This window comes from Anolis sagrei, chromosome X, assembly GCF_037176765.1.
Source record: "Anolis sagrei isolate rAnoSag1 chromosome X, rAnoSag1.mat, whole genome shotgun sequence".
In the NCBI taxonomy this organism is placed as follows: Eukaryota; Metazoa; Chordata; class Lepidosauria; order Squamata; family Dactyloidae; genus Anolis; species Anolis sagrei.
This window is the reverse complement of record NC_090034.1, coordinates 28,002,652-28,074,740: the sequence shown is the minus strand read 5'-3', so window position 1 is coordinate 28,074,740 and position 72,089 is coordinate 28,002,652. Positions and strand designations below refer to the sequence as shown.

Sequence of the window (72,089 nt, the reverse complement as noted above, 5' to 3'; positions counted from 1 at the left end):
ACACACTCTGCACATGCTCAGAGGCACAGCCAACACAGGTCGCAGCCCTCTCTCCAAAAACATGGGTTTCATTCAGACACATTTTAGGACTAAATATACATACACTGGGCAGATAATATCCAGTGCACCCTGCTGGACCGTAGGGCATGGGAAAAGGGACTTTGCAAATGCTCAGAGGCATAGCCTATATGGGTCACCGCTCTCTCAAAAACATTGAGAGGCAAAAGTATGATAGCTGGGACCCTATGCTATGCTAGTTGCACAATGCGGCTCAGAATTAATGAAAGAAAGATGTGCACAAGACAGCGGAGCGAGTGAGAGATGCAGCTGTGACAGGATAGCAGTGAAGTAATTTGATTCAGGGTGAAGTAATGTAAGGTTTATTTAATGTTAAATGATAAACAATGACTTACAAAGATGGTAAATGGGATAGAAATGTTCCCTCTCCCCCTTTCTGGCGAACAATGTTGCCACGACTCTGACGCAGCTGTGTCTCTCACTAGCTGCGCTGTCACGAGCACGTGTTCTCCTCGTTAATTCAGACCCACGTTGCGCAACCAGCGTAGGGTCCCAGCTATCATACTTTTGCCCATTGAGATGTTAGGGTTTGATAGATATACATTGGGCAGGCAATGGGTGGTGTGTGTGCACACAGGAATGCACTCTGCACATGCTCAGAGGCATGTGCAGAGTGCACATCCAAAAAAATCAGGGCTTTCATTCAGCCAGGTTCCAGGGCAAGAAATACACTGGGCAGATATCCTGGGGAGGGTGCTGGAGTTTGGTAAACTATGTGGCAGATTCATGGTTACTTGTAAAGTTAGGAGTGACTAAGCAGTACATAAGTTCTGAGTAAATCACACCATAATGAATGGCACCTGTAAGCAATTAAGAAAAGGCTGCAGTGGGGATGATGCATTGCAGCAGGTGACTGGTTAAGAGGAATATGAATTAAGCAAGCAACCAGTTACATAGTATTATTATTATTATTATTATTATTATTATTTGTATTTGTATTTGTTACCTGCTGCTCCTCACTGCTCAAGGCTTTTGACAAAATGATATCACAACCTTTTGGAAAATGTGAATCTCCATAACCATTTGGGAAATGGGATTCATAACCTTTTTGGAAAATCACTAGTCACTGGAGAGGCATGACCTTGTCAGAAGTCACAACCTTTTGAAAAGTGATGTTCACCAGCATTTATGCAAGGCAACTAGTTCTCTCAACTGTTAAACTGATGTACCTAGGTATGACTTTGAACTGCTAGGTACAAAGACATGCCGATGCACAAAATATATATTCAGCAGAGTTTCAGAAGTGTTCTTTTAGTTGCCCCCAAAACATCTGCGCACCCTTCAAATATATTTGCCTTTAAATCATGCTCTCAAGAGACAAAATCAACAGTCTTCTTAAAAAGTAACAAAGTTGGTTTACTCACAAAACTTCATGTATTCAGCACAGGTACTTTGCTTACAAATCCAGTTACAGTAGGATTTTTAGTAGTTTCTCTGTGTAGGTAACACAGGGCATCTTCCTTAGAAACAATAGTCAATAGTTCAAAGCATCTCTAATGGCTTCTGCTCTCTCTAAGAGTCCTAATGGCTACTGTCTCCACTGAAGTCTAAACTGTATAACTCTACTCACAACTTCTAATGCAAGCACACGCTTCCCTACATGGCTTCTCAAAGCAAACACTGATCTAGAAATGGAGTCTTACTCCTAAATATGTCCAGACCTGATCACATGGTCTGCAGCCCCTCCCACAACAAAGAGATTAGGTAAAATTGCAAACCAATATTCACATACAATACAGCAAGCAATTATATACATAATAAACAACTAGTGGAGGCTTGAGAAGGTTGCTATTTCTTACAAAGGCAAGGCACAACATGGTTAAAACAATCAGATAAAATATAATACGATTAAAAGCACATATGTTAAAATAGACATAACAATGTCTGACACAAACACTAATAAAACATAGGTTCAGATTCACCATTTAAAACTGACAGAGCAGGCCTCCTGGAATATATAGGTCTTCAGTTGGGTCTTGCATCGCTTCCAGCAGGTTATTCCAGGTTCAGTGAAGGAAAACAGCCGTTGAAAAAACCCAAATGGTTAAAAATAGTTAAGAGCCCATGGGGGACTGCATACAGGCACCTTGCTGTGTGCCTCCTTGTTGTTGTGAATGCAGCAAATGGGATCCGCAGCATGAGGTTCGCCCCAAAAATGCCCCTTCCTTCAGCAGTCGCTTAACTCTAAGGAAGAAAAAAAACAGCAGCCTCCCAGACAAGAGCTGTTCAGCTGTATAATGAGTCCCTAGTATTTTAATTAGAGCGACTCCCAAGTGTGTAGGAGGAGGATTTCGGTCTCCATCGATGAACAGGTCTGGGCAGTCCTTTTGGGATGCTAAGGCCATGCTATTTCAGGTTAATAGCAGCATGATCCTGCTTTGACCTGATCTGATATGGACTGCTTTTTCCCACTTCAAGATCTGATCATATACATCAAAGCTGGTTTGAAGAGCAAGCCATGATCACGCCTGCTGCCACATTAAGAAAGACATGATCATGCCTGCGGCCACATTATGAAACCAGAAGCCCAAACGCTAACTGGTGCTTTCAAGAGTAACAAGATCTAAACGGAGGACCTAGGCCCCTTCTACACTGCCATAATGATAATGATAATGATAATGATAATGATAATGATAATAATAATAATGATAATGATAATGATAATGAGGATTTAAAGATCTAACTGCAAAAACTGTTTTCCCCAAACTCCACCACTGTTCACATTTGGGCATATTGAGTATTCATGCCAAGTTTGGTCCCGATCCATCATTGTTTGAGTCCTCAGTGCTCTCTGGATGTAGGTGAACTACAACTCCCAAACTCAATGTCAATGCCCACCAAACCCTTCCAGTGTTTTGTGTTGGTCATGGAAGTTCTGTGTGCCAAGTTTGGTTCAATTCCATCGTTAGTGGAGTTCTGAGTGCTCTTTGATTGTATGTGAACTATAAATTCCAACAACTACAACTCCCAAATGACAAAATCAATCCCCCCCCCCCGAACCCCACCAGTATTCAAATTTGGTCTTATTTTTGCCAAATTTGAATACCGGTGGGGTTGGCGGGGGGGGGGATTGATTTTGTCATTTGGGAGTTGTAGTTGCTGGGATTTCCAGTGACTGAAAATACACCCTGCATATCAGATATTTACATTATATTATGATTATTATTATAACTTTATTTGTACCCCGCTAGCATCTCCCGAAGGATTCGATGCAGTTTACAACAGGCCGAAGCCCAACACAATACAACAATACAATACCTAGCAAATAAAAACAGTTAAGCAGAAAAACAATAACAATAGCAACACGACAAGACATTATTAAAAACTGAGTCGGCCGGAGTAGGGGTACAGGATTAAAAGTGCTGATGTATCGGAGGGGTGTGGGATTATGATGCGGTGTGTAGTGTGCGGTGATCTTGGTAACTAAAGTGCTTCTGGGATTTGGTACTGGGAGATTCCTAATCTGAAAAGGCACATTGGAACAGCCAGGTTTTCAAATTCTTTCTGAAGACTGCCAGTGTAGGGGCTTGTCTGAGATCTTTCGGGAGGGTATTCCAGAGGCGGGGGGCCACCACGGAGAAGGCCCTGTCTCGCGTCCCCACCAAGCGCGCTTGTGACGCGGGCGGGATCACGAGCAGGGCCTCTCCAGATGACCGAAGTGAGCGTGTGGGTTCGTAGACAGCGATGCGGTCACGCAGGTAGGGTGGTCCCAAACCGTTCAGGGCTTTGTAGGTAAGCACCTGCACCTTAAATTGGGCTCGGAAAATAAACGGCAGCCAGTGGAGCTCCTTATACAGGAGGGTTGACCTCTCTCTGTAATGGGCCCCAGTTAACATCCTGGCTGCTGCCCGTTGGACCAATTGGAATTTCCGAGCCGTTTTCAAGGGCAGCCCCACGTAGAGCGCATTGCAGTAATCCAGTCTAGAGGTGACTAAGGCATGGACCACCCCGGCCAGATCAGCCTTAGCGAGGTACGGACGTAGCTGGCGCACAAGTCTCAGTTGTGCAAAAGCCCTCCCAGTCACCGCTGAAGCCTGAGCCTCAAGCGTGAGCGATGAATCCAGGAGGACTCCCAAGCTACGGACCTGTGGCTTCAGGGGGAGTGTAACCCCGTCCAACACAGGTTGCCACTCTATACCCCGATCTGGTTTACGATCGACCAGGAGGACCTCTGTCTTGTCGGGATTAATCTTCAGCTTGTTCGACCTCATCCAGATAGACACAGCGGCCAGGCACGCGTCTAGCACCCGAGAGGCCTCCTTGGAATTGGGTGGAAAAGAGTAGTAGAGTTGTGTGTCATCTGCATAGAGATGGCACCCAGCTCCAAAACTCCGGATGACCTCTCCCAGTGGTTTCATGTAGATGTTAAAGAGCATGGGAGAAAGAATAGAGCCTTGCGGGACCCCACAGGTCAAAGGCCAGGGATCCAAGCAGGCATCTCCCAGCTTCACCATCTGAGTTCGTCCCTCCAGGAAGGACCGGAGCCACGACAGAACCGTGCCCCCGAGACCCATCCCAGAGAGGCGACCCAGAAGGATACCATGATCTATGGTATCGAAAGCCGCTGAGATGTCCAAGAGAACCAGCAGGGTCACACTCCCCCTGTCCAGTCCTCTACGGAGGTCATCCACCAAGGCGACCAAGGCTGTCTCGGTGCCGTGACCAGGCCTGAAACCTGACTGTGCCTGATCTAGGTAATTGATGTCATCAAGGAAGCCCTGGAGCTGGCAGGCGACCACCCGCTCCAGCACCTTACCCAAAAAAGGGAGGTTGGAGATCGGCCTGTAATTGTTCAGCACCGTAGAGTCAAGGGAAGGCTTTTTAAGGAGTGGGCGGACCACAGCCTGTTTCAAGTTAGATGGAAAAATCCCTTGCTCCAACGATGCGTTAATAATCAACACAAACTAATCAACCAACCCCTCCTTGGCAGATTTAATAAGCCAGGATGGGCAAGGGTCTAGGGCTGAAGTGGTCGCCCTCACAGCCCCAAGGACCTCCTCCACGGTCTCAGGTAGAACAAGCCGAAAAGAATCCCACAAAACTGGACAAGCAGATGCCTCAGTCACCTCCTCTAGCACTGCGATGAAATTGGAGTCGAGCTCAAGACGTATCTGGGCAACTTTGCCTGCAAAATGGTGTGCGAAATCGCAACACCGAGCTGTTGGGTCGTCAGAGATCTCCTCCACCACAGGTGGGTGAAGGAGCTCCCCAACAACCCGAAACAGCTCTGATGACCTGTTTGCTGCATTCGCTATACGGGTGGTCATGAAAGATTCCCTGGCCACCCGTATAGCCACGGAGTATGCCCTAAGAGAGGCCCTAGCCAGTGCTTGATCAGACACGTCCTGAGATCTCCTCCACTTGCTCTCTAGCCCCCTTCTCATATGCTTCATCACAGCCAACTCCTCGGTAACCATGGAGGCGGCCTGTCACGTCGCAACGAAATGGGGCGTTCGGGAGCGATCCTATCTATCGCCCTGGACATCTCCTTATTATAAAGGTCGACCAAGGCGTCAACAGGATCGCCAGGGTCCATGGCAGGAAGAACCCCAAGATTCCTCAGGAATCCATCTGGATCCATCAGTCTCCTGGGGCGGACTATCTTAATTTGTCCTCCACCCCTGCGAAGGTTGGGGGTCGCAGTGAGTCTAAAGCTGACCAGATAGTGATCAGACCATGACACTGGAAGGATGTTTTGTTCTTCCACTCTGATCATACCACTGTCCGCCACAAAAACTAGGTCAAGGGTGTGTCCAGCCTGGTGGGTGGGCCCTGATATAATTTGTGACAGTCCTATGGTCGTCATGGCGGCCATAAAGTCCTGAGCTGCGCCAGATAAAGAGGTCTCAGCATGAATGTTAAAATCTCCCAGCACCACCAAGCGCTGGGAGACCAGGGCCGAATTAGAGACCACTTCCGCTAGCTCAGACAGGGAAACTACTGGGTCGCGGGGTGGGCGGTACACCAGCAGAAACCCCACACTGTCACGGTTCCCCACCCTCAGGAGGACGCACTCGAACCCAGGTGCTTGCGGTACAGCGCATCTGGTCACGGCGATGGATTGCCGAAACACCACTGCGACCCCTCCTCCCTGCCCCCCCCCCCTGTCTGGCCTGATGATGCACCCCGAAGCCCAGTGGGCACAGCTGTGTGAGATTTACTCCCCCCAGCTCGTCCAGCCAGGTTTCCGTGATGCATGCCAGATCCGCTCTCTCATCCAGAATCAAGTCCTGAATGGCAGAGGTCTTGCCATTAACGGATCTGGCATTAATCAGCAGGACCTTGAGACCGAGGGGACTGCCATGGCGCCTACCACTTCCTACCTTCTCCAGGGTCGCAAGAACTCTGTTGCGCTTCTCCCTGGGATGTTGGTGACCCACAAATCTCCTCCCCCACACGACCTGGATGGCGCCCCCTTCCTCTGGGCCCCCTCCCCCTACATGGTTGGAATTTGTGGCTAGTCAACTCTCAGAAGAGGTAAGGCTGGAGTATAATCTCCCTTGGGTGTTAGATAGGGATATTTCCAATGATGGGGTGGACGGAGAGTCAGCAAAGGAACTAAGTGGGCTAAATAGGGGAAGTGTCCTTGGGCGGGAAAGAGTGGCTGATTGTGAGGGGACAACTGGGGCAGATGGGGTCTTGAATTGGTACAAACCAGGAGGGGGAGCCCTAACCGGGGAACTGTCTGTAGAATTCTCACGGGGGCCTGATGGAACAGAGCGAGAAGGCACCCCGGTGTCAAAGAGGGGGCGGATGAAGGGGTCCACAACTACCCTTCTGATGGTAATGCCCCATTTCTTTAGACAGGGTTGCATTGTCATTAGCTCGCCAAGCCAACGGTTGTCTTCTGGTGTAATTAGAAGACGAGAGGAGCGGTCAGGAGATTGATAGTCCCTCCGCAGCCATGTTATGGCCTCCAATCTTATATCCCGTGGTCTTTTTCCTAAGATTTGGGCTAATGAGTCACAGACCGCCCTCCTGGAGGTCCATCTGCCTCTGTTTATCATTAGGTCAGCAATGTCCACCGCAAAATTGTCTGTTAGGAGATGTTGGTCCTGGGCACGAGCTGCGGTTAGCTGAGCAGTATGATCTGATGTTACATTATTAGTTGTCCTCAGGGAGCCCGTCAAAGTCCGCTGCCACTCCCTGATGTTCTCATTCCTATGTATGCCCGACAACCCTCCCCCACCCTCAATCATCCCATCATCCATTCCTCCTTCCACTCCAGGGGCCAAGGTGCCATTCTCCCCACTAGGGCCCAAATCCTTGGCCAGATCCGCACACAAAGGATTGTCTGTCCTTAGAGGATCGGATTGCACTGAAGTTCCTGATAGGGAGGCAAAGCCACTGAGAAGATGGTCCATTTTCTCGTTCAGAATCTTAAGTTGAAGCAGCAAATGATTGAACGATTCCTTCAGGAGGTCATAAAAGTGCAATAAGGCGTCCTTCACATGAGACTCTGTTTCAGCCATTCCTATGTCTATATTAAATACCACTCACACCACTAAAATACATCCACTCTTACCAACTCTCATACACATTCAACATCCGTCACAGTCAGTCACTCCTCTAACACTCCACGTTTCTCTCACCAACTAATACTCACCCTCACGTTCTCACAAGTATATACATCCAACTACCATTCACACTTCCTATGTCTCCGCTTTCTTACCACAGTCAGTCTCAAGTGCTCTCCTGGGCCGCTTCATACAAGTCCCTTTCATGCAATCCCTATCCTCTATTTCCAATTCCTATCTATATAATCCATTACGATTCATAATAGTAGCAAAATTACAGTTATGAAGAGGCAATGAAAATAATTTTATGGTTGGGGGTCACCACAACATGAGGAACCGTATTAAGGGGTCGCGGCATTAGGAAGGTTGAGAAACACTGCAAAAGATGATACAGTCCTAGACACTTGGAAGTGTCAGGCATGTGATCCAATTCAACAGCCAGCATAGTGACCTTGTTTGCTCTGTACTAATCTTATTGTGTATCAAATAATAATAATTGTATTTCTTACCCGTCTCTCCTCACAAGTCAAGGCAGGCTACTGCATTACTAAAACATAAACAAACACATATTCTGGGTTGTTGTAGGGTTTTTTGGGGCTATATGGCCATGTTCTAGAGGCATTTCTCCTGATGTTTCGCCTGCATCCTTTTACACTCAAGCAGCTGAGAGGGGAAAGGAAAGGGACAGAGGCTGTTAGGAATTGTGGGAGTTGAAGTCCCAAACACTTGAAGGGCCCAAGTTTGCCCATGCCTCAGTTATAACAATTCAACCTCAAAGCAGTTTTGCTTTACAGACCAGTTGTAAGAAGTGCTTCTTCGTGGACAGATTTTGACTATATTGCAATTCACACTAGGAAAGTAGAGCCCCGTTCTGTACCAGGGATGGTTGGATTTCATTTCCAGAAATGTTGGATTTCAGTTGCCATAAACTTCAAGTTAGTGATGATGGTGTTGATCATGGATCATGGCAACTGTAATTAAAAAATCTGGATCGTCAAACATTTCTCACTCCTGTTCTATATTTTGCAAATGGGAAAATCAATCTAATGCCTTTAAAGCAGAAGTTTGAGTCATGTCATCCTCCAGATAGTGTTGGACTGCATATCCCAGAATTTCACACAACACTGCTTAGAGCTTCTGGGAGATGCAATATCTGACAAAATAAACAAATATAGGTTGTTGAAGGCTTTCATGGCCAGAATCACTGGATTGCTGTGGCCAGAATCACTGGGTTGCTGTGAGCTTTTTGGGCTGTTTGGCCAAGTTCCAGCAGCATTCGCTCCTGACATTTCACCTGCATCTATGGCTAATGACATCCTTAGACGTCTGTTGGCAATGAGGCAAGTGGAGTGTATATATATCTGTGGAATAATGTCCAGGGTGGGGGAAAGAACACTTGTCTATTTCAAGCAAGTGTGAGTGTTGCAATGTTGCAAGTGTGAATGTTGCAACAAAAACTGCCAAATCTTTTGGCTAAAATTTCGGAAAGATTAATTGAGTCAGGCTTATTTTTCATCATTCGTGTTCTGCCCATTTGTTTGTTTTGCAAGCACAAGCAGCAATCTCTCCATGGTGAGTGGTGATGTGTGAGAGAATGCTATTTCTAAAAAGTACTATTTCTGAAAGTGCTGTGCTATGGGCTTCATGTCACAGTATTGGAAATGGCGTGACTCTGGTCATAAACAGGGATGGACTTTGTGGCCCAAGACACGCTGGCACTTGATTGCCTTAGCCTGATCGCAAAGTCCACTTTTATTGATAGATAAGGTATATGGTTGCCCTGCACCTGTTGATAAGCAGGACACCCACTGATAAGGAGGGTACATAGTTATGTTGCAACATAATTAATGACACATGATAATTAATTACAGCGTTCGACTTTGGAACATGATTGCTAAAATATGCGAACGTATGTGGAAAGATGTAAATGATTGTACAATGCTTAATTGCTTGCTAATGGGTATAAAAGCTTCTTAAAAGCACCATTTTGGGGCGACAGCTTGGTAACGACACAACTCTGTGTATGTGTTGTCTGTCTGCCCTCAAACTGCAGTTTGAAAAATAAAGCTGTGTCTTTGCTCTGACTATTTGGACTTCTGGTGATTCATAACGGCTCGGCAAGTTCTCAAAAGTAGGGATGCTGTTCCCTTACATTTCCTGGGGGCTCGTCCGGGATACCACTGCCAGGAGTTGACTTTTGGGGGCAGAGGGGACTGCTTGCCCTCCTGGGACGTGGTGACCGTCGTGCCTGCACCGAGAGGGGCCCCTGTCAAAGACCGGTGGGGCTTTGCTCATCACGTCCGACGAAGGGTGAGCGTTTTCTCTCCCAGAACAAGAATTGGGAGCAACCACAGTCGGGGGCTAAGGAGCTCGCAGCCAGAGGGGCTTGCGAGGGACTTGCAGCCAGAGTAGCTCACAGCCATAGCCCAGGAGGTTGGTGGCCGCCGTTGGACCAGGAAATCCTATCAGGCAAGTAGGATTCTTGGTAGATGTGACAATTCACCCAAAGTGGCAACCCCTAATAGCTTTAAAGGGAGAATTCAGATGGCAACGGTCAAAAAGGGCTTATGACGAGAGTTATGGATATGACCCAGATCGAACCTATTTGAGTGAAGGTGAAAGGCTGGGAGCTATCCTGTTCCCTACTGTGGGCATGGCTCTGAATATAAAGCAAATTCGGAGACTCTCTGCACAAGTTGAAAAGTTGGCAAACCGAACCGTTGCTGGAATAAAAGCCTTGCAGACTGAGGTTGATTCGTTGGCCGGAGTCCTAATGCAACACAAGCTTGCTTTAGACTACCTACCTTCTGCACAAGGAGGATTATGTGTTTGGTTGAACACCACATGTTGCCATTACATCAACGAGTCAGGAGAAGTCGAATCCGATGTGAATAAGATACAGGAGGTAGTTTCGACCATCAGAGCTGGGTACGCCCCAAGGGGAGAGGGCTGGTTCAACTGGCTAACGTCATGGTTGCCAAATCTACAACGGTTAAAAGTTCTCCTAGTCATAGGGTTTGTTATCCTGATACTCGTCCTTTTAGTCATGCTCATATTACCTTGCATAATGTCTTGCATAAAGAATATGATTGAAAAGGCTGTTCATGGTTCCAATGTCCAGCACAGCAAACAGCTACAGCGCGTTATGTACATGGAGTTAGATGAGATAAGACGATCCCCCGAAGATAATAGATTGATATATAACCACAACTAAGGTGTGACCTCGAAGATGGCTCTTCTTAGTCACAAGAAAAAGGAGGGATTGAGAGAGAATGCTATTTCTAAAAAGTACTATTTCTGAAAGTGCTGTGCTATGGGCTTCATGTCACAGTATTGGAAATGGCGTGACTCTGGTAATAAACAGGGATGGACTTTGTAGCCCAAGACACGCTGGCGGATTGCCTTAGCCGGATCGCAAAGTCCACTTTTATTGATAGATAAGGTATATGGTTGCCCCGCACCTGTTGATAAGCAAGACAACCACTGATAAGGAGGGTACATTGCATGGTTACAACATAATTAATGACACATGATAATTAACTACAGCTTTCGACTTTGGAACATGATTGCTAAAATATGCGAACGTATGTGGAAAGATAACCCTGGTTACCCTATATAAACCAGGGTCATACACTCAGTAACCTACTCATACACTCAGTAACCTACACTTTCACCCCTGCATACAGACAACAACATAAAACACACACCAAGAGGAGGTCATTAGCAACCTCCAGATAGAACAAACACGAAATCTTCCTGTCTCATGCACAAGCTGTGGCATGTTCAGCTTTTTCACACTACAATTACTCAATTACATTTGCCCCAAGTGTAAACAGATCACTCACATGGAACACAGGATCCGACAACTCGAGGACCGTATTAAGACCCTTAAGGGTATTCAGGAACACGAGCCGTTCTTAGACACCACACAGCATGCTGTCCTAGACACGCAGCCCATATCACATCAACATTATGGGGAGGCTCAAGAGGAGATCACCTCAGATGTGGACAACCCTCAGGCTTGGAGGAATGTCACCCTTAGAAAGGGACATAGGGCCCGGAAGCCTCCTCAGAATACTTCTGCTCAGCTGCAGTTACACAATAGATTCCAAATTCTCACACAGCTATCACTTGACCAAGAAACACAACACATTCAGGAAGACCAGAATGGCTTAGATACTGATCAGTGGCTCGTCCTTGATCAGTGTGTGGGGGATAGCCCTGATTGGGACAATACTTCACAACATTCACACTTACAATCATGCAGGTGTACCATCCCCAACCATAGACCAGGTGCAACAGGAACACATACAGGAGAACGCTAGGCTCTTGGACGAATCTCAATGGATTGTCCTTGATGAATGCACTGGGGATTTCGAGGAGGAGGACAACACTTTACACCTACACAATTCACACCAACAGGACCACTTTTCTGGGGACCTACACACTACATTGCGCAAAAGGGGCCCTGCCAATCCTGAAAGTAAACAGGTCTTGGTAGTAGGCGACTCCCTCCTTAGAGGAACGGAAGCCGTCATTTCCAGACCGGATGGGATGGCTCGAGAAATATGCTGCCTACCAGGGGCAAAAATACACCATATCACTCAGAGGCTCACCAGGCTCCTCAAGCCCCATCACCGTCCTCCCCTCATGTTGATTCATGTAGGAACCAATGATACTGCTAGGCATACTTTTCAAAAGATCACAAATGATTTTCGAGCTCTAGAAACAAAGCTAAAGCAAAGTAATGTACAGGTGGTCTTTTCATCCCTCCTCCCAGTCATAAAACACGGTCCTACAAGGGCCAGAAAAATAGTACAGGTCAATAACTGGCTTAGAAAATGGTGTCAGGAGGAATGCTTTGGCTTCCTTGACCATGGCCTGCTTTTCCAGGAGGATGGCCTACTGGCAAGGGATGGGGTGCATCTCACACAAGTAGGAAAACACCTTTTTGCTCACAGACTCACAAACCTCATTAGGCGCACTTTAAACTAGGCCCACTGGAGGAGGGGGACAACAGCCTTGCGAACACTACTTTACCCACAATGTCAGGGAACCGCCAGAAGGCTAAACGGAGGGCTGCACAAACACAACAAGGACCAAGTACCGAAAGCACAATAATCCCAATTAAACAGCTCAAGGGAAGATCTCAGGGGCTCACATGTCTTTACATTAATGCACAGAGCATGGGAAATAAACATGACGAACTCCAACTTTTAGCACAACACCACAAATATGATATCATAGGCATCACTGAAACCTGGTGGGATGACTCCTATCGGTGGAATGTAGACATCGAGGGCTATAAACTCTTTCACAGAAACCGAACAAAGGGGAAAGGAGGCGGAGTAGCCTTATATGTCAAAAACTCTTATGCTGCAGAAGAAATGCATGACAGCAATCCGGGAAACCAGCTTGAAAGCATCTGGATAAGAATCAAGGGAACTGGGACTCAAAAAGATCTTGTTGTAGGAGTCTACTGCAGACCTCCAAGCCAGGAGGAAGAACTTGATGAAGTCTTCTGCCAACAGTTGACCAAACAGGCACAGAGAAGAGATGTAGTAGTCATGGGCAATTTCAACTATCCCGATATTTGCTGGAAAACAAACTCGGCCAAGAGTACAAAGTCCAACAAATTCCTCGCTTGCCTTGCAGACAATTTCATGGTCCAGAAGGTTGAAGAGGCAACAAGGGGATTGGCTACTCTTGATCTCATCCTAACAAATGCGGAGGACCTGATCGATGCGGTTAAAATGGTAGGATCCTTAGGGGCAAGTGATCATGTGCTCCTGCAATTTGAGGTACAAAGGAAGGCCGAAACTAAGACAAGTCAAACCCACATTTTGGACTTTAGGAGAGCTGATTTAAAAAAAATGAAGGAAACACTGAGCAGCATTCCATGGACACAGATACTAAAAGACAAGGGAGATACGGATGGATGGGAGTTTCTCAAGAGTGAAATACTCAAGGCGCAGTTGCAAACCGTGCCAACAAAAAGAAAAAATAGGACAAGTGCAAAGAAGCCAGAATGGATGTCCAAAGAACTTCTAACTGTGCTGAGACACAAAAGAGACATGCACAAGAACTGGAAAAAGGGAGAAATCACCAAAGAAGAATTCAAACAAATAGCCAACACCTTTAGGGAAAAGGTCCGCAAGGTTAAAGCACAAAACGAGCTCAGGCTTGCCAGGGACATTAAAAACAACAAAAAGGGATTTTTTTCTTATGTCAGTAGAAAAAGGAAAAACAAGGAGGCGATAGGGCCTCTTCGAGGAGAAGATGGGGCAATGCTGACAGGGGATAGGGAAAAGGCAGAACTACTAAATACCTTCTTTGCCTCGGTCTTCTCACAAAAAGAAAGTCATCTTCAACCTCAGCAAGACGGAGTGGATGAGGGATTTGAGGACATCCAACTCCAAATTGGGAAACAAGACGTACAGGAATACCTGGCCGCTCTAAATGAGTTCAAGTCCCCAGGGCCAGATCAACTACACCCAAGAGTATTGAAGGAACTAGCAGAAGTCATTTCGGAACCATTGGCAACCATCTTTGAGAGTTCTTTGAGAACAGGAGAAGTTCTAGCAGATTGGAGGAGAGCCAATGTGGTCCCAATCTTCAAGAAGGGAAAAAAGGACGACCCAAACAACTACCGTCCGGTCAGCCTCACGTCGATACCAGGCAAGATTCTGGAAAAGATTGTTAAGGAAGTGGTCTGCAAACACGTAGAAACAAATGCGGTCATTGCTAATAGTCAACATGGATTTATCAAAAACAAGTCATGCCAGACTAATCTGATGTCTTTTTTCGATAGAGTTACAAGCTGGGTAGATGCGGGGAATGCCGTGGATGTGGCGTACCTGGATTTCAGGAAGGCCTTCCTTGGACAAGGTCCCCCATGACCTTCTGGCAAGGAAACTAGTCCAATGTGGGCTAGGCAAAACTACGGTGAGGTGGATCTGTAATTGGTTAAATGGACAAACCCAGAGGGTGCCCACCAATGCTTCCTCTTCATCCTGGAAAGAAGTGACGAGCGGAGTGCCGCAGGGTTCCGTCCTGGGCCCGGTCCTGTTCAACATCTTTATTAATGACTTAGATGAAGGGCTAGAAGGCAGGATCATCAAGTTTGCAGACGACACCAAATTGGGAGGAATAGTCAACACTCCAGAGGACAGGAGCAGGTTTCAAAACGATCTTGACAGAATTAACAAAATGAAGTTCAACAGTGACAAATGCAAGATACTCCAATTTGGCAGGAAAAACGAAATGCAAAGATACAGAATGGCGGACGCCTGGCTCGAGAGCAGTACGTGTGAAAAAGATCTTGGAGTCCTCGTGGACAACAAGTTAAACACGAGCCAACAATGTGATGTGGCGGCAAAAAAAAGCCAATGGGATTTTGGCCTGCATCAATAGGAGCATAGTGTCTAGATCTAGGGAAGTAATGCTACCCCTCTATTCTGCTTTGGTTAGACCACGCCTGGAATATTGTGTCCAATTCTGGGCACCACAATTCAAGAGAGATATTGACAAGCTGGAATGTGTCCAGAGGAAGGCGACTAAAATGATCAAGGGTCTGGAGAACAAGCCCTATGAGGAGCGGCTTAAGGAGCTGGGCATGTTTAGCCTGAAGAAGAGAAGGCTGAGAGGGGATATGATAGCCATGTATAAATATGTGAGAGGAAGCCACAGGGAGGAGGGAGCAAGCTTGTTTTCTGCTTCCCTGGAGACTAGGACGTGGAACAATGGCTTCAAACTACAAGAGAGGAGATTCCATCTGAACATTAGGAAGAACTTCCTGACTGTGAGAGCCGTTCAGCAGTGGAACTCTCTGCCCCGGAGTGTGGTGGAGGCTCCTTCTTTGGAAGCTTTTAAACAGAGGCTGGATGGCCATCTGTCAGGGGTGATTTGAGTGCAATATTCCTGCTTCTTGGCAGGGGGTTGGACTGGATGGCCCAAGAGGTCTCTTCCAACTCTTTGATTCTATGATTCTATGATTCTATGATTGTACAATGCTTAATTGCTTGCCAATGGGTATAAAAGCTTCTTAAAAGCACCATTTTGGGGCGACAGCTTGGTAACGGCACAACTCTGTGTATGTGTTGTCTGTCTGCCCTCAAACTGCAGTTTGAAAAATAAAGCTGTGTCTGCTCTGACTTCTGGTGATTCATAGCGTCTCAGCAAGTTCCCAAAAGTAGGGACGCCGTTCCCTTACATTTCCATCATGTTTCTTTCTCAGCCAATTGCAGCCCTGCTTCTGTCCATTCTCCTTCCCTCTTGTGTTATGCACTGGTTTATTTATTTCGAGGTTTTATATACCGACCCTCTCACCTTCAAAGAGGGATTCGGACCGGTTCACAACATGTGTTAACATACAAAAAATATACAATAACAACACAATGCCACTTCATTACACGGTTAAAATATCAGCACTATACAAGTTAAAACATTATCATCACAGTTAAAAGAGCCAAATCGTCCGACACCATCACAATCCCATTCATCATCCTCCTTTCATGTGGGCAAAGAATTAAATCAGTTGTCAAATGCCGCGTTCCACAACCAGGTCTTTGTTAGTTTCCTGAATGTCATGAGGGAGGGGGCAGTTCTGATCTCTAATGGCAGGGAGTTCCAAAGTCGAGGGTTGCACCATCGAGAAGGCCCTGTCCCTCGTCCCCACCAGCCATGCTTGTGCAGGCAGAGGGACTGAGAGCAGGGCCCCTCCAGAGGATCTTAGTGGTCTTGATGGTTAGTAGGGGAGAATACGTTCGGAGAGGTAAACAGGGCCGGAGTCGTTTAGGGCTTTATAGGTTAACACCAGCACTTTGAATTGTGCTCGGAAGCTAATCGGCAGCCAGTGGAGTTCGAGTAACAGCGGAGTGGTGTGCTCCCTGTACCCCGCACCCGTTAGTAATCTGGCTGCCGTGCGTTGTACTTGCTGCAGCTTCCGGGCAGTCTTCAGATGCAACCCCACGTAGAGAGCGTTGCAGTAATCTAAGCGGGATGTAACCAAAGCGTGTACTACCGTGGCCAAGTCAGCCCTCCCAAGGTACGGACGCAGCTGGCGCACAAGTTTTAATTGTGCGAATGCTCCCCTGACCACCGCTGAAACCTGGGGTTCCAGGCTCAGCGATGAATCCAGGAGAACTCCCAGACTGCGTACCTGTGCTTTTAGGGGGAGTGTAACCCCGTACCCTGTTCGGTCTTACGACTGACCAGGAGTACCTCTGTCTTGTCTGGATTTAGTTTCAATCTGTTGTCCCTCATCCAGTCCGTGACAGCGGCCAAGCACCGGTTCAGGACCTGAACAGCCTCCTTAGTGGCAGGTGGAAAAGAGTGATAGAGTTGGACATCATCTGCGTACAGATGACATTGCACCCCAAAACTCCGGATGATCTCTCCCAACGGCTTCATGTATATGTTAAACAACATAGGGGACAATATTGAGCCCTGCGGGACTCCACAGTGCAATGGCCGAGGAGTCAAGCAGGAGTCCCCTAGTGACACCTTCTGGGAGCGACCCTCGAGAAAGGACCGGAGCCACTGCAAGGCAGTACCCCCAAGACCCATTCCCGCGAGGCGTCCCAGAAGGATACCGTGGTCGACGGTATCGAAGGCCGAAGAGAAGTCCAGCAGAACCAACAGGGACACACTCTCCCTGTCCAGTTCCCGGCGCAGATCATCAACTAAGGCGACCAAGGCTGTCTCAGTACCATGTCCTGGCCTAAAGCCAGACTGTGACGGATCTAGATAGTCTGTGTCCACCAGGAATTCCTGGAGTTGCGAGGCCACCACACGTTCCAGGACTTTGCCCAAGTAGGGGAGATTGGGGACTAGCCGAAAGTTGACGAATTGAGTGGGGTCTAGTGATGGTTTTTTCAACAGCGGTTTGATGACAGCTTGTTTTAAGCTGGCTGGAATCTTGCCTTCCCGAAGGGAGGCATTAACCACCACCTTTACCCACTCTGCCAAACCCCCTCTGGCTTCTTTTACCAGCCAGGAAGGGCAGGGGTCTAGGATGCATGCGGTGGGCCTCGCCTCTCCAAGAACCCTGATGACCTCGTCGAGTTGAACAGATCGAAACGAATCCAACAAAACTGGACAAGCAGATGCTTGAGTTACATCCTCAGAGACTGCAATTAATGTGGTGTCAAAGCCCGCGCAGATCAAAGCGACTTTGTCCGCAAAGTACTGAGCAAATGCTTCACAGCGCGCTGCCGAGTCGTCAGGGGACCCACTCAAGGTGAGATTCAACAACCCTCTGACTACTCGGAACAGCTCTGCCGGACGGTTCCTTGCGGACGCAATATTGGCCGAGTAGAAAGCATTTTGCGCGGCCTCTATTGCCACGCCATACGCCCTTAGATAGAGGTGTAGGCGTGTTCGGTTTGACTCGCTGGGCTCTTTCCTCCACATGCTCTCTAGCCACCTCTTTGTTCGCTTTAGCTCCACCAGCTCCTCGTTGAACCAAGGGGCCGGTTTTGCTCGGCGACTTAAGAGGGGGCGCTCTGGAGCAATCGTGTCTATTGCCCTAGTCAACTCCCTATTCCAGTGAGCGACCAGGGCATCGACAGAATCACCATCCAAGGCAGCGGAAACATCCCCAAGAGCCATCAGGAGTCCTTCTGGATCCATAAGCCTCCTGGGGCAGACCATCTTAATGGGTCCACCACCCCTGCGGAGGTTAGAAGTTGCAGCAAGACTAAACTTGATCAGGTGGTGGTCAGTCCATGGCAAAGGGGAGATTGATAACTCCTCCACACTGCCACCTTCTTCCCAGCCCTGACAGAAGACCAAGTCAAGTGTGTGTCCAGCACAGTGGGTAGGGCCAGATATTAATTGGGACAGCTCCATAGTTGCCATGGAAGCCATGAAGTCCTGAGCCGCTCCTGAAAGAATGGTCTCTGCATGGACATTGAAGTCCCCCAGCACTACAAGCCGCCGGGACTCCAATGCCAGGCCCGAGACCAACTCTGCAAGCTCAGGTAGGGCGGCCGTGGTGCAGCGGGGTGGTCGGTACACCAACAACAGCCCTATTCTGTCCCAGTCTCCTAGCCTCAGGTGGACACATTCAAACAAGGTCGACTGTAAGGCTGGGCACCTGACCAAGGAGATGGAATCTTTATAGAGTATTGCAACTCCACCTCCCCGCCCCCCGGATCTCGGTTGGTGTTGCACGGCATAACCTGGTGGGCAAAGCTGGGTGAGATTAACCCCTCCAGCCTCGTCCAACCAGGTCTCCATGATGCACGCCAGGTCTGCCTTTTCATCCAGGATTAAATCCTGAATGATTGATGTTTTACCATTGACAGACCTGGCGTTCAACAGCACCACCTTTAATCTGGGAGGACCGTCTACCTTGGAACCCAAGTTTACCATGTTGGGAGGACATTTTGGAATTTTTCTTAAGATTTTCTCACGAATTGGCCGAATTGGTTTTTTAACTCTCCCTTTCCCGTATCTCCCCCTCCCCATCATCACCTCGATGGGGACCCCCCAAGCACCGGAACTCCCTCCCTCCCTCCCCCCTCTATCATTCTCCACATCGTGGTAGTTCACTAGTGCGCTGTTATATGATATGTCAATAGCCCTGGCAGTTGTTAAACCATCATTTCCGCCATTATTGTAGTTCAATTCCTCTGCCTTATAAAACCATCTCCAATTTTCCCCGGCCATTCGACCATTGTTGGGAGTGATTATATAATACACGATGTAAAGTGCAAATGCAAAATTAAAGTGACAGCACAATAGCACAATTGACATTAGTAACTAACAGAGATCTCACCGTTAATTAAAGTGCTGGAGTGCTAACAAGTCATCTTTCATAACAGTGCAATGGGGATTAGACTACAGAGGTATTCCTACACAGTGCAATTCTTTTTTTAATTTTTTTTATTTATTGTAGCTTTAACATATTCGGTATTTAAACATTCTTATACTTATCACTTCCCATTAACAATTGTACAGAACATGTATGTCTTGATACCTATAATATTTCATTCTCCTGCTTCATTACATCCAATCACCCAGTGCTCACAGTGCAATTCTTATTGGCAAGAAATCGGCAGATTGGCAGTGTAATTGACATTAAGTAGGGGCATAGGAAAAAGTGCCAGGTGCAAATCACAGTAGCTTGAGAGATATTCGCAGCAGGACCTCGGGCTCCAGGAGTGAGCCGTATAGTTCCTCTACTGATGCCTTCAGTCAATCTGCAGCTGTTGACAGTCTTCTCTGCGCATAGGTGGAACAGTAGCACCAAACACACAATAACCCCCCTAGAGCCACTGCCCAGGATGGAGTACGGCTGTACTACTGGAGGTTGGAATATATTCCTGTTTGTTGGGTGGATAGAAGGGCAACTGACCCTTGGCAAGCCGAGGGTGTCTATAATGACAGTTGGCAACTGGCGACTGGTCTCAAACAAACAATAAGCAGTAAAAAAGCAGCTTCACAATTACACCATAACCAAGCCAGGGTGGATAGCAAGCCCGCAGCCGCCACCGCACATTGGGGGGCCCTGGAGGACTGCACAAGAAGTTCTTAACTGCAGATGGAGCACACTGTCACAGCCCCAATAGTACAGCACCACCAGTCGTCGTAGGTATTGCAGCTCACCCAGTTGGCCTCTAGCTGCTGCAGGCAACCCCGCCGGCTGAAGTAGGTGCTCCTCAACCAGTGCAAAGGAGCTCCTCAACCAGTGCAGGCTCCAAGGGGGGAAACTCTATCGCCAGTCTTAACTGGAAATGGAGATGGACAGTCGGATGGCAGCAAGTTCAGATGGTGGGATGGTCAATGCTAGTCCTTCCAGGAGTGGAGATGGAAGACGCGATGACAGGCGTCTCAGATGGCGAGATGGTTAGCACTGGTCCTTCACATCAAGCACAGCAGACTCAATTCCTGGCAGGCCTGTGGGCTCAGCTTTATAGAAGTAGAGGCCTCCTTGCAGTTGCTGAGTCACACCCCACTGGAGGAGGCCTGGGCTGCTGTCTACTCACAAGGAGTCCTGGGAGCAGGCTGGAGATCTTTATTGCCCCTTCACAGCAAGCACAGCAGACTCAGTCCCTGGCAGGCCTGTGGGCTCAGCTTTATAGAAGTAGAGGCCTCCTTGCAGTTGCTGAGTCACACCCCACTGGGAGATCTTTATTGCCCCTTCACAGCAAGCACAGCAGACTTGAAATTTGAAATCCTAGAAATCCCTCTTGTGGGTTTTTAAAAAATAAATGTTATTGATGAGAAGCTTTATAAGAATGATGGAATTTTAAAACAGGACATAGTTGACTACATAAGCTACATAAGCAAGTTTAATATTCCTAAAATCACTGATTCTCAAAGAGAGGATTTAAATAAAGAAATAACGGAGGAGGAGATCAAGGCGGCAATAAGGAGAATGGACGCAAATAAAGCGCCGGGCCCGGATGGCTTTACGGCGGGCTACTACAAAACTTTTAAAAAAGAGCTTATACCGATGCTAAAAAGAGTAATGAATGGGGCCTTTACAGATAATGGAATTCCTGAAACATGGAACTCCGCAGAGATAATAGTAATACACAAAGAACATACTGAACCAACAGATGTTCGAAACTATAGACCCATTTCGTTACTGAATGTAGATTATAAAATTTTTACAAATATTCTGGCACAAAGATTGAAGAACTTTTTAAGTAACTGGATAGGGGAGGAACAGGTTGGCTTTTTACCTAAGAGAAGTACTAAGGACAACCTGAGAATAGTTATGGACATGTTAGAATTTTTTGAAGCCAACCCACAAAAAGAAGTGGCCTTCCTCGCGATTGATGCGGAGAAGGCTTTCGACAATTTGAATTGGGATTTCTTTAAGATCTTATTGAAAGAAATGGATTTGGGCCATCAATTTACCAACGCAATTGAAGAAATTTATAAAAATCAAAAAGCTAAAATACAGATCAATGGTCAAACTTCGGATGAATTTATAATAGAAAAAGGTTCAAGACAAGGATGCCCTATCTCCCCCTTGATTTTTATCATGTCATTGGAAATATTGATGAACAAAATAAAGGAGGACACACAAATAAAAGGGGTCAAAATAGGAAGACAGGAATACAAGGCCAGAGCTTATGCGGATGACATAATTGGAATAATTGAGGACCCATGTGAAAATATAAAAAAATGGCTCATTACCATAGAGGAATTTGGAAGACTGGCAGGCTTCAAATTAAATAAACAGAAAACCACCATCTTAACTAAGAATATGGCCAAAGAAAAACAAGAAGAATTGAAAAGAATTACGGGCCTCCAAATTGTTAATAAAATGAAATACTTGGGCATCTGGATAACTCCTAAAAATGGTCAGCTCCTGTCTAATGACTACGAAAAACTATGGAAAGACATCAAAAAAGACTTGGAGAGATGGAAACATTTCAACCTTTCACTTATGGGAAGAATCGCATTAATCAAGATGTCAGTCCTCCCCAAGCTATTGTATTTGTTCCAAAATTTACCTATAATTAGGAATATTAAGACATTTAAAATTGGACAAAAGACCTACTAGAATTTATTTGGAAGGGGAAAAAATCAAGAATTAAGTACCAAGTATTAATAGATAAAAAAAATAGAGGAGGCCTGGGTTTTCCTGATCTCAGGCTATACCATGATGCGTGTGCGTTGATATGGACAAAAGACTGGGCCGCACTGAAAAAAGAAAACTTGTTAACTTTGGAAGGCCACGACCTTCGGGTCGGGTGGCACGCATACATTTGGTATGGAAGAGAGCAAAAGGAAAGGAATTTTGGTAATCATTTTGTCTGTTCTTCTCTCATCAGAACCTGGGACAGATATAAAAAATACTTTTATTCAAACACACCGCTATGGATTTCCTCTACGGAGGCTAAACAGAGAAGGCTGCTGGGCTGGACAACCTGGCCGACATATAAGGACCTTCTGAGGAAGGGTTCAACGGAATTGAAGCCACACGAAGAATTAAAACAAACCTTTCCTAAAATTTCCTGGTTGAATTACTTACAAATAAAAGAACAATATAATCTCGATAAAAAGCAAGGTTTTCAAATAAAAGAAGTGTTCTGGGATAAGTTTATGGAAACGGAAACAAAATGCATAACAAAACTATACGATAAGCTACTTGAATGGTCAATGGAGACAGAAGCAATAAAAAATTGTATGATTAAATGGGCCGAGAACTTTAAAAAAAACCCATAGCATTATGCGACTGGGAAATAATGTGGAACAAAAAGCTTAAATACTCCTACGCAATGGACCTAAAAGAGAACTGGTGGAAAATGTTCCATAGGTGGAAATGACCCCTGTCAAATTGCATCACATGTACAAAGGAACATCGAAAGCCTGTTGGAAATGCTCAGAACAGGATGGCAGTTTTTTTCATTTATGGTGGACGTGCCCAGCCACCCAGAAGTATTGGAAAGACATTCACAAAGAAATGCAGCTAATTTTTAATAAAAAAATTTCCAAGAAAAGCGGAATACTATCTTCTCGGAATTACAGACAAGGAAATAACTCTCGACCCCAACGAAGATATTTTATTTATGTACCTCACAACAGCCTCCAGGATGGTTTTTGCAAAACTCTGGAAGCAGAAAGAAGTACCAGACAAATTTGAATGGATAAAGAAGATAAACGAAATTAAAGACATGGACAAACTAACTTTTTTACTTAAAAAAAATACTGGTAACCCAATTAGACAGACAAACTGGTCGATAATAGACGAGTATATTGGAATTGGGTACAAAATTATTTAATGGAACTGAGGTAACAACAAACTGGAAAGAAGAAATATATAATATTAGACACTAAATAGAACGTATATGGACAGAATCAGAAGGAAGTCCCTTTTTTTTTTCCTCTCGTATTTTTGGAATTTTTTCGGTATTTTTGGGTATTTTTTTTCTTTTTTTTCTCTCTTGCACATATTTTTCTAATCGTTCACTTGTATTTAGTCTCCTATCACTATCAATTTCCTACTTTACTATCTTCTTGACTATATTCCCCCTCTTTCGCTGTATCCAATAAAACTTAATAAAATTTATTCAAAAAAATGTTATTGGTAAAAACTTTATTTTTTCCCAAAATCAGTGGATTAGCGCAATGATTTGAAACTTGACAGGCTTGCAATTGTGCATGTGTCTTACAAGTGTGGCAAGTTTCACCCCGATAGCCATAAAAATGACCAAGACACTAGCCTCGCCAGTTTCCCCCTTGATGTCAATGGACCGAATCTTCCCGAAATGAGAACAGAACTCTGTATTTCAAATTATGGATCCGAAAATAAACTCCTCTAGAATGTCCCAAATTTTCCTGAAAATCAAAACAAAAACAGAATGGATTTCTACTGTTTTGCACATCCTACTAAGGACGAAAAGGCTGCAATCAAGGCTTGGAAGGGAGCCCAGCCTAAATTGAGCGCTCTCATTAAATACTACCTGGAATTAGAGCATCGGCTGAGCATGCTTCCTATATAACAGGCATGGGCAAACTTGGGTCCTCCTGATGTTTTGGACTTTAACTCCCACAATTCCTAACAGCCTCAGGTCCCTTCCTTTTCCCCCTCAACCGCTTAAGTGGAAAGGAAAGGAAAGGATCTGAGGCTGTTAGGAATTGTGGGAGTTGACGTCCAAAACATCAGGAGTGCTGACGTTGGCAGTTAACATTTGCCAGCCACCTTGTGGAATGCAACTTCAGTCTTGCTTTATAGACTCAACTTGTGCAAGTGTGCTCAACAGATTTATGGCCCTCGGACTGTTTCATAACTCCCTGTCTCTAGTAATTTACATCTTGCATGGCCCTGGACTGTTTTGACACCAGATGCCTATCGCTCCCATGGTTTTTGGCTCGGGAACCCTGTATCTTGTTCAAAGCTGAGGACAACCATAAAGTGGGGAAATTGCCAAGACATCAAAAATCTGGGCATCCCACGGGCAACATCCTTGCAGATAGCCAATCCTCTCACATTTGCAGTTTCTCAAGCAACTTGCACTTCAGAAGTATTTTAGGTGAGACAAACAGAATGCCACTGACAAACTGAATATAAAATGAATTGCAATCTGGACTGAAATAAGAATCCGGCTTGGCTTTTGTGGAAAGCAAAAAAGAACAGTCATAATCTTCTTTATCAAGCAGAATCACAACATTTTCTGCTAGATTTGAATTTTTTTATGGATTTTAACTGATTCTCCCTGTGGAGAAAAAAACAGGGGATAAATAAACATAATAATAATAATAATAATAATAATAATAATAATAAGGAAACCCTCATCCATAGATCATATCCAAATCCATCATTTTGGACCCAAAACAAGTCCTCCAAGTTATAGATGATTGCATATGGTAATAATCATCAATTACCTTTCTAGGGAGTTAGTAGGAAATGAGCTGGGTTATGCACATTTAAGGCCCCATCTACATTGCCATATAATCCAGTTTTAAAACTGCATTTTAATTGTCAATGTGGAGTTATGTAATGCTGATTGAAACACATTGACCTGGATGATATAAGTTTACACTGCCATAAAATCCAGTTGAATGCAGTTAATCTTCATGCTGAAATTGGATTATATGGCGGTGTAGACTCATATAATCCAGTTCAAAGTAAATAATCTGGATTCAGAAACTGGGTTATATGGCAGTGTTGCTCCAGTTTAAATTGAGGTGATTTTATGAAGGGTGTCAAGTCTGGGAAAGTTCAGAACTGTACAGCAGTTATGGTTATTTCTGAAGCCAATTCTCTCATACATCGAGAAAACAAGTCAGAAGCAACACAGTTAGTTTGGTATTTGAAACACCACTGATATCAGCAGCTGCAAATTACAAATTATATTATCAAGGCTTCCTGCGCAGAATTACTGTTGACAATTTCCTACTTTATTAAAACACGTCTAGACATAGATCTCATTTCAAAGAAGATTGCATTTCTGGCACTTTGCTGTTTCCGCAATGTCTCTTTCCTGCTTGAAATGGAAACAGTTCCCATTAGTTAAATTCACACATTTGTCCCTTTTCTTATGTAATCTGTAAGAATTGGGCTGTTGTGGGGAAGAGGAGGAGAGGAGTAAGCAGCAACTATAACTGACTCAAGTTTGTTCAATGTACATTGTACGCGGATGAGTTAAAAATTAACGCCTCCATTGCTCTACCTTTTATATCTTTCCCAGCTACTGGACTATCTATGCATGATATGCTAGAGGTAACCTTACTCTACTGATAGAGTCTTTTCTTTTTTCAATTGACTGATTAGAACAATGAATCTGAAGCTAAAAGACAGAGTTGTCATTTAATTTCTGGCAGAAGAAGGCTGTGCACCTAAGGAAATCCATCGTCGCTTGAAGAATGTTTACAATTTGCCGCCTTCTGACTTTTACCTGTTTGGACCTCTGAAAGACAACTGACATGCTTTCAGATTCAATGACTTGATTGACGTTAAAACAACTTTAAAATCATGGGTCACGAAGCAAAACCCTGAATTTTTCCAAAATGGTTTGGATGCCAGGGTTAAATGATGGTGCAAATGTGTCCAAATGGATGGTGACTATGTTGAATGGTAGTTTTTTTGTAGAGGGAATTTCAGGGTACATTAATTGAGTAATTTCCCCTCAACCCCACCCCCCAGTCCATTGTGAGGGGATTAAATTAGAGAAATGGGTTTGGGGGGCTACCAGAACATGTTCCAAAGGCAATCCATCACAAAAGCAACGGAGAGGCATAATATGCTTGCTGAGTCCTCGCAAAGCCACAACTTCTATTTCATATTTATACACTTCATTATACATTTCATAATTTGAGGGGTCTGATCTCTCATATCACTGGGACACTGGACACTTGCCACAGCTGTCATTGTAATCTCCATTGCTTGATTTCTGCAGCTTCCTCCTTTTCTCATTCCCGCAGAAAGGAGCCAGTCCATATCAAGAGCAAATCTAGGAACAGATTCACCCAGCAAGGCCAAAATCACCAATGCCACCCCATAAACTCCTTTGCAAGGGCTGTTTATTTATATTACTGATGCTTGGGAATGTTTATACCTCTTGAGGGCAGGACATGCTGCCCTTGAATAGTCTGATTCATCTGGCACAAATTGGAGTAAGAAGGAAAGCTTTGGACCAGAGGACAGTATTTGCTTGATGTGAAAAGATAGCTTGTCAGATATTACTCTGTATTTGTGTCCATAGATTTAGGGGGGGGGGGGGGGGACTATTTCATGCAGGGGAAACCTACTGCATGCCTGTATTTCAACATGATTCTTCCTTAAAACACGGCTTTTATGTTGCTTAGTATACAATTATAGAGTTATTTTCAGCACAGAATAAGACACTGGATTGTCCCATGATTTAGGTTCACCCACCACCCATTTTCTTTCCAATATTTTCCTTCCAATCACTCTATTTGATAGCTATTATATATCCTTCCCCAAACCTTTCTGGATCTTGAAGAATTATTATAGGTCCTATTCTTAAAGTCATAATGTTGATGGATTTTAACTGTGAATGTCCAAAGACCTCCAGTATTTTTTGTTGGTCACAGCCTACAGGGGGTTCTGTGTGCCAAGTTAGTTCCAGGTCCAGCATTGGTGGAGTTCAGAGTGCTCTTAGATTGCAGGTGAACTATGCATCCCAGTACGTACAACTCTTATAACAGTGTGAATTCTCCCCAAACCTCTCTAATATGTTCAGTTGCTGATAAATTCCTCTGTTTGCTGTGTGCCATTGAAAATAATAGAAAAGGGTTAAGGGAGAGGCAGTGGATAGGGTCATGCAAATTCCACACCAATGGAGAGAGTCAGAAACACTGGGGTGTCTGTGGTGAAGGAAAAACAGAACATCTAGGATGCCTTCACTTGGGTGGTGGGCAGAATGGTGTTTGTGGGGGACATTGGCTGGGCTCTTGCATATGTTCATGGTGCTCACTATAACCTGCAATGTCATTGGAGGGAGGGCCATTGGTGTCTCCTGAGTAGTGGGAGCTATAGATGGAAGTGGGAGCCTGTCTGTAAAAATGGTCACTCCAGCCACATACACACATACATATTTTCTCTTTTATGATAGATATAGTCATGTTGTGTATTGCTTTTATATATATATTCAGCATTTAATTTTGCCACTTTGTCATGTTGTACTCTGAGTCCCCCCAGGTGTGAGACGAGCAGTATAGAAATGCAATAAATAAATATTAAATAAATAAATAAATTCCTATCATGGCTGTTAGTCCTGATGCATGTTAACTTGACTCCCATCCTCACTGGCATATGATGCAGTTTTATGATGCAATTGAAGTGCAGTGAACTGCCTCATAGGAGTCTACACTGTTGTATAATGTAGTTTGATGCAGTAAATTGCATTATGAAACCGCATTCATTCATATGGGGTTGCAGAAAGGGTCTTAGCTGAACCTGCCCAAGTTATTCCAAAACAAATGTTGAATGCTATAAAAATATTCCCTTTCTAAATTTCTCCCATTCACCGGGATGCCAGTTCTGACCCTACAGGGCAAGCTATGTGAATTGCAAGGCAGTGTTTAATGAAGAAACTGCCTCAATAGGCAACGCAACAGATCGCATGTGTTAAAAATAGTGCAGAGCAAAGAGGTGGCAAGACAGAACTGGTATGTTGAGCCCCGTGGCTGTGCATTTTAGCACTTGATTTCTCAATATTTTTAAAACTGTCAGCATAGATGTAGGACTAAATGAGAATTAAGGCCACCAGAAAAAGCCCAAGAACCAGGACCAACATCACCATTTAAAGAGTGAATATCCTGGCTGGAATGGAAGGAGCCGCAGTGTTCATGAGATGACATAGGAATCTGCTATATACTGAATCAAACTGGTGTTCCAGGCACGATTCAGAAAACGGGGGGATCTCAGACAGGAAAGAATCAGGGCCAGTTAACACCTCCTAACAAAGGATTCCCCCAGGCAGGCAGCAGCCAGGCTTTGAAACTGCAAGGCTATTCAATTCTAATCAAGGTGCTCAGTTGCAACTTTCATACACTTCAAACAGACAAGAGTTCTTTCTCCCACCCTGAACATTATTCTACAGATATATCAACCCCACTTGCCTAGTTTCCAACAGACCGCACAACCTCTGAGGATGCCTGCCACAGATGTGAGCAAAACATCAGGAAAGAGTGCTTCTGGAACATGGCCATACAGCCCGGAAAACTCACAGCAACACAGTGATTCCAGCCATGAAAGCCTTCAAACAACAGCTATTCGGACTTCCCACATCCATCCCTAATTGGCTGAAAAAAGAGGCAGGCTAGGATCCGTGCTGGGATTGTCTGGGGGTTCACCTGATATCACAGCCTGCAGGAGGAGATTTTTGAGGCGGGAAGAAGGACAGATGGTAGTTGGCCAGTTTGAAGGACTAATCCATTGCAGGGATGCCTGCTGGGAGGGCACAGACCTGGAGGAAATGGTGATGTGGGTATGCAGATGAATCTTTGATTAACTCAAGTGTCCAGTTCCATGTGAGACAAAGGGCGCAAGACCCAAAATACAAAGGTGGCAGATCCAGACAATTAGAGGCTTAGATGCCCATTCAGGGAGTTAACGCATTCATGTTTGCTGAGCCCCCTTTTCCACGAATTGGCATACTCTCAGCCTCAAACTGAATAGACAAACATTCTGGGCTCATCCTGGTGACAAAGAGGATAATCTGTCTGCATACACACACATACACAAAGGTTTTGATATGTATCTGGCCTGGGAAATAGCTGGAGACCCCCTGGCCGTGATACCTGTTCCCAAGGGCATGGAGAGGTAGCTGCCTTATAGATATATTTTGATACAGTTTATGCATTTAAGAATTGACACAGTACATAAATGATACAAGTAAATCATCAAGTTGATACATTTATTAAAAAGTAAATTCTGATAGAAAGTTTAGGGTACAGCTGCTGCTAGATCCAGTTTCAACGTTTTGTAATTTTGGAGTCATTGAAAATGTTTTAACAAATAAAGACAGAAAATCATATATCTTGCTTAAAGTCTCTTTATGGTCTATAAATCTTTGGAGAAGGGGTGCTGTGGCTCGACAACACCAACAGAACAAGGACATAGATGCACAATTCAAAGGGGATGCCAAATGACATGCCACTACAGATGACAGCCTTTAAAAACCCCAATTGTTAGGATGAACTGGTCTGAGAAAGGAGAAAATCAGATGTGCAAATGGATCTTATTAGTTCTGAATCAGGTGGCATGCTAAACGACTAATGCATGCATACATGGTTTCAAATAAATTGCTTCTTCCTGTGATACAAAACAGCACAAAAACACAAGTCTCTGGCTCATGCCTTCATGCCTAAATGCGGTATATCTTTTTAACCGCAGCGGGAGCGGAGCTGCTGCTATGCTACTCTTCACAATCCCATGAGAATCTGATAAAACCCAACAAATCTTGTAAAACCCTGACAGGGATGCCAATCTGTCATCTTTGCTAATGAATTACAACAGATATTTTGGGGCTGTTGTTTTTTTATAAAAAGGTTCTCCAAATCATTACATTTCCATTGCATCTGTTTCAATGTGCCTCTGGTCTCCCCTTCTTCCAGGCTTTCAATGCAGCTAGAGCACCAAAAACCCATGTTAACCCTTGATAGGGACACACGAGAGAGCATCTGTGGCCTGATAATCAATGATCCAGTGTATTACTGCATGAAAATTGGGCACAATTCTGTAGCAGCTGATAGCAACACTGCTTGTGGATCTCCAAGCCATTTCCCCAATATGTAATTCTATGGCTTGGGTTGGAAAAGACTTTCCATGCATCTTGTAGATGCATTAATGCTTTTATATCCTTATGTTCTTCAGCAGAAGTGGCATTAGAGACAGAGAATCATAAGAGTTAGGAGAGAGCACAAGGGACATGCAGTTCAACCCCATTCTGCCATGCAGGAAAACACAATCGAAGCAGTCTCAACAGATGGCCATCCAGCCTTTGTTATTTCCTGATTAAATGTGCAGTAGTTACTTTGAAAGTGGAGCCCCCAGTGGTGCAGTCAGTTAAACCCCTGTGCCAGCAGGACTGAAGACCGACAGGTCACAGGTTCGAATCCGGGGAGAGCACTGATGAGCTCCCTGTATCAGCTCAAGCTTCTCATGTGCGGACATGAGAGAAGCCTCCCACAAGGATGATAAAAAATCAAAACATCCGGGTGACCCCTGGGCAACGTCCTTGCAGACAGCCAATTCTCTCACACCAGAAGCGACTTGCAGTTTCTCACACCAGAAGTAACTTGCAGTTGTTCTACTCCAGAAACTTCATTTTTGTGGCTGCTTTAAACTCCATTGAATTGTTTGAGATATTCATTGAAAAACTGTCGCCAAATGTACTCCTCCAAAAGCAAAATTTTTGCAGTTTAAACACTTTCCCCATATTCTTAGGATAAAACTAATTAGGAAATAATAACATGTATAACCCAGGAACAAAAATCGTGTTACATAGTGTAATAGTAACAAACTAACAATATTATTTTGCCAATGAAAGCACATGACCAAATAATTAGGGGTTTTAACGGTGCTACAGAATCTCCCAAGTCAACCAGATGCAGACATACTGTGAATCAATCTTATTGTTTAGCAATATTTCTGGCTGTTATTTCTAAAAAGGAGCGCCTGCCTGCCTTCTCGCCTTCGGGGCCAAGCAACAGCAGCTTGGATTTTATCAATGAGCACCGAAGGAGGATGAACTGTTGCCATGGTCTCTGCGTTGCTTAGCATCCACTTTCCCGGCTCCATCTTCACATTGCAAATCCAGAAGGAAATGGCTCTCTCTCCATATATATTTCCCCAATGGCAAATTTAGTTGCAAGTTAATATAACAATCATTTTATTTTCTCTCCTTATTTCCAAAGATTGACTTGGAAGATTCTGAGGTCCTTCTAAGAACCTGATTCTTTGATCACATCCTGAGCTTTCATTAGTACAAACTTGTAATAGATAGATAGATATCACCAGTAATATAATACAATTATTATAATATATGTTGTTGTTGTTCATTCGTTCAGTCGTCTCCGACTCTTCGTGACCTCATGGACCAGCCTACGCCAGAGCTCCCTGTCGGCCGTTACCACCCCCAGCTCCCTCAAGGTCAGTCCAGTCACTTCAAGGATGCCATCCATCCATCTTGCCCTTGGTCGGCCCCTCTTCCTTTTGCCTTCCACTTTCCCCAGCATAATTGTCTTCTCTAGGCTTTCCTGTCTCCTCATGATGTGGCCAAAGTACTTCAGCTTTGTCTCTAGTATCTTTCCCTCCAGTGAGCAGTTGGGCTTTATTTCCTGGAGGATGGACTGGTTGGATCTTCTCGCAGTCCAAGGCACTCTCAGCACTTTCCTCCAACACCACAGCTCAAAAGCATCGATCTTCCTTCGCTCAGCCTTCCCTAAGGTCCAGCTCTCACATCCGTAGGTGACTACAGGGAATACCATGGCTTTGACTAGGCGGATCTTTGTTGCCAGTCTGATGTCTCTACTCTTCACTATTTTATCGAGACTGGACATTGCTCTCCTCCCAAGAAGTAAGCGTCTTCTGATTTCCTGGCTACAGTCTGCATCTGCAGTAATCTTTGCACCTAGAAATACAAAGTCTGTCACGGCCTCCAAGGTTTCTCCCTCTATTTTCCAGTTGTCAATCATTCTTGTTGCCATAATCTTGGTTTTTTTGACGTTTAGCTGCAACCCGGCTTTTGCGCTTTCTTCTTTCACCTTGATTAGGAGGCTCCTCAGCTCCTCCTCGCTTTCGGCCATCAGAGTGGTGTCATCTGCATATCTGAGGTTGTTAATGTTTCTTCCAGCAATTTTCACCCCAGCTTTGCATTCATCCAGCCCCGCACATCGCATGATGTGTTCTGCATACAAGTTAAAAAGGTTGGGTGAGAGGATGCAGCCTTGCCGTACGCCTTTCCCAATCTTGAACCAGTCTGTTGTTCCGTGGTCAGTCCTGACTGTTGCTACTTGGTCCTTGTACAGATTCCTCAGGAGAGAGACAAGGTGGCTTGGTATGCCCATCCCACCAAGAACTTGCCACAATTTATTATGATCCACACAGTCAAAGGCTTTAGAGTAGTCAATGAAGCAGAAGTAGATGTTTTTCTGAAACTCCCTGCCTTTCTCCATTATCCAGCGGATATTGGCAATCTGGTCTCTCGTTCCTCTGCCTTTTCTAAACCCAGCTTGAACATCTGGCAACTCTCGCTCCATGTATTGCTGGAGTCTTCCTTGCAGGATCTTGAGCATTACCTTACTGGCATGAGAAATAAGGGCCACTGTACGGAAGTTTGAGCAGTCTTTCGCATTTCCCTTTTTTGGTATGGGGATATAAGTTGATTTTTTCCAGTCTGATGGCCATTCTTGTGTTTTCCATATTTGCTGGCAAATGGCATGCATCACCTTGACAGCATCATCTTTTAAGATTTTAAACAGTTCAGCTGGGATCCCGTCGTCTCCTGCTGCCTTGTTGTTAGCAATGCTTCTTAAGGCCCATTCAACCTCACTCCTCAGGATGTCTGGTTCTAATTCATTCACCACACCGTCAAAACTATCCTCAATATTATTATCCTTCCTATACAGATCTTCTGTATAGTCTCGCCACCTTCTCTTGATCTCTTCAGCTTCTGTTAGGTCCCTGCCATCTTTGTTTCTTATCATACCAATTTTTGCCTGAAATTTACCTCCAATGTTTCTAATTTTCTGGAAGAGGTCTCTTGTCCTTCCTATTCTGTTGTCTTCTTCCACTTCCATGCATTGCTTATTTAAAAATAGTTCCTTATCTCTTCTGGCTAACCTCTGGAATTGCGCATTTAACTGGGCATATCTCCCCTTATCCCTGTTTCCTTTTGCTTTCCTCCTTTCTTGGGCTACTTCCAGTGTCTCAGCAGACAACCATTTTGCCTTCTTGGTTTTCTTTTTCTTTGGAACGTACTTTGTTGCCGCCTCCTGAACAATGTCGCGGACTTCTGTCCATAGTTCTTCTGGGACTCTGTTTACTAAATCTAGTCCTTCAAATCTGTTCTTCACTTCCACTGTATATTCGCTAGGAATGTTAGTGAGATCATATCTAACTAGTCTGTGTATTTTCCCTGATCTCTTTAGTTTTATTCTAAATTGGGCAATAAGAAGTTCGTGATCTGAGCTACAGTCAGCCCCAGGTCTTGTTTTCACCGACTGGATGGATGTCCACCACCTTTGGCTGCAAAGGATGTAGTCAATCTGATTTCGGTGTTGACCATCTGGTGAGGTCCATGTATAAAGCCGTCTTTTAGGTTGTTGGAAGAGAGTATTCGTTATACACAGCGAGTTTTCCTGGCAAAATTCTATCAGCCTGCGTCCCGCTTCATTTTGTTCTCCCAGACCATGCTTGCCTGTGATCCCAGTTGTCATTTGACTTCCCACCTTGGCATTCCAGTCTCCTGTAATGAAAATAATGTCTCTTTTTGGTGTATTATCCAGTAGGTCCTGCAGATCCTCATAGAACTGATCTACTTCTGCTTCTTCAGCAGCTGTGGTTGGGGCGTATATTTGGATCACTGTGATGTTGAAAGGCTTTCCTTGCACTCGAATTGAGATCATTCTGTCATTTTTTGGGTTGTATCCAAGCACCGCTTTAGCGAATTTCTTATTAATTATGAAGGCTACTCCATTTCTTCGATGTTCCTCTTGTCCGCTGTTGATTATACTTATGTCATTTCATTTATACTTACATATTTTTGTCTGTATATGGCACTTGGAGTGCTTCTGTGAGCTACCCCGAGGAGTCCCTTTGGGGAGATGGTAGTGGGGTACAAATAAATATTATTATTATTATTCATTATAATATATATTATTGTAGAATTAAAATGAATAATAATAATAATATTTATTTGTACCCCACTACCATCTCCCCAAAGGGACTCGGGGTAGCTCACAGAAGCACTCCAAGTGCCATATACAGACAAAAATATGTAAGTATAAATGAAATGACATAAGTATAATCAACAGCGCATTAAAAATTATATAATATATATGTAATATTACTGTATTATCAATATTGTAGTAAAGGTAAAGGTTTTCCCCTGACATTAAGTCCAGTCGTGTCCGACTCTGGGGGTTGGTGCTCATCTCCATTTCTAAGCCGAAGAGGCAGCGTTGTCCGTAGACACCTCCAAGGTCATGTGGCCAGCATGACTGTATAGAGCGCCAGAGTGGTACCTATTGATCTACTCACATTTGCATGTTTTCGAACTGCTAGGTTGGCAGAAGCTGGGGCTAACAGTGGGAGCTCATGCCGCTTCCCCCTTTGTTGCGCCAGCTCCACTGGCTGCCAATTAGCTTCCGAGCACAATTCAAAGTGCTGGTTCTAACCTACAAAACCCTATATGGTTCCGGCCCAGTTTACCTGTCCGAATGTATTCTCCCCTATGAACCATCAAGACAATTAAGATCTTCTGGTGGGGTCCTGATCTCGGTCCCGCCACTTTCACAATCGCGTCTGGCGGGGAGAGACAGGGCCTTTTCTGTGGTGGCCCCTCGGCTATGGAACTCTCTCCCGATTGAGATCAGATCTGCCCCCTCCCTCCTGTCCTTCAGGAGGCTGGTGAAATCCTGGCTATGAAAGAAAGCATTCCCAGAGTAATGGTTGAAACCAGCTAGAGAATAAAGTTATCGACCACACATACGGACTGAGTTGGACATGATTTTATCTTGGCAATTTGGCTTATTTGTAATTTTAATCGATATGTATTTTAACTCGTTATTATATGATGTTTTTAGATTGTACTACTAGCATTGAATCCTTGCTGTAAGCCGGTCTGAGTCCCTCTACAGAGGTTGAGAAGATCGGGATATAAAAGTTTTAAATAAATAAATATAATAAATAACTGTTTCACATTGCGATGTTTTTGTGCTAAAATAGTAAATACAGTAGTGACTACATAACATTGCTGTGCATTGAACTGCTTTTTCTGTTGATTTGTTGTAAAACATGATGTTTTGATGCTTAATTTGTAAAATCATAACGTAATTTGTAAAATTATAACGTAATCCCTCCTTATTATCCAACATTTTCACTTACCCAACATTCTGGCAGCCCATTTACGTTGGATAAGCAAGACTGTACTGTGTGTGTGTGTGTGTATACACACACTGTATATATTACTGTAATATCAATATCATATTACTAGTACCTTACACATTATTTATTTTATATATTGTAATTATATTATTGTAACATCAATACTATATATCGTTGTGTTATTGTTAATGTTTATTGCTTATTTTCTGCTTATGAGTTTTATTTATTGTTTTGTATTACTGTTATTGTTTTTACTGTTGTATTGTCGGCTCGGCCTCATGCAAGCAACACTGAATCCCTTGGGGAGATGGTAGCAGGGTACAAATAAAGTTATATATATATATATATATATATATATATATATATATATATATAATATATGTAATATCAATATTGTATTACCAGTATTCTATACATTATTGTAAAGAAGCTGGGCCTAGCAGCAGGAACTCACCCAGCTACCCAGATTTCAGATGCCGATCGTTTGGTCAGCTAGTTCAGCAGCTCAGGAGTTTAACCCACTGTGTCACCGGAGGCTCCGATATACATGATATATAATCTCATATATCATATATTATATTAATAGTACATATAATACAATATTATCAATTTTATATTATTGGTATCATATGCTTTATCTATTGTATATATAATCATATTATTATTGTAACATTACCATTGGGCCCCCTGGTGGCGCAGCAGGTTGAACCACTGAACTGCTGAACGTGCCAATCATAAGGTTGGCAGTTTGAATCCAGGGAGCGGGGTTAGCTCCCGCTGTTAGGTCCAGCATCTGTCAACCTAGCAGTTCGAAAACATGCAAATGTGATTAGATGAATAGGTACTATGCTAGCGGGAATGTAACAATGCTTCATGCAGTCATGCCAGCCACATGACCTTGGAGGCGTCTACAAACAACGCTGGCTCTTTGTCTTAGAAATGGAGATGAGCACGACATCCCAGAGTCGGACATGACTTGTGGATGAGTCTCTGAGTAGTAGTAACAACAGGGAGTTGGAGACTAGGCAGGCAGAAAGGTCTACTCGGGAACAAGAATCTGTTGAAGAGCAATGGCAGAAGAGAATTCGGCAAATACTTACTGAACCCACTGATGAAGAGTCTTTTGAAGGGTTTGATAGGGATGATGGGTTTGGCAATGAAGCAGATTTTATGAGAAGTGCTGGGAGTGACACTGATGGGGTTGGGGATGAGATGCGTTGGACAAAAGTAGCAGAAGTGAGAGAAGTGTGTGAGGAGCCTACAAGTAGTGACACATTCAGAGGGTTTGCTGGGGATGAAACTTGGAGGGAGGATGATTTGTCTACTGTTTGGGGAGATGTAAGTAGAAGCAGGAGAAGGACCTCTTGGCAGGCAAGGCAAAGACCAGCTCGGGCAGTACAACTGGCAGCTAAGCGTGGGGTGCTGTCTGATTCTAGTTTGGAGAATGCAGGAGCAGCTGAGGATGGGCCATTGTCTCATTGCAGCTCAAAGGAAAGTTTGTAATATAAGGAGGGTTGGTTACAATGGGGAGTTTGTGACTGGCAAAGTGTATGCTGGGTAGTGATTCCTGAACTTCGTGGATCCTTTTGGGACTTTACTACTGTTTGGCTTGGACCTTGGACCTTTTCTGGACATTGTTTTTGCTCTTTTGCCCTGACCTTGAATTGGATGTTTAATGCTGCTGCTGCTGCTGTATCCTATTTACTGTGGATGACTCCTGGACCGGCTTGACTACGTCTTTGCTACACTCTGGAACGTGCTCACTGAAGCAATAGCGAGTGCCCTTTTCCTTTGCCATGTATTTTTGTTAGTGGGTTGGGATTTTTAGGATTTCAGGACTCTCTGTTTTGCCTCCTTTTTGACCGGTTGGTCTATGTTTTGTTTTGAAATTCTATTTTGCTCCTGTTAAGCATTTTTTATTCTTTTGAGCTGTACCTGTAATAAACCGTTGTTACTTTGCACTTGAGCTTGACTTCGTGGCATCTGTACCTTGACATGACTAGTCTTCATGTCAAGGGGAAACCTTTACCTTTATCTTTACCTAACATTATATTACTAGTAATATATATAATGTAATATCAATATTACATTACTAGTATTACATTATAACTATTATTATTATTATTATTATTATTATTATTTTACTGACACAAAAACACAGTATGTCACAGCAAATAAGATCTATATGATGGATTTTGTATCACAAAATCACAAGTCGAACACTTCCCAAGCGTCTATGACTGTGTGATGTATTTTCGGATGATTTGCGCAGGTGGCCTTTTGCAGTTGACAGATCGTGATTTTGTCAATGTTTATTGTTTCCAAATGCCGGCTGAGATCTTTTGGCATGGCACCCAGTGTGCTGATGACCACTGGGACCACCTGAACTGGTTTATGCCAGAGCCTTTGCAGTTCGATTTTGAGGTCCTGATAATGGCTTTGAAACACAACATTATTATTTGAAACACAACAAGATTAGGACACAGCAAACAAGATCACCCTGCTGGCCTTTGCAGTTCGATCTGTAAATCGTCGTATTGTGTCAGCTTTTCCAGGTGTTTCTCTTCAATCCTGCTGTTGCCTAGGATTGCAACATCGACAATCCATAATTGGTTTTTTAACATGATCGTGAGGTCAGGAGTATTGTGCTCCAAAACTCTGTCAGTCTAAATCTGGAAGTCCCAGAGTAGTTTGATGTGTTCATTTTCTGTAACCTTTTCAGGCTTCGTTTTTGTTGTTGTTGTTATTTGAAACACAACAAGATGAGTCCACAGCAGACAAGATCACTCTGCTGGCTGTTGAATTGGATCACACATTGGATACTTCCGAAGTGTCTAGGACTGTGTGATGTACCAGCAAATAATGCATGAAGATCCCAGTAAGGTGGCCTTTTGCAGCTGGCAGATGGTAATCTTGTCAGCACTGATTGTGTTTAAGTGCAGGCCAAGGTCTTTAGGAACTGCACCCAGTGTGCCAATCACCACTGGGACCACCTTGACTGGTTTGTGCCAGAGTCTTTGCAGTTCGATCTTTAAATCCTCATATCCTGCCAGCTTTTCCAGTTGTTTCTCTTCTATCCTGCTGTCACCTGGGATTGCGACATCGACGATCCATACTTTGTTTTTTAACACAATTGTGAGGACAGGAGTATTGTGCTCCAGAACTCTGTCTGTCTGAATTCGGAAATTCCAGAGGAATTTGACGTGTTCATTCCCTGTAACTTTTTCTGGCTTGTGATTCCCACCAGTTCTTTGTCACAGGCAGATGGTATTTGTGGCACAAGTGCCAATGAATCATTTGAGCAACAGTGTTGTGCCTCTGCTTGTAATCTGTCTGCGTGATCTTCTTGCAGCAGCTATTGTTTCATCTGCTTCCTTGCAGAGTCTACATTTGGGATCTGTTGTCAATTTTTCAAGTCTGGCTTTGATGGCATTGGTTCTAATGGCTTGTTCTTGGGCTGCCAGAATCAGGCCCTCCGTCGTCTCCTTTTTCAAAGTTCCATTTGTGAGCCACAGCCATGTTTTTTCTTTGTCAATTTGGCTCTCCATTTTTCCCAGGAACTGTCCATGGAGAGCCTTCTTTCGCCAGTTTTCTTTTCTGCTCTGGATTGTGTTTCTTCGTCTTTGGCACTTGAAGCAGTTGACTACTTTTGACTTCCCTCAATGTTGGTTCTTGACTTCCTTTCACATAATCTGCCAGTGCGTGTTTCTCTTCTTCTACCGTTTGTTTCACTTGCAGAATAAATAATAACAACAATAACAACAACAATAATAATAATAAAAACAACAACAACAATAATAATAATAATAATAATGATATGTTCTTTTTCCTTGCGTACTAGAGTGAGGCGCCACCTTTCCCGCTTTAATTGCCACAGCAACCTTCTGTGGTATTCTGGGTGTTGTAGTTCAGGGGAGGCCTTGTCTCTCGGACTGAGCGTTCTAAGCGCCCCGCCTTGAAACTATAAATCCCGGGATTCTATTCGGCGTTGCCATGGCAGCCAAAAATGGCGTCGCCACAGTAAGCCGTTCCGGCCTCCAGGCCGTTTTGCACATGCGCCGGCCAACTTTAAGAGAAGAGGCGGTCTGCGGTACGGGTGCAGGAGCTTTCGCAAGACCTCTCGCGAGGTTTTTGTGGAGAGGGACGGCCTTTGGGTTCCGTGGTGGGTCAGTTGGCGGCGAGGCGAGGAAACCTGGATGCTGCCCGCCGACGGCGCTCGCAGGTACCTGGGGAGCGGGGCTTGTGCGCAGGGCTCGGGGGGCGGGGCCTGGGCCCAGGTGGGCGGAGATAGGGAGAGAAATCTGGCCTGGGCGCCGGGGTTAGGCTTCGAGGCCAGGCGGAGCTGCCTGCTTGGGCACGCAGAGAACGCGAAGGCCCAGGGAGAGGGCGTGGCCTGAGCTCGGGGGCGGGGATATGAACATAGAGGAGGGGCCTCTGCACAGGGGCCGGGATAAGGAAATAAATAGGGATCAAGGGGCGGGGATGAGGAAATGGGGGCGGGGACAGGGAAATATGGCTCACGGGCGGGGCCTATCAGCAGGGGCGGGAACTGAAGCTTTGGGGGTGGGCTCTGGACCCAGGGGGGCGGGGATAGGGAAATCAATAAGGCTCAGGGGCTGGGGATAGGGACATAGGGGGTGGGGATAGGGACATAGCACATGCCCAGAGGGCGGAGCCAAAGCTCTTGCTAGACTCCCAGGCCCAATTCCTCCCAATTGTTTTGGGTTGTATTACACAAGCCCTTGCTCTGCCCTCTTAGCTCTGAACACACCTATTGTGATCGGCTACTGGTTGTTGACGGTTTATGTATTTATGATGTCTTCTATGGTTTTTGTTTCAATTTATTGTAATGCAATGTATTTTATTGTGCTTTTTAAATTTTGTGGACCGGGCCTGGTCCCCATGTAAACTTCCCCCAGTCCACTCAGGGAGATGGTGGAGGGATATAAAAATAAAGTTATTGTCATTATTACTATTATTATTATTATTATTATTATTATTATCATTCCCATGAATCCACGAACCAGGATTGTGTGAGCTGAAGCCCCAGCACTAGTCTGGAGGCTTTGGCCCAGGGCAGGTTAAGTGGTGCCAAACCACTTTAGTTCTACAGTGTAGAACAACTTACCTTTTGACAGGAAATTGCTTGGCTATACTGCTGTGTTCTTTTTGTGACTGATCAGAATAATTCCATTTGCATTGCTCCAGGTCAACATCCTCCACATCTCAACCTTGTCTACAGCCCCGTCTAGACTGCCATATAATCCAGTTTCTGAACCCAGTTTACCTTCTTTGAACTACATTATGTGGAAGGGTAGGCTCAGGGGGCCTTCCACACTGCCCTATGTCCCAGGATCTGATCCCAGGTTATCTGTTTTGAATTGGGATTATATGAGGCTGGTCTACACTACCATATAAAATTCAGATTATCTGCTTTGAACTGGATTATATGGCAGTGTAGACCTCATATAACACCGTTCAAAGCAGATCATGTGGATGATCTGCTTTGATAATTCAGGATTATATGTCAGTCTAGATCAGGTAAGGGCCAACTTGGGCCCTCCAAGTGTTTTGAACTTCAACTCCCACAATTCCTAACACCCTCAAACCCCTTCCTTTTCCCCTTTATTTGCTTCATTTTTATTTATTTATTTGCTTCATTTTTATACCGCATTTTTCAGCCTCAATCGGCGACTCAATGCGGTTTACAGTGCAATTTATATAACAAAGACAGATTAAAACACGACATACACGACAGACAATACAAGACAAACAACGTGGTCATCAACGCCTCAGTAAAATCAGATTCCGTTCTCATAATCCTTCTACCATTCCTTTGTTCATTTATACCGTCTTCATGAGTTCAGTTGCCTTGTTGACCGAACGCCTGTTCATAGAGCCACGTCTTGACCCTCCTCCGGAACTCCAGCAACGAAGGGGCCTGCCTGATGTCTACGGGTAGGGCATTCCATAGCCGAGGGGCCACCACCGAGAAGGCCCTGTCTCTCGTCTCCGCCAGCCGCGCCTGCAACGCAGGCGGGACCGAGAGCAGGGCCTCCCCGGACGATCTTAACATCCTCGTCGGTTCATAGGTGGAGATGCGTTCGGAGAGGTAAGCAGGGCCAGAACCGTTTAGGGCTTTATAGGCTAAAGCCAGCACCTTGAATTGTGCCCGGTAGCAGATTGGTAGCCAGTGGAGCTGGCTCAACAGAGGAGTGGTGTGCTCCCTGAGAGCCGCTCCCGTTAGTAACCTGGCCGCCGAACGCTGGACCATCTGAAGCTTCCGGGCAGTCTTCAAGGGCAACCCCACGTAGAGCGCGTTGCAGTAATCAATCCGGGATGTAACCAGAGCGTGGACTACCGTGGCCAGATCTGACTTCCCAAGGTACGGGCGCAACTGGCGCACAAGTTTGAGTTGTGCAAATGCTCCCCTGGACACTGCCGAAACTTGGGGTTCCAAGCTTAGCGAAGAGTCCAGGATCACACCCAAGCTGCGAACCTGCATCTTCAGGGGGAGTGTAACCCCGTCTAACACAGGCTGTAACCCTATACCCTGTTCGGCCTTACGACTGACCAGGAGTGTCTCTGTCTTATCTGGATTCAATTTCAATTTGTTTGTCCTCATCCAGTCCGATACAGCGGCCAAGCAACGGTTCAGGACCTGAACAGCCTCCTTAGTAGTAGGTGGGAAGGAGTGACAGAGTTGGACATCATCTGCGTACAGATAACACCGCACCCCGAAACTCCGGATGATCTCTCCCAACGGCTTCATGTAGATGTTAAATAACATGGGGGACAATATTGAACCCTGCGGGACCCCACAAGACAATGGTTGTGAGGAAGAGCAGTTGTCCCCCAGCAACACCTTCTGAGTACGATCCTCTAGGAAGGACCTGAGCCACTGCAGAACAGTGCCACCAAGGCCCATTCCCGCGAGGCGTCTCAGAAGGATACCGTGGTCGACGGTATCGAAGGCCGCTGAGAGGTCCAGCAGAACTAACAGGGACACACTCCCCCTGTCTAGCTCCCTGCGCAGATCATCCACTAAGGCGACCAAGGCTGTCTCGGTACCATGTCCCAGCCTGAAACCAGACTGTGCCGGATCTAGATAATCAGTGTCTACCAAGAATACCTGGAGTTGTGAGGCCACCACACGTTCCAGGACTTTGCCCAAAAAGGGGAGATTGGAAACAGGCTGATAGTTGACGAATTGAGTGGGGTCCAGTGATGGTTTTTTCAACAGCGGTTTTATCACAGCTTGTTTTAAGCTGGCTGGAATTTTGCCTTCCCGAAGGGAGGCATTAACCACCACCTTCACCCACTCGGCCAATCCCCCTCTGGCCTCCTTTAGAAGCCAGGATGGGCAGGGGTCTAGGATGCATGTGGTTGCCCTCATTCCTCCAAGTATCTTGTCCACATCCTCAGGTTTCACCAATTGAAATGAATCCAACGAAATCGGATAAGCAGATGCTCGTGTTACATCCTCTGAGACTGCCGTTAACATGGTGTCCAGGTCTGAACGGATCAAAGCGACTTTGTCCGCAAAGAACCGAGCAAATGCTTCACAGCGGGCCGTCGAGTTGTCAGGGTTCCCATCCGAAGTGGTGGGATTTAATAGACCTCTGACAACTCGAAACAGCTCCGCCGGACGGTTCTTTGCGGACGCAATATTGGCCGCAAAGAACAACTTCTTTGCTGCCTTTATTGCCACGGCATATGCCCTTAGAAGGGCAACAAACTGTGTTCGATTTGACTCGCTCGGGTCCGCACGCCACACGCGCTCTAGTCTCCTCTTCCTTCGCTTCATCGCTGCCAGCTCCTCGGTGAACCAAGGAGCTGGTTTAGCTCGGCTACTTGAGAGGGGACGTTCCGGAGCAATCGTGTCTATTGCCCTAGTCATCTCCCCATTCCAGAGAGACACCAGGGCATCAACAGGATCACCAACCGAGGTAGCGGGAAAATCCCCAAGAGCCGTCAGGAATCCGTTCAGATCCATAAGCCTCCTGGGGCGGACCAACTTAATGGGTCCCCCACCTCTGCAGAGGTTAGGAGGTGCAGTAAGTCTAAATCTGACCAGATAGTGGTCGGTCCATGGCAACGGAGAGGTGGACAACTCCTCAACACCGCCACCTTGCTCCCATCCTTGGCAGAAAACCAGATCCAATGTGTGTCCAGCACTGTGGGTGGGGCCAGATACCTGTTGGGACAGCCCCATGGTTGCCATGGAAGACATGAAGTCCTGAGCCGCTCCTCCTAGGGTAGTCTCGGCATGTACATTGAAGTCCCCCAGCACAAGAAGCCGTTGGGACTCCAATGACAGGTTCGAGACCACCCCTGCTAGCTCAGGTAGGGAGACCGTAGTGCAGCGAGGTGGGCAGTACACTAGCAGAATCCCTATTCTGTCCCGGTCACCCACCCTCAGGTGGACACATTCAAAATTAGTTGACTGTGGGATGGGGCCTCTGGTCAGGGGGATGGAATTTTTATAGACTACCGCAACTCCGCCTCCCCGCCCTCCAGGTCTCGATTGGTGCTGTACGGAGAACCCTGGTGGACAAAGCTGGGTCAAATTCACTCCTCCAGCTTCGTCCAACCAGGTCTCCGTAATGCACGCCAGATCTGCCCGTTCTTCCAGGATTAAATCCTGGATGAAGGATGTTTTTCCGTTGACAGATCTGGCGTTCAGCAGCACCATCTTCAACCCAGAGGGACCGCCATCCTGGGTACACCAACTTACCACGTCAGGAGACCGATTACAAGTTATTAAATTTTTTGAATTTTTTCTTCTCTCCCTAGGCCGAATTTGAGTTATTGATTTTCCACTAATTTTAGGCCGAATTTTAGACCGAATTAGTGGTCTCCCTTTCCCGCATCTCCCCCTCCCCATCAAGGTTTCTATGGGGACCCCTCGGCCAATGGAATGCTCCTCTTCATCCATGTTGCACTTCAGAATTGTAGCTTCATCCCATAGTTCCTTCCAGGTCGCTTTTCTAACCCTATTATGTTGTTTCTGGGATTTTCCCACCCGCTCCACCCTCTATCCTCCCTTCAGCCCCGCCCCTGAGCCCTATTTCTCTATCACCATCTTCTGCACATAGGCCCTGCCCCAAACCCTGTTTCCCTATTGCCGCACCCTATGCATAGCCCCCACCCCTGAGCCCTGTTTATTTCCCTATCCCTGCCCCCTGATACCTGTTTATTTCCCTGTCCCTGTCCCTACCCCCCCCCCCCCCCAAGCCCTATTTATTTCTCTTTAAATTCTGGAGCAAAACAAAGTACATTAGATGAAAATACTTTGCTAAAAGTAACATGAAAGAAATGGAGGAGGCAAAGTTCTGTTGTGATGGGAATGCTTTTGCAATGCCCTTTCCAGGCTGGTTTCCCTGCTCACCCAGGCCTTGGATGGCTGCACTGAGCAAAAGAAGAAGCTGCAGCAGAAGATCAAGCAGTGCCAGGATCTTCTTCAAGACTGGTAAGAAAAGTTGTGTGTTTGGTGAAGGCAAAGGCTGTGGGTGGGTCTCCCTCCTTTCCTTGCGTCTTTCATCCCTTCAGAACAGATGGGGCCAATGAGTCATATGAACCCAAGGCTTCCCCTCTTCTCCAGAATATCTGCGGAAATAAAAATTTTGACATTGAAGAGACATAGGTTGGAATATTGAAATTGGTGACATTTGCTTACCAAAGTTGGCTAATACTTCTGTGATATTTGCTAATGACAACTGCTCTACAAGTGTATTCAACAATATTACAAGTTTGTATTAACCACTGCTTTGATTTGCATACAGCGCTGTGTGTATATTGATAACTAGCCGTCCCCTGCCACGCGTTGCTGTGGCCCACATGGGGATTCTGTGTGTGGGAGGTTTGGCCCAATTATATTGTTGGTGGGGTTCAGAGTGCTCTGTGATTGTAGGTGAACTATAAATCCCAGCAACTACAACTCCCAAATGAAAAAATCAATTTTTTGAGTGAAGGACATACATTGGGTTGTTAGGTGTCTTGTGTCCAAATTTGGTGTCAATTCGTCCAGTGATTTTTGAGTTCTGTTAATCCCACAAACGAACATTACATTTTTATTTATATAGATCATAGAATCCTAGAGTTGGAAGAGGTCTCGTGGGTCATCCAGTCCAACCCCATTCTGCCAAGAAGCAGGGAAATTGCATTCAAAGCCCCCTCGACCAATGGCCATCCAGCCTCTGTTTAAAAGCCTCCAAAGAAGGAGCCTCCACCACACTCTGGGGCAGAGAGTTCCACTGTTGAACAGCTCTCAACGTTAGGAAGTTCTTCCTCATGTTCAGGTGGAATCTCCTTTCCTGTAGTTTGAAGCCATTGTTCTGTGTCCTAGTCTCCAGGGCAGCAGAAAACAAGCTCTCCCCCTCCCTCCTCCCTATGACTTTCTCGGCCTCACATCTTTATCCATGGCCCTCATCATGTCTCCACTCAGCAGGCTAAACATGCAAAGCTCTTTAAGATGCTCCTCATAGGACTTGTTCTCCAAACCCTTGATCCCTTGAGTCGCCCTCCTCTGGACACATTCCAACTTAGAGTCAGCATCTCCCTTCAATTGCGGTGCCAAGAATTGGACACAGTGTGATTCTAGTTGTGGTCTGACCAAGGCAGAATAGAGGGGTAGCATGACTTCACTGGATCTAGGTACTAGACTCCTATTTATGCAGGACAAAATCCCATTGGCTTTTTAAGCTGCCGCATCACGTAGTTGGCCACGAAGTTGCTAAGATCTTTCTCAAACATGCTGCTATTGAGTCAGGCACCCCCCATTCTGTATCTGCATTTCATTTTTTTTCTGCCTAAGTGGAATATCTTGCATTTGTCCCTTCTGAACTTCATTTTGTTAGTTTTGGCCCATCATCTGTTAAAATGGTTTTGAATTCCACTCCTATATTCTGGAGTATTGGCTCTTCTTCCCAATTTGATCCCTTCTGTAAACTTGATGATAATGCCTTCGAACCCTTCATCTAAATCATGAATGAAGATCCTGAACAGGACCGGGCCCAGGACGGAGCCCTGCTTCTGGCACTCCACTCATCACTTCTTTCCAGGATGAAGAGGAAGCATTGGGGTAAATCATCCTTTGGGTTCATTCACTTCACCAATTACAGATCCACCTAACCATAGTTTTCTCTAGCTCACATTGGGCAGTTTCCTTGCCAGATGGTCATGTGGGACCTTGTCAAAGGAAGGCCTTCCTGAAATCCAGATACGCTACAACCACGGCGTTCACTGCATCTACCCAGCTTGTGACTCTTATCAAAAACAGGGATCAGATGAATCCGGCATGACTTGTTTTTGAGAAATCCATGTTGACTATTAGCGATGACCGCATTCCTTTCTAAGTGTTTGCAGACCACTTCCTTAATGAACTTTTCCAGAATCTTGCCTGGTATCAACGTGAGGCTGACTGGTCATTGGTAATTGTTTGGGTCGTCCTTTTTTCCCTTCTTGAAGATAGATAGGGACCACATTTGCCATCCTCCCATCTGCAGAGACTTGTCCCGTTCTCCAAAAATTCTCAAAGATGATTGCAAATGGTTCTGAAATGACTTCCGCTAGTTCTTTCAATACTCTTCGATCTCGCGCTGGGGACTTCAATTCATTTAGAGCGACCAGGTATTCCTGGACAACTCATTTTCCTATTTGAGGTTGGATTTCCCCTAATCCTTCATCCATTCCTTGTTGCTGCGATTAAGTATGACTTTTTTATGAGAAGACTGAGGCAAAGACAGAATTAAGTAGTTCTGCCTTTGCCCTATCCCTACACTAATTGCCTAATAGCTTAAACAATAATACAAGTTGATATTAATCACTGAAAAGTTAATTTCTAGAGGGACAGCTTGACCCAGCAATGAAACTCCAAATGAATGGATTAATGAGTTGTTTTGCTAAGACTACAAAGCTAAGCACAAGGGTGAAGTAATAGGGAGCAGAACACTGGTGAACACAACAAGGCTGTCAATATTATTTAGGGCCCTTCCACACAGTCCTATATCCCAGAATATCAAGGCAGAAAAACCCACAATATCTGCTTTGAACTGGGTTATCCAAGTCCACTCTCAGATAATGTGGGATTTTCTGCCTTGATATTCTGGGATATAGGGCTGTGTGGAAAGGCCCTCAGATGACATGATAACTAGGAGACTAATTAACTAGACACAATGCGCCTGAATATGCATGACAACAGCAATGAAATAATGATGTGGTGGTTTAATGGTTTTGGTACCTGTGCATAGAAGGAAAAAGTTTTTGGGGGGGTAAGGAAAGCTATTAATGTCTATAAAAATAGAAGCTGGATCGAGGTCTGGCCTGGTGCTCCAAATTTTTGTGAAAGCACACCATGAAGTTTATCTGATCGATAAACTCACAAATACAGATCTCCTGTCTCTGGTGCCTAATTGGGACTGGGATACAGGGATATGGGTAATTTCATTATAACCAAGGTCGTCATGACATTCCTGTGATTACTTCCATACAAAGCATAGAAAAATTAACTTTTTGGCATGACAGCTCTAGAATCCACCAGCCAGCATGGCTTCTTTAAAAAGTATGTCAGGCCCGTTCTACACTGCCATATATAAACCAGATTATCAAAGCAGATAATCCACATTATCTTCCTTGAACTGGATTATGTGAGTCTATACTTCCATATAAATCCAGTGCAGAGCAGATAACCAGGATTTTGTGTGGCAGTTCAGAAGGGGCCTAAGTAGATATGTATCTGGCTGCTTCCACATAGCCAATAAAAATGGAGCAGAATACAGATATCTGGTTTGCTCCCAAGTGTTTATGCAAACACCTCATGAACCGGCTGGAAGAGTCCACACAGACCTGTCAGAATAATCTACATTCTGATCGAGATGAATTGGTGTAATGAAATCATGGGTATGTTTTCCCCTCCTTGCAGAGATAAGCAGCTTTCCCAGCACTTGCCTCATGGCAAGGCAAGGCAGGAAGATCTAACGTTGTCTTTTTAAACCCCATATGCTCAGCTTTAGCCCTCTTTACATTTCTCTCTGAATTCGGCATTCAGCTTATTTCCTGTGATGCGAATTGTTGAGCTTGAATCGGCATTCCTGGTTAGATTTGCTTTGGAATTTGCATTGGTGAAATCTTTTCAGGACACCTCGACCTCAAGCTGGGTTTTAGTGTCTGTGTGGATGGGGCCTCCATTTGCAGAACACACGTTGCTTCTCTTTTCTCTTTCAGGAACTCAGAAGTTTCTGAAAATGCGGCACTTGAAGGTAGTAAAGATAACCATGAGGGTAAGACTTAAAAAAAAAACCCCTAGTAATTATTTTTTTCCATTTTGACTCCTGAGACTTCCCTGTTATTATCATTATCACATAATTAATTAGCACCACGACTGTACAGGTGCTTTACAGTAAAATAACACTTCTCTATCCTCGTGCTGACATTATCTTTCCTTTTGCATACAAGGAATTCATAGAGTTAGAGTCATGCGGGGACATGAGTGAAGTCGCCACAGGATGGTAAAACATACAGGCGTCCCCTGGGCAATGTCCTTGCAGACGGCCAGTTCTCTCACACCAGAAGCGACTTGCAGTTTCTCAAGTCGCTCCTTCAGAGCTGAAACTGTTAGTCTAACATGCACCCATTTCTTGGTGCAAATAAATAGTGAAAGGATTGTGTGTGCCACTGAATGTTTTTTTTAAAGATGTATTGGATCATGGCTTCCTGTCTTCTATCTCATGACTATTTGAGATGCGTCTCGCTTGTTCATTTTTATTTCAGCAAGCATACCTGGAATATAAGGATAACTTGGTTGCTGCATAAGGCATGAAACAGAGCTGGATTGCAGCCTGATCCAGATCTAATTCTTCCCCTAGAAATGGATCTGATAGAAGGACTTGCGATAACACTCAGGCAGTTGACAGGAATAATAAGTACTGCTTGCTTTATCGGCTGCCCCAGGCAGGGAAATCCAGTTCTTATCAAAAAGAAGACGCAGCTAAACTCTAAATAAGCTGTTCTTTACCTTTTTTGAAAATATCTAAAGATGGGCATTTCAGTCTAGACCGGGCATGGACAAATTTTATTAAGGTTCATGGTTAAGTTCCTGTGGGATCACTACTGTGTGTGTGTGTTAAGAGGAAAAGACTCCCTCTGATTAATGGCAGGCCACACACTGAGTACTGTATATACTTGAGTATAAGCTGAGTTTTTCAGCCATTTTTTAGGCTGAAAAAGCCCCCCTCAGTTTATACTCGCATCAAAGTTATTTATTATTTTCCTCTGTTGTTTTTGTTGTTGTTGTTGTTACATTTATTATTTTACTCTATTTATTGTTATTACATTTACATTTTTGTACTGTATTTATTATTTGCATTATTAAATTTATTACTTTACTCTATTTATTATTATTACTTTTATTATTTTACTCCATTATTGTTATTATTACATTTATTGTTTTACTCTTTTATTACTGTTATTACATTTCCATTATTTTGCAGTTTCTCAAGTTGCTCCTGACACAAAAAATACTCTTTTTATCACATTTATTATTATGCTCTCTTTATTATTATTGGAAGGATACATAAGCACATTTACATTGAAGAAGGTTAGAATAATGGTTTAATCAGCCATTGTTGTCCATAGGCGTCCTCTAGGTCATGTGGTCAGCATGACTGCATAGAACACCATTATCTTCCCGCCGAGAGGTACCTATTGATTTTCTCACATTTGCATGTTTTCGAACTGCTAGGTTGGCAGAAGCTGGGTCTAGCAGTGGGGGCTCACCCTGTCCACAGATTCGAACAAGTTCAGCAGCTTAGTAGTTTTACCTGCTTTGCCACCGTGACCCCTCTACTTGCACAAGAGTAAATTTAAGTTTTGCATTCTTGTGTTTTGAGTTGCTCATCCTTGAATATACAAGGGACTAATCTTCTGGACCTGCATGCACTCAACAAACCGCAACAAACGTTGGCCCTCCAGGTGTTTGGGGCTTCAACTTCCACAATTTCTTTTTTTCAAATATGTTTATTGTTTTCTTCATATTTACATAAAAGAGGTGGATACAATAGGTTTGTAGGGTAAAGTGGGAAAGTGGGGAAGGGTAAAGTGAAAAGGGGGGGGGGGAGAATTTACTGGGATAGGGGTGGGGTCGGTAGATTACTTCCAGGATCATCCAGGATGTCTCGGTTGTTTATTTATGTATGCATGCATATGTATACACACACACATACATATGTATATCTATCTGTATAAATATATATATACATGCACATACATATTTCTTGTCCTTGCTTGTTTCAATTGTCGTCCTCATAATAACACATTCCTTGGATTTCAATTACAGGTCCCTAATATATATTTCTTTGTTTTCTTCTCTGACAAAATCCAGAAATATTTTCCAGTCCGTTCTTTGGGGTTTTGTGTAGTTGTGTGAGATTCTTTGTGTCAGTATGTCCATATTTATTATGTCCATTACTTTCGCCATCCACTGCTCCATTGTGGGAATTTCTTTAGTTTTCCATACTTTTGCTAGAATCATCCTTGCAGCTGATATTAGATAGAAAAATATCTTATCCTTGTTCTTTTCTATTTTGAAGTCTGTTATCCCCAATAGAAGTGTTTCTGGTTTTGGATTGAATTTTATGTTTAAGAATTATTCTATCTTTTTGCGTATTTGCAGCCAATACTTTTTTACTTTCCTGCAATTCCACCACATGTGGATAAAGTTGCCTTTGTCTTTTTCACATTTCCAGCATATGTCTTTTGTTTTACCTTTGCTGATTTTTGCAAGTATTTCTGGTGTTAAGTACCACCTATAAAGGATCTTGTACCAGCTCTCCTTGAGATCTATTGCATAGGTGTATTTGATTTTCTTTTGCCAGATCTCTTCCCAATCTGCTAGGGGTATGGAGCGGCCTATGTCTCTCGACCAGTTTATCATCTTATCTTTTATTTGTTCAGTTTCAGTGGTCCATATTAATAATTGATTATATATTTTTCTTATTAATTTTGTATCTGTGTTTAATATTTTGTCCCAAAAAGTATTTTTTTCATTTCAAAGCCTATTTTATTATCTATATTAAAGTTTTCTTTAAGTTGGTGATATTGGAACCATGAAATAGGTCTATTGATGACAGTTCTTCGTGTGATTTAAGTGATGCTTCTTGTCTTTTAATCTTTATCAATTAGTTATACGTCAACCATTTCTCTCTGGGCAGTTCTCTCTTGTGATAGGCTTCATTAGGGGAGAACCACATTGGTGTTTTTTTTAATATAGTTTATCCTTGTATTTGTTCCAAGTCTGGATAAGTACAGCTCGTATGGGGTGATTTCTAATTTTTCCCCCTTTTTTGCCCTTCCTCTCCAAAGATAAGCGTGCCAACCCTGAGCGATATCGAAACCTTCCAAAGCTAGGATTTTCTCTTTTTTTGGTGTTGCTAGTCTCTTAGCCAACTCAAAGCGGCTGCATCATAATACAATTGAAATTCTGGCAGGGCAAGACCTCCTCTTTTTTTTTATTGTCGATTAGATTTTTAGAGCTTATCCTGTGTTTTTTGCCTTTCCATCTGAATTTAATTATCTCTTTTTGCCAATTCTGTAACATTGTACTAGATCTTAATATCTGAAGTGTCTGAAAGGTAAATAAGATGTCCGGTAAAATATTCATTTTGGTTACTGCTATTCTATCTAGCAGGGAGAGGTTCAGATGTTCCCACTTCTTTTGTTTTTTTTTTTATTTCTCACCATTTTTTTTCATAGTTGTTCTTTATCAGGTCCATACTACTGGATGCAATTATTACTCCTAGATATTTTACCTTCGTGGCTACTTTAATTCCTGTTCTTTCCTGAAGTTTCTCTTTTTTTTCTTTACATATATTATTTGTAATAATTTGTGTTTTATCTCTATTTATTTTGAATCCAGCCACCTCTCCATATTTTTCTATTTCTTGTAGCCATTTATTCATACCAGTCAGAGGATCTTCTATAAAACACACTATATCATCTGCAAATGCATGAATTTTGAATGTTTGGCTTTTGGTTCTCAGGCCTATTAGTTCTGTGTTTTTCCTTATGCTTGTTAATAAGGTCTCGAGGGTCAAATAAAAAGCAGCGGTGAGAGTGGACAGCCCTGTCTTGTTCCTTTTAAGATGGGAATATTTGTCGAATGTTGTCCATTTATTGTGATTTTCGCTACTTTATCTGTATATATTGATTCAATCGCATTCAGATAATAGTATCCTATGTACATTTCTCTTAGTATGGCAATGATATAGTTCCAGTTTACATTATTGAATACCTTTTCGGCATCTAGGAACATTAGGGCTATTTCTTTCTGGTTGTTTTTTTCACAATAATCAATGACATTTAGAACTGTTCTTATGTTATCTTTTAGTTGGCGTTTGGGAAGGAAACCTGCTTGATCCTCTTCCATTCTGTTACTTAATAATTCCTTTAATCTTGAGGCTAGTACACCAGTAAATATCTTATAATCTACATTGAGTAGAGATATAGGTCTATAATTTTTTACCGGTGTACTATTTGAATTTTCTTAGTGTATTATTGCTGGCTTCCATGAATCTGGTATATTCCTTTCCTCCATTATCTTATTCATCACCCTCTGTAGTTGTGGTGTTAAAATATCTTGGAAGATCTTGTAGTACCTAGAGGTGAAACCATCCAGTCCTAGAGCCTTGTCTGTCGGCATATTTTGTATAATCTTCTTTATTTCTTCATGTCTATTTTTTTTATTTAAATTTTCTTTTTGCTCTTCCGTTAATCTTGGTATGTCTTGTGTTCCTAAATAGTGCATAATTTTCTCACCTGATATATTATCATCCTTATATAATTCTTTATAATATTTTACAAATTGATCAATAATATCCTTAGTTTGAAAATAACATTTCTCCTTTTCCTTTATTTTTGTTATGTTTCTGCTTTGTATTTTATAGCGATCTTTCTTGCTAACCACTTTCCTATCTTGTTGGCATTCTCAAAGTGATATTGTTTTGCAAATTTAAGTTTCTTTTCCATCAACTCCAATTGTAATGTATTCATTTGTTTCCTTAATAATTCCTGTTGGTGGATTTTTTATTTTATTTTGTGGGTTCTTTTTGCCCTGGTTTTCCCAATTTGTTATTTCATTCTCCAATTTATTGTATTCCTACCTTTTGATTCTATTTATTCTTGCCCCTTGTTCTATAAAGTACCCTCGCATGAAGGCTTTGCTGGCGTCCCATACGATATTTATTGGAGTGTCCTTATCTGTATTAAACTTAAAATATTCTCCTAGGAGGGATCTGTTTTTTTCTTGTTGTTTGAGGTCTGTCAAAAGATTATCCTTCAGTTTCCAATTAAAGGCCCGCCCTTTCTCTTGTTGTAAGCTTAGTATTATTTCTGATGGTGAGTGATCAGAATTTAGCATTGGCAGTATTTTTGATTTTGTTATGTTTGTCATTATTGTTTTAGTTCCCCAAACCATATCAATGCGGGACCAGGTCTTATGTCTGTTGGAAAAAAGGTGAAGTCTTTTTCCTTCTTGTGTTGGTGTCTCCATGGCAATCTGGTCTCTCGTTCATATAGACCTAGATCCTCCTTTAGGTTCAAAAGTTTTCTGGGCAATATCCCTGATGGTTTTTTTTTTTTTTTTCATCTTAGCTATGAATTTATCTTTGATTGGGTCTATCACTCCATTAAAATCTCCCATAATCATCAGATCATCATATTCTTGCCCCTCTATATTTCTTTTTAACTTTCTAATAAATTTATCTTTTGTTTCATTCGGGGCATATATATTGCAAATCTTAACTTCTATTTCTAGTTTTATCCCCATCATTCTTCCTTCTTGATCTCTGAAGGCCAGTTTTGATGGTATTTTTTCATTAATTGTTGTTCATTCGTTCAGTCGTCTCCGACTCTTCGTGACCTCACGGACCAGCCCACGCCAGAGCTCCCTGTCGGCCGTCACCACCTCCAGCTCCTTCAAGGTCATTCCAGACATTTCAAGGATGCCATTCGTCCATCTTGCCCTTGGTCGGCCCCTCTTCCTTTTGCCTTCCACTTTCCCCAGCATAATTGTCTTCTCTAGGCTTTGCTGTCTCCTCATGATGTGGCCAAAGTACTTCAACTTTGTCTCTAGTATCCTTCCCTCCAGTGAGCAGTCGGGCTTTATTTCCTGGAGTATGGACTGGTTGGATCTTCTCGCAGTCCAAGGCACTCTCAGAACTTTCCTCCAACACCACAGTTCAAAAGCATCTATCTTCCTTCGCTCAGCCTTCCCTAAGGTCCAGCTCTCACATCCGTAGGTTACTACAGGGAATACCATGGCTTTGACTATGCGGATCTTTGTTGCCAGTGTGATGTCTCTACTCTTCACTATCTTATCGAGATTGGACCCTTTTTTTCTGGGCCGGCTGCATAGTACATCTTTCCCAGTGACTTTTGTTCCAAATGGGCGGTGTGCTTTTGTGTAATATGTGTTTTCTGTAGTGAAATCAAGTCATAACTGCCTTTTTTAAAATGTTGCCAGATTTTTTTTTCTTTTATTACGAGAATGTAGGCCATTAACATTATTACAGTAGATTTTAATTCTCCAATCCATGACTGTCGTTGTTTTCTTCCTCTAGGTCTGCATTCTTCTTTGTCTCAGTCATTTGGAAGGCATAATCATTAGGTGATTTTTCTCTTGGTCTTTTTCTTCTGTTATCATATTCCTCGTTCTCATTCATCTCTCCTTTCTCGTTTCCTTCTTTTTTTAATGATTTTTTCCCCAAAATGCCTTTGCTTTAGATTCGGATGTAAGCCAGTATTTGGTTTCCTTCCATGTTACCATTAAGCCTTCTTTCTTCTCCCATTTGAATTTAACATGTCTTTTTAAAACTCGTCTGTCAAGAAATAATATTTCCGTCTTTTTTCCAGTGTTGTTGATGGAATTTCCTTTAAGATCGCTGTTTTATTTCCTTTATAGTGTATTGGTGAGTTCATATTTTCTTTCAGTATCTCATCCCTCATTGTTTTCTTTATACAGCAAACGATTACGTCTCTTGGGGTTTTGAATTTTTTGAGTATTGCGTTTGAATTTTAAACACCCTGCCTAAATTTATTTCAATGTCCATTTTGGCTTTTTTAGTAATGTGTACTATCATATCCGCTATAATCTCTTTGATGTTTTCATCTTTTCCCTCTTTTATGTTTCTAAATCTTAGCTGGTATTCTTTCTCTTTTGTTTCTATGAATCCCTATTGGGTTTGGATTGAGTTTATTATACCTTCCAGATTATTAATTTTATTTTTCATAGTTCTTTGTTCAGTTTTAATAATCTTATTTTCTTTTAATAGTTCTTTATTGTCCTGTTTTAATTTTTCTACGTCATCTCTCATGGTTTTCATCTCTTCTTTGATTAATATCTTTAACTCTTCCTTCATATCCTTTTTATTCTGTCCATTTCTTCCCTTAGTATTTCATTTTATTTATTTTGGTTATCTTGTATTATTTTTTTACTTCTGATTGGAGTTTCATAATTTCTCTCATCACATCCTTAATCCCTATTTCTTCAGGGAGGGAATTTCTTCTTCCTGCTCCTAATGATTTTTTCTCCATATTCTTATTCCACAATTTCTAACAGGCTGAGGTCCTTTCCTTTTTCCCCTCAGCCACTTAAGTGGAAAAGAAGAAGAAAAGAAAGGGGCCTGAGACTATTAGGAATGGTGGGAGTTGAAGTCCAAAACACCTGGAATGAGGGCCAAAGTTAGCCCATGCCTCATCTAGAGTGTCCTTATGTCCTTTGAAGTTTTAAACCCACAGCCATAAGCAGCGAAGCAGCTCTGGGCTTCCATATTTAGGCATCAAATTTATTACCCATTCTCCATCTTGGATGTGTAGAATATTTATTTACTTATTGGGTTTGTGTGCTGCATTTCTCCCAGAGTGGGACCCAGAGAGGGCGACTTCCAAAGCATACCTTTATGTATTTATGGGCAAACTGGACTGATTCTTCAAACGTGATAATGGAAACATCACATTCCATTCACCCTGTTGTGATAATAGAGAGATGTGGGTGAAATTTCACACAGTAAATTTACCTGGAAAAAGGTGTAGTAAGTGGGGAATGTGTGGCACCCACTGCATGTTATTGCAACTCCCAGTAGCTTTAACTAACATAACTGGAGATGGATGCTGAGGTTCAGTAATATGTAGCAGGCCATATGTTGCCTCACCTAGATATAAATAGTTACTTGTGAATGTTTCTTTTTTTTTTTTGTCCTATTTAAAGAAGAGTGTGTTGTCGAAGGCTTTCACGGATGTTGTGTGTTTTCTGGGCTGAACAGCCAGCATGTTCTAGAATCATTTTCTCCTGACATTTCGCCTGCATCTGTGACTAATAGCATCTGCAGAGAATCTGTATGAGATTAAAGGGAACCATTTCAAGCATCCCATAATATATCAGAGTGGCATAAAGTGGGAAAGTCATCTACAGGTTCACCATGAATTATAATTCTAGATTCAGTTCATTACAATAAAATTATTATTATTCGCTGATTTGTGTATTTTAAGACGTATTTTTTAGAAATACTTTTTAGGATGTGTATTTGCGTTATTTTAAAATGTTTGTGTGTTTTAAATATTCTGTAACCCACCTCAAGCCATGAGGAGAAAGGGTAAGAAATAACACTATCATCATCGTCATCTGATGGTATTAAAGCCTAGTATATATGTCACTTGCTTGACCACCATCAGATCCTCTGAGGATGGCAGGAGACACAGATGCAGGCGAAATGCCAGGAGGAGAAAATGCTGCAAGGACACATTGGAGATGCAGCCTGGAAACCACACCACATCCCATAATCATATTTTATCTTCCTGGAAATTGTATATGGTTTTATCCCTTTTAATGACAATTTTATGTTCATCAGAAACGTATGGGATTATTTTAATGGCTTAAATTAAAATAACTTAAAATAATTTACAGATGGGACCGCAGTGACGCAACAGGTTAAACCTCTGAGCTGCTAAACTTGCTGACTAAAGATTGGCAGTTCGAATTCACAGGACGGGGTGATGTTAGCCCTAGCTCCTGCCAACCTAGCAGTTCAAAAACATGCAAATGTGAATAGATCAGTAGGTACCGCCTCGGCGGGAAGGTAAACGATGCTCTATGCATTGTCATCATCATCATCATCACCAAAATATTGAACAGGCCCAAGGCCATGACAAAAAAGCATCACATTCACACAATAGTACCTTCGGAGCCACAGGCATCAAATATATCAAACAGAAACAATAATCATGCTCCCACAAAGAGCAAAAACAATGCAAGTTAACAATAATTAAAATATATTTTGGAAGAGGGTCCAGTTAACCCTTAGAGTCTCCTCGGCAGTTAATGGCAAGTTTCCCATGCAGTCATACCAGCCACACAACCAGGAGGTGTCTGTGGACAAAGCAGACTCCTCAGCTTGGAAATGAGCACCTCCCCCAGAGCCAGAGATGAAAGGGGAAGCCTTTGTCTGTGTCTGTGTATTTGTATTTAATTGTTTCAAGGCATTGAATGTTTGCCTGTGCATCCATATGTATGCTGGAATCCTCCTTGAGTCCCCTCGGGGAGATAGGGTAAAATATAAATAAAGTATTATTGTTATTAATATTATTATTATTAAATGTATTTTGCATATTTAGCTGTTGTTGAAAACCGCCTTAGGTCCTCGGAAAAAGGCGATATAGAAATGTCCTAATAAAATAAATAAATAAATAAATGATATTTTCCCCCTTACTGATCTGCAGCATGTGCTGAAAATGAGCCTTCTGCCAAGGAGCTTGAGGAACTGGAACTCCTTAACAAAGCCCTGGAAAAAGCATTAAGAGTCCGGACCAAGTTCCAGCCGGCTCCAGGCGAAGGTGCCAAATCTGCAGGTGAGAAGGCTGCAAGCGGCACCCCTATGAGCCTCCAAGTTGGCAATGCTTCCAAGGAGAGCACCAGCAGGATTGGCAGGGCCGTGCCTGTGATACGCAAGCCAGCCTCTCCCAAACGGCCAATGACATACATGCCGAAAGCTCCCTACAGAACTGACCCAGTCGTGAAAAGGCGGCCTCTGGGGAAAACGTCTGCCAGGCCAAGCACCAGAGCATCAAAGATGCTGGGGAGGAAGCGGCCTGCAACTGGGACAGCTTCCCTTGTGGCTACAGTGCCTGTGACCGTAACCCAGCCGGGCCGTGAACAGTCCTGTGTTGCCAAGGAGCCCGGAAAGCAAGCACCTTGTGCATTTGAGGCCTCTGTGGGTCAGAGAGATGCTGCTGCCGGTGCCAACCCCCTGTCGCCCAAAACAGAGTCTGATCTTTCATCTGCACAGGCCCAGGTGATTTCAACCCTTCGGGAGAAAGGGTAAGCAAGTCCCCATTTCATGCTCCAAAAATACTCTTGCTCTTGCAACAAGAAGCTATTGGTTTGAGGCATAGAGAGTTAGAGACAGACATACAAATGGATATAAAAGAAGGCTAGACAACAGACCAAGCTGGCGAGTATTTATACAGGCAATAATAATAATAATAATAATAATAATAATAATAATAATAATAATAACAGTTCTCTCAATAAGGAGACTCAAAGCGGCTAGCATCAAAAGCATTACAATACAATTTAAAGTATACAAATATTACAACAGTATTAAGCATCATTAATATTGAAAACAATTTGGTTAAATCACTGGGTTGCTGTAAGTTTTTCGGGCTGTATGGCCATGTTCCAGAAGCATTCTCTCCTGACGTTTCGCCTGCATCTGTGACAGTCATCCTCAGATCTCACAATCTCTGAGGATGCCTGCCATAGATGCAGGCGAAACGTCAGGAGAGAATGTTTCTGGAACATGGCCATACAGCTCGAAAAACTTACAAAAACCAAATTTGGTTAAATCCATTAAAAAACCACAGCAGCCCCTGACAAGATCTTTTAAAAGAATCATAATATTATATTGTCAAAGACTTTCATGGCTGGAATCACTGGGTTGTTGTAGGTTCGGGCTGTATGGCCATGTTCTAGAAGCATTGTCTCCTGATGTTTTGCCTGCATCTGTTGTAAGCAACGTTAGAGGATGCTTGCCACAGATGCAGGCAAAACGTCAGGAGAGAATACTAGAACATGGCCATACCCAACCCAATAATAATATTAATAATGACTTTAATCTTTTGTCCCACCACCATCTCCCCGAAGGGACTCAGGGCAGCTTACACGCAGCAGAAGATGCCTAAAAACAACATAAAATGAAAACAATTTTAAAATGCAATGAAAAACAAATAGACATATAAACAACAACTAACACTTAATTAAAAACCGCGTTCACCAGCCAATAATGGTGGTAAGCTACTATAAACATGGCCAGGTAGTAAACAATTGAACTGAGAATGAGCTAAGTGCAAAGCTGTAGCCATGGGAAGAGGGCAAAGTCAAAGGCTACAATAACAACTGCGTAGATAACTGGGGGATTAGGCATTCTCAAAAGCTTGTTTATACAGCCAGGTCTTCGGGTCCCTACAGAAGGAGGACAGTGTGGGGGCCTGCCTAATCTCCGTGGGGAGGGCATTTCAGAGCCGGGGAGCCACCACCGAGAAGGCTCTCTCCCTCATCCCCACCAACCATGCTTGAGACAGAGCTGGGACCACTAGGTGGGCCTCTCTGGCAGATCTCAGAGCCCATGCCAGTTCATAGGAGGGGATGCGGTCTCAAATATAGGTTGGACCCGAACCATGTAGGGCTTTGTAGGTGATAACCTGCACTTTGAATTCGGACCGGAAACTTATTGACAACCAGTGTAGCTGCTTTAATATGGGCATAGTGTGCTCCCTATAGCTAGCTTCAGTTAGTAGCCAGGCTGCCGGATATTGACCATGTTTTCCAGGGCTTCTGGAAATTGAATCCAAAATATCGGGAGGGCAAAAGACTTAAATTAATATTATTATTATTATTATTATTATTATTATTATTATATAAATATCTTGAGCTGATTTATTGGTTAGGAAATGGAGGAAGGGATGTGGCATTGTGCTGAACTTGGCAAAATATGTACTGTGTTGCCATCATGCCTAGGCTATGGGTGGACAGGGGGTTTTCACATGTATATAAGTTGCTTTAAAAATATTAATGATCATGAGGTGAATCTTTCTCTTGGTCTTGAAGATGTGTGGCTCCTGGGAATGCTCAACCTGATGCAATCCCATTCTTTGCAGGTCTTTGCTGGAGTTGCCACATCCCTACAAGAAAGCCTTTTCGAAGTATATGAGGTAAATAAATAAACCGTATGTCGGTAGTCTCATCCAAAACTGGAACTGCCTTCAAAGTGGGTGGAATAGCGATGGGAGGAAATAGAGTGCATTAAGAAAACATTCCAACAGCCTTGGATTAAAAGAGAGAGAACTCTAAAATGTTTGTGTGAATAGGTAGGTATGGAAAATGCAATAGCGCAGGTGCAAAGTGAACTCTTGCACAAATCAAGCACTACAGATGCAATTGCACACCCTCTTTTAACAATCCACTTAACGTTCTTCATTGGGGGAGGTGAGGGCTTGAGGCCAATCCGTATGAGAGAATGAGATGCTCTGCCCAAAGGCAAGATCAAGGCTTTGTACCTTGGAAAGCATGGGCACCCAATTCCACATCCGCAGGGCAAAGTGGCCCAAGGAGTGGTTTACAATCCTGTCTTAAAGACTTACCACACAACATTGGCAGCAATTGAATGGAAAAGTTGTTGGCTTGAGTAATGTAGAGTCGCTATCCTCTCCCTTTAGCTGCCAAGAAGACATGAAGCATGATCAGGGGCCATGTTTCTAAAATACTAGATCCCATGTGCTGGTTTTTTATGCAGTTCAGTTCTTGGACAGATGCCGCCTGACTGAATGCATCCAGCTGGAGCAGCCACATCAAAGCAGCAAAAAGGGGGAATCGCTCTTCTCCTATCAGCATATCACTGTGTTTAGACTCTAAAACAGATGGCACCAGTCTGCGCTGTGTGTGCCTTCATTATATGAGCCTCAGGCAAACCTGCCATTGGTTTTCATGCCAGGGTTCATTCAGGCAGGGCTTTTCTCTGTGTTCCGTTGTGACTGAGTAAATACTGCTTACCCAAGATCACTCGGTGGGTTTCCATAGCTCTGTGGGAATTCAAACTCTGGCCTCCAGAATTGTGATCCAGTACTCAAAGCACTACACCGTGCTGGCTCTTAGGCCCCATCTACACTGTCATTATAATGCAGATTGAACTGGGTTATATGGCAGTGTAGACTCACATAATCTAGTTCAACCCGCATTGCATGAATCTCTACTCCATTATATGAATCTGATCATATAGTGCAGATTGGACCGGGTTATATGGCAGTGTAGACTGGGCTTCAGATTACATGTATTCATATGTCCAGATGTTATATGTGCACATAAGTGTAAGGTAAAGGTAAAGATTTGCCCTGTCATTAAGCCTAGTTGTGTCTGACTCTGGGGAGGGGGAAGAGCTGGCATTGTCCGTAGACATCTCCAAGGTTATGTGGCCGGCATGACTTCATGGAGCGCTATTACCCTCCTGCGGTACCTATTGATCTACTCATATTTGCATGTTTTCTAACTGCTTGGTTGGCAGAGGCTGGGCCTAGCAGCAGTAGCTCACCCCGCTCCCCAGATTCAAACTGCCAACCTTTAGGTCAGCAAGTTCAGCTCAGCAGTTTAATCCACTGCACCACCAGGGTCCCCTGCACATAAGTTTATACACATGTAAATGGTGTATGTGTGTGAGAACATGGATTCTCAGACACATATATCTGCACTCTAGCTCATGTGCATACATCAAGAATTGATAAGCATGAAGGTATGCTCAGGTCTTATTTGCAGAAAAAATGTACATACCAACTGATCCTATTAATGTGCACAAATGTGTCTGGCCCATTTTGCATATAAAACTCCAGTGCTCAGTGATCTAGTGTCATGGAGGTACAGGCAGCCCCCAAGTTATGAACATTGGAGGTGCTGTAGGGTTATCTTAAGTTGAATTTGTATGGAAGTCAGAACAGGAACATTTTTAAGTGCAACTCCACCCAAATATCTATCTATCTCTATATAGCTTTGGATGGCATAGGGAAAGGTTAACACCCCTGTGGTGTTCCTTTGCTCAGTGCCCCAATTCGGAAGATTCCACCTCACTTTCTGTCCCTGTGAGAATGCATTTTGGAAAATGTGGCTTCTTGTGGAAACTAGGATTGCAGAGAAAGCTCCAGTGGAGACCCTTTTCCCCCCCTCTTCCAGGAGTGGATTTCCCTTCCAAGGGAGATTCCTCTCACTTCCTGTTGTCTCAGCTCCGTCCTTAACTATGAGTTGTTGGTAAGTCAACATGTTTGTAACTCGGGGACTGCCTGATCAGAGTGGCTGCCACAAACAGCCATAGCTCTGTTCCAGCCATTCATGTGCCAGGTGCCAGTTTGCAGACTGGTGCCAACCAATGTTTATCTTCCCACTCCTTTCTCTGCTTTGTGCTGCAAATGCCCAGGCTCTTGGGGAAGTGCCACAATTGCCAAACCAGTCCAGAGGCAGTGGCTGCAAGGAATCGCTTTGTGGAAAAGATGCAGACGACAGTATCCTTTTGCTTGTTTTCGCTTTAGGGGGTGTTTTTAAAAATACAGCTGCAGAGATTACTCGATGAGCATTTAAGACTGGGCAACCAAGGCTGCAACTGGTATTTGGTATGGCTGCAACTTGTACGGCTGCAACAATTTACCTTTAAGCAGGTAGATTTTATATATCTATATATATAAATCAGTTAGGTTGGTTCAACGGGACAGCAAAACTCCACAACCCCCCAACGAAACTTAACCAAAATTCCCATGCCCATAACACAACCCACAAGGTACAAACATATCTACTCAAAATGAAAAACAACAACACAACACACTCACAAAACAGCAAAACAACAAAACTCAAAAAAACCCCAACGAAACTTAACCAAAATTGTCATGCCCATAACACAACCCACAAGGTACAAACATATCTACTCAAAATGAAAAACAACACAACAACACACTCACAAAACGGCAAAACAACAAAACACAAAAAAACCCAACGAAACTTAACCAAAATTCCCATGCCCATAACACAACCCACAAGGTACAAACATATCTACTCAAAATGAAAAACAACACAACAACACACTCACAAAACGGCAAAACAACAAAACTCAAAAACCCCCAACAAAACTTAACCAAAATTCCCATGCCCATAACACAACCCACAAGGTACAAACATATCTACTCAAAATGAAAAACAACACAACAACACACTCACAAAACGGCAAAACAACAAAACTCCAAAAAAACTCCAACGAAACTTAACCAAAATTCCCATGCCCATAACACAACCAACAAGGTACAAACATATCTACTCAAAATGAAAAACAACACAACACCACACTCACAATACGGCAAAACAACTGAGCATGCTCATTGGCGCCCAGCCGCAAGTTCCCTGGGCGCGCGCACAGCCTTCCGGCCAACGTTCCCTCTGCGAAAGCCATTCCCACTCCAAGCCCCGCCGCGCCACTTCCCGCACACACACACGCCCTGCCGCACGCACACACGCAATCCCACGCTCCATCACTCCCCCGGCCGCCGCACACACACACACAACCCCACGCTCCATCATTCCCCCCGCCACTGCACACACACACGCAACCCCACTCCCCCCGCTGACGCACACACACACACGCAACCCCACACTCCATCACTCCCCCCCGCCGCCGTACACACACACACGCAACCCCACACTCCATCACTCCCCCCCGCCGCCGCACACACACACGCAACCCCACGCTCCATCACTCCCCCCGCCGCCACACACACACGCAACCCCACGCTCCATCACTCCCCCGCCGCCGCACACACACACGCAACCCCACGCTCCATCACTCCCCCGCCGCCGCACACGCACACGCAACCCCACGCTCCATCACTCCCCCGCTACCGCACACACACATGCAACCCCACGCTCCATCACTCACAATCCATCACTCACAATCACGCTCCATCAGTCCCCCCTGCCGCCGCACACACATATGCAACCCCACGCTCCATCACTCACAATCCATCACTCACAATCACGCTCCATCAGTCCCCCCTGCCGCCGCACACACACATGCAACCCCACTCCCCCGCCGCCGCACACACATGCAACCCCATGCTCCATCACTCCCCCCGCCGCCGCACACACACACGCAACCCCACTCCCCTGTCGCTGCACACACACACGCAACCCCACGCTCCATCACTCCCCCCGCCGCCGCACACACATACATAACCCCACGTTCCATCACTCCCCCCGCCGCCGCACTCACACACGCAACCCCACGCTCCATCACTCACCCTGCCCCAATCTTACCTCCTTTTACTTCACGCCACCTCCAAACCCCACCCCACCCCTTCCCGCCCTATCAAAATACAGGAAAGACAGGAAGGAAGGAACGAAGGAAGAAAGAGAAAGGGAGGTAAAGAAAAAGGGGGAAGGAAGGAAAGGTAGAGAAAGAAGGAAGAAGAAAAGGAAAGAAAAGGAAAGATGGAAGGAAAGAAAAGAGAGACAGCAGAAGAGAAAGAAAAATGGGGAAGGAAGGAAAGAGGTAGAGAAGAAAGAAATGAGAGACAGAGGGAGGGAAAGAAAAAGGGAAGGAAGGAAGGAGAGAAGGAAAGAAAAAAAGGGAATGAAGGAAGGAAAGAGGGAGTGAAGGAAGGGCGAAGATGTAGAGAAAGAGGGAGGGAAGGAAAGAAGGAAAGAGAGAAGGAAGAAAAGAGACCAGAAGAGAAAGAAAAAGGGGGAAGGAAGGAAGGAAGGAAGGAGAGAAGAACAAAGGGAATGAAGGAAGGAAAGAGGGAGTGAAGGAAGGGGGAAGATGTAGAGAAAGAGGGAGGGAAGGAAAGAAGGAAAGAGAGAAGGAAGAAAAGAGACCAGAAGAGAAAGAAAACGGGGGAAGGAAGGAGAGAAGGAAAGAAAAAAGGGAATGAAGGAAGGAAAGAGGGAGTGAAGGAAGGAGGAAGATGTAGAGAAAGAGGGGGTGAAGGAAAGAAGGAAAGAGAGAAGGAAGAAAATTTGATTTCTCTCCTGCCCTATCTCTGTCACCAAGGGGACTTAGGGCAACTCACAACATCAAAGGCAAATACTCAATGCCATAAAAAATGTAACAATAAATTGTACAAATGACACAATAATCAATAATAAAAAGTTGAAACAACATCAATAAAAATGAGAGTTAAGAGCCATATCCATATTGCATTCCCTGTTTTGTTAGGCCGGGTCTTTAAACATTCGTATCCCCATATGCCTGGGTATATAGGAAGGTTTTATTTGCTTCCCAAAGGAGGCCGTGCATATAAAATCAAAGGTGAAAGCATTACATTTTGGAGATATTCCTCACTGTCACATTTATCCTGTGTCATGGAAGCTACCCGATCGTCACTCAACTATTATTATTATTATTATTATTATTATTATTAATACCCCGCTTTATCTCCCCAAAGGGGACTCAACGCAGCTTGACATAAAAGCATTAGTATACCATTTAAAATATACAGATATGCAAACATTAAAATAGAATGTATTATCAAAGGCTTTCATGGCCAGAATCACTGGGTTGTTGTGAGTTTTCCGAGCTGTAAGGCCATGTTCCAGAAGCATTCTCTCCTGACATATCACCCACATCTCAGAGGTTGTGAGGTCTGTTGGAAACTAGGAAAATGTGGTTTATTTATCTTTAGAATGACCAGGGTGGGAGAAAAAACTCTTTGTTTGAGGTAAGAGTGTGAATGTTTCAATTGGCCACCTTGATTAGCATTTAATGGCCTGACAGCTTCAAAGTCTGGCTTCTTACTGCTTGGGGGAATCCTTTGTTGAGAGATGATTAGCTGGTCCTGATTGTTTCTTGTCTGGAATTCCCCTGTATTTGAGTGTTGTTCTTTATTTACTGTTATGATTTTAGAGTTTTTTTAAAATACTAGTAGCCAGAATCAAGGTGGCCATTTACAACATTCACACACCTACCTCAAACAGACAAGACTTCTTTCTCCCACCCTGGACATTCTACAGATATATAAACCTCATTTTACTAGTTTTCAACAGCCCATCACAACCTCTGAGGATGCCTGCCATAGATCCAGGCAAAACATCAGGAGAGAATGCTTCTGGAACATGGTCATACAGCCTGGAAAATTCACGACGACTATCAGAATAAATTAAACACATACAGCACTTAAGCATTCACAGTTTAAAACCATCAAAACAGTGAAACATTTAACAGCTGTCTTTCCCTACTTTGAAGCAAACATGTACATCTCTCCTCTATCTTGTCTGCAAATCTGTCAGGGCCTTTTGTCACGCGTCAACTCTGCAGGGAAGGAAGGAGCTTGCATCGCAGTGCTTTGTTTTCCTTAGACTGATGGTCAGTTTTGCTCCCCTTCGCCAGCGTTTAGCCCAGTAGAAGTGAGAAGGGAGTTGCTGCATTTGAAGGGCCTCTGCTCCCTTATGAGACACTGCATGGAAGCAGAGACTTCAGGTAGGATATGTATTGGGTGGTGTTGATGCACAGTGCCCCCCAATGTCTCTAGCCTTTTATTTCCCAATTCAAAGACTAGAAATCAAGGAGATTAAAAATTGAATTATTTAGTGCTACACAACAACTAAGGGGCAGTCCTTACAATTAAGTCAAGCCAAGATAGCGTCAAGAAAAAGTGCCATGTTTGATTGTCATTGGATCATGGATTTTATAATCTCAAATTGAGGCAAATACGCACACACCCAGAATCAAACTTCCTTTTGGGTTGCTGTAAATTTTTCGGGCTGTATGGCCATGTTCCAGAAGCATTGTCTCCTGACATTTTGCCTGCATCTATGGCAGGCATCCTCACAACCTCTGAGGATGCCTGCCATAGATGCAGGCGAAACGTCAGGAGAGAATGCTTCTGGAACATGGTCATACAGCCCGAAAAACCTACAGAAACCCAGTGATTCCGGCCATGAAAGCTTTTGATAACACATTTAACTTCCTTTTCCTTCTGCCTGTCTGCAATTTTCCTTCTCTCACCCTCAGCGCCTCTGTCTCTTTTTGCTTCCTTAAACATCCTTTGGTTTTCTCTTTTCACGTAAAGATTTCCTTGTGTTCCTAAACCATTTCTGTACATTTCGGGCTGTACTATTCATCCTAATGGTAAATATTTGTACTTGTTGTTTTTACCTTAACTGATGTTCTTACTATTTTAATATGTTGATGTAATTTTACCTCTATTTTTATGTATTATGGCACTTGCATGTGCTTCTGTAAGCTGCCATGAATCCTTCTGGGAGATGGTGGTGCGGTATAAATAAAGATATTATTATTTTATTATTATTTCTATGCATTCTTCTTCCCCCTGCCATTTTCTGTCAGGTCAACTCGATCCATCCCCTGACCTTCTGCACAAATTCACACACTTGGCTTAGCAACGCTTTAGCAACACTTCCCTATTTCCACATTCCTTCACACTTTCTTGCTCTGTCCTCACTTCTCTTTTCACCTATTCCAACTTCTTCTTTCTGAGAAATTCACTTCCTAGTCCCAACAATGGAACTTTGGCCATCAGATTGAACTTCTCTTCCTTAAAGGGTTCCATCTTTCTCACTTGCTGTGATCTCGCTTTTCTTTTAGCGTCTCTTGGAGAAAACCCAACATGGGAGAGAGAGCATGAAAGCCTCCTCACTCTGGAGGGTCTGCAAGTCATCGTTCAAGAGCAACTGGACAAAGTTCAGCAGTTGAGAGAAGGTGAGTGAGGAGTACAATTGAATAGTTCGCGGTTCATGGGCATAACAAGCCTCTCGCACTGTCTTTGCTTAATGGAGATCATAGCATAGATCTGAGTAGATCTGAGGAGGGGGCTATACCACGCACGGGCCACCTTCAACCTTCCCTCCAGGTGTTTTGGACTTCAACTCCCACCATTCCTAACAGCCTCAGGCCCCTTTCTTTTCCTTTTTCTTTTCCACTTAAGCAGCTGAGGGAGGAAAGGGAGAGGCCTGAGGCTGTTAGAATTGTGGGAGTTGGAGTCCAAAACACCTGGAGAGAGTGCCGAAGTTGGCCCATGCCTAGGCTATACCTATACCTCCCTTGTGGAAAACATGCTGTGCATAGGAGGAAGTCTCAGTTCTTTTCTCAGTTTTGAATCTCAAGACAAAAATAGGTAATTTTTCTTGGCTAAAACACTAGAGCAGCGGTTCTCAACCTGGGGGTCGTGACCCCCAGAGGGGTTGGGGGTGCCATTTTGGGGGGTCGCGAAGCTGCCTTGGTTGGCCCCGCCCCCACCAAAATGGCTGCTGACCCCTTGTGCCAGGCAGAAACCTAGCACTACTGGTCAGCTCCTCCTCCTGCTCTTCCCACAGGGCTGTTGGGTGGCAAGAGGAGGAGCGCATGAAAAAGGCTCGCCTTTCTGCCCAGTCCACGCTCCTTTCTGAACCTGGAAGGGCACGGGAGCCAGGCGGAGGGCTGCCCACACAGCCTTGCCTTGAGGGCAGCCTTTCTGCCCAGCCCCAGCGCCTTCCCGAGTTCGAAAGGGCGCGGGGGCCAGGCAGAGGGCTGCCCTCACGGCCTTGCCATTTGGGCAGCCATTCTGCCCCCCCCCCCCCCACCTTTCTGAGTTCGGAAAGCAGCCCAAGCCAGGTGAGTTCTGTGTGCCAAGTTTGGTTCAATTCCATCGTTGATGGAGTTCAGAATGCTCTTTGATTGTAGGTGAACTATAAATCCCAGAAACTACAACTCCCAAATGACAAAATCATAATTTTTTGAGTGATGGCCACTCCTTATGTTGTGAGATGTTTTGTTGCCAAATCTGGTTTGATTTCGTTCATTGGTTCTTTTGTTTTTAAGGTACTCATTATGCACAGAGCATTTATATAGATATATATAGATATATATAGATATATTAGATTTGGGTGGCATAGGGAAAGGTCAACACTCCTGTGGTGTTTCCTTTGCTGCTGGTGCCCCTGCTCTGAAGGTGTCGCCTCACTTTCTGTCCCTGGGATCATTGGGTTTCGGAAAAATGCGGCTTGTTGTGGAAACAAAGACTGGGGATAAAGCGTCATTGGAGAGCCCTTTTCCCCATGATAATAATAACTCTTCCAGGAGTGGATTTCCCTTCCTTACGAGGTGATGATTTCTCTCACTTTTTGTTGCCTCAGCCCCATTCTCAACTATGAGTTGTTTGTAAGTCCAATGTTTGTAACTCGGGGATGGCCTGTATTTGCTTTGTTATAAAAAGAAAACAAAGGTATCTGAGCTGATTCGTCTGATCCCCCTTGGAATAGACACAGTGGGTGGTGAGTTATCATTCTTTGGACATCTGTAGTCATGGGCTGGTGACTATTCATTTGATGGTGTGCTTGTCCGGCAGCGGCTGGACTGATTGGACTTTTATTTTACCATTTAGCTATAGCTGAATCTGTAACTTCATCCCATTGGATCTGGCCCTGCTCTTTGGGCTGCATGAAAGAGGCCACTGAGTCTGCAATGCCTCCCTCCCTTCTTACACCTAACCATATCCTTCTGATTTGTTCAGCGGTCTTCTCCTTTCCCATGACAGCTATGGAGTCCCATGCAGAGCTGCTTCTGGCTGAGTCGGTCAATGGCAAGGGGTGTTCCTCTCAGGGAAATGCTTGCCTTGGAACAGAAAGGTGTTGGGATGCAGAAACAGTTCGGCCACCACCTCTGCTTTTTTACTCCAGCTCGAAGGAGTTGATGGACATGGAGGCTTTAAAGCTGAAAGTGGCAAAGCTCCAACAGCAACTGGAAATACAGAAGGTAACCTCAGAGCAGCAGGAGGTGCTCAATGGCATTCAAGATATGTTCAGTCTTAGGGTCTTTCTACATTTATTTATTTACTTTACTTGTATACCGCCGTTTCTCAGCCTAACTGGCGACTCAACGCGGTTTACAACAAGATAATCAAACAACAATATACAATTTAAAACCGTAAAAGCACAATACAAAATTGACACAACAATAACAACACTATGCATCTCATCACTGGAGTCGTAGTCCAAATTCGTCGTCCATTTTCCATTCCTATAACGTCACATTCATTGCACTGATTAACCAAATGCTTGTTCAAACATCCAGGTTTTTAATCTTTTCCGGAACACCATTAGCGAGGGGGCTGATCTTACCTCCATGGGAAGGGCGTTCCATAGCCGAGGGGCCACCACAGAAAAGGCCCTGTCTCTCGTCCCCGCCAGCCGCACCTGTGAAGCAGGCGGGATAGAGATACATCCTGAGCAAGAGCCAGTTGTCTCTGAGAAGTCCCTCATATGTTTCCATTATTATTATTATTATTATTATTATTATTATTATGTCTGGCTCTTGCCTATTCAGGTGAGTCACGGGCTTATCATCATCATCATCATTATTGTTGTTTTACTCTTGTGTATTCAGATGAGTCAGCTGATGATTATTATTATTATTATTACTATTATATCTGGCTCTTGTATATTCATGTAAGTCAGCTGCTTATCATCATCATTGTTATTATTATTATTACTATTACTATTATTATTATTATTATTATTATTATTATTATTATTATATCTGGCTCTTGCTTATTCAGGTGAGTCAGCTACCTTCAGTATATTTTCCCCCTTTTGGAAGAACAAAGGACAAGAAAGACATTAGAGATCATGAACTGCCCCAATTTGACTTGCCAAATTCTTTGTTGTTGTTGTTTTGTTTTGTTTTGTTTTGTTTTGTTTTGTTTTGATGGAGAGAGCTTGCAAAATTGTTTTTTTTTTTTTTGTATTGCAATTCCACCCTTTTGCCTACTGAAAGGCTTTGCTTGGAGAAATAGAGGGGCATTTCCTTATTTTAAAAGTTGTCTCTTTTCCACACACAGGCCATGGAAGCTGAACTCCTCCCGCTTCTAGAGCCAGGATGCCTTCAAGAGGGTTCTCAAGCTTTATTGTTCCGTGCCATTTACACCTTGCTTTGCGAAGGGAGTGAGAGCTTCCCTGTCCTTGTCAATGATAGTGTGGAGTAATCCAATTGCTCGAGGCCAAGAAGAGACTTGGGATGTGTGCACAGTAAACAATTGTGCTCTGTTTGTGTTCGGTCCTGAAATGAATGATGTTTCTTAGATGGTTTTCAATGTAATCGTGCATTCAGATGTTATGCCTTTGCCCTACAGCAGACATGGGCAAATTCGGCCCTGCCTCCAGATGTTTTAGACTTCAGCTCCCACAATTCCTGACACCCTCAGGCCCCTTCCTTTTCTTCTCCTTTTTTGCTTAAGTGACTGGTGGGGAAAAGGAAAGGGCCTGAGGCTGTTAGGAATTGTGGGTATTGAAGCCCAAAACACCTGGAGGGAGGGCCGCAGGTTGAAGAGGCCTGCTGTACACAAATGCTTTCCAGCCACAAGGTCCAGGAAGTCCTTCAGAGCTTCACTGA

The 72,089-nt window shown here is 44.0% G+C and overlaps 1 protein-coding gene across 4 annotated transcripts; it reads left to right on the top strand.

The window, feature by feature from the left end:
- Window positions 1-39,615: 39,615 nt before the first annotated feature.
- On the top strand, window positions 39,616-71,778 carry TEDC2 (tubulin epsilon and delta complex 2). 4 transcript variants are annotated; one of them, XM_060786197.2, is made up of 10 exons: window positions 39,749-39,859; window positions 45,011-45,109; window positions 48,862-48,917; window positions 58,405-59,002; window positions 60,841-60,894; window positions 63,141-63,225; window positions 67,073-67,181; window positions 68,310-68,423; window positions 70,213-70,454; window positions 71,539-71,778. In XM_060786197.2, exons 1-10 carry the CDS (start codon window positions 39,834-39,836, stop codon window positions 71,680-71,682), a joined length of 1,527 nt encoding a protein of 508 aa, XP_060642180.2. In that variant the 5' UTR covers window positions 39,749-39,833; the 3' UTR covers window positions 71,683-71,778. The 4 variants fall into 4 exon arrangements, with proteins under 4 accessions (XP_067329129.1, XP_067329128.1, XP_060642180.2 ...); XM_060786198.2 differs by having other exon boundaries at window positions 39,750-39,859; window positions 70,237-70,454; XM_067473028.1 differs by lacking the exon at window positions 48,862-48,917 and having other exon boundaries at window positions 39,616-39,859; window positions 70,237-70,454.
- Window positions 71,779-72,089: the final 311 nt, after the last annotated feature.

Coding starts and splice junctions, on each gene's coding strand:
- TEDC2 (XM_067473027.1), top strand. CDS start 39,631: ATGGCAGCCAAAAATGGCGTCGCCACAGTAAGCCGTTCCGGCCTCCAG. Junction 39,860..45,010: donor CCCGCCGACGGCGCTCGCAG/GTACCTGGGGAG, acceptor TGCCCTTTCCAG/GCTGGTTTCCCTGCTCACCC. Junction 59,003..60,840: donor TCAACCCTTCGGGAGAAAGG/GTAAGCAAGTCC, acceptor CATTCTTTGCAG/GTCTTTGCTGGAGTTGCCAC.